Source organism: Elaeis guineensis, chromosome 2 (genome assembly GCF_000442705.2).
Source record: "Elaeis guineensis isolate ETL-2024a chromosome 2, EG11, whole genome shotgun sequence".
In the NCBI taxonomy this organism is placed as follows: Eukaryota; Viridiplantae; Streptophyta; class Magnoliopsida; order Arecales; family Arecaceae; genus Elaeis; species Elaeis guineensis.
The window spans coordinates 111,498,428-111,570,516 of record NC_025994.2 but is presented as its reverse complement, the minus strand read 5'-3'; the positions used below and the strand labels follow the sequence as shown (position 1 = coordinate 111,570,516).

The window sequence follows — 72,089 nt, the reverse complement described above, 5'->3', positions numbered from 1 at the left end:
ATACTTAATTATAAAGGCCAGGGGTTCAAATCTCCTCCACATGATCCGGGCCGAATGTGAGAGTGGTGTGAAGCTTGTTATGCATTTTTTATCAATTCCTTGATAGCTTAAACTTTCTATAATTAAGGGATAAATGTTTGATAAGTAAAATATTTCAACATGTATAACATAAGACCAATTCCTAATGGACAAACTCTTTTGTCATAATTTATTCTTTTAGATTTTTTTTTTCTTTTGCATGGTGGATCTAATTACATCAACATATTAAGATATTCTCTCTCCCCGTACACTATGATTTGTCCCTTTTCTCCTAGGTGACATAAGTTAGGTTTTGATGAGTCTATGTCAAGATGTACCAAGGTTGGACAATGTGTGGCATATATTAAGAGACATGTAGTTACTTCGCAGGAGAGGGAAAGCGAAATCGGAAAACTATGGATAACTTTTCTTGCGACCATTCATAAATATCTCCTAGCAATAATACCTTTCTAAATACAAGATGTGATCTGAAAACATCTAAGATTGACTTAATCTCATGTAAAAATCATGATTTCACTTCATTGGTGTGGTTCAAATCGTGCTTATACCCAAATCATTGCAAACATTCCATTATGAACCCCATCCAATGATCATAAGCTCTCAAAAGTAGCAATATTTTCGTCATTACCTGTTTTGGACATGCCAAACAGCAGTGATTCTGTGTGGGAATGGAAAGATTCTACCATTTTTTCCGGTCTCCCACTGTTTTTCATCCATTTTAAAGTAATTTTTATTATTTTTTTATCTTTTTATTTTTTGATGTTATGTTGCAGCAAATGCTTGAAGCTTTTCTAAATGTAAATTTGATTGCCAGCTTCGTGAGGTGTTTATAATCCAGTCACTTTTCATTTTGAGTCAGGTGACGTGCGGCTGTCACCTTTTTGAGATCTTCATTTGTTTTAATAGTCAAAAATTTTACTTGCAGTTTGTAATATGTCTGCTATGCAAAACATGCAATTTTTTTTTTTTTTTAAAGCAATTGCTTAATTATAGACATAGCACTCATTCTAGTCGTTAGAATAACAAATTTGTTATGCATAACAAATTATAATCTAGATTTTTCATTCTTGGATGAAACTAATTACCAAACCAAACTATAAAAGACCATATACAAAGTAACACTACACACAAAGCTATCACCTAAATATACCATTCAATTCTGACCACATTTAAATACATACTCAAAGATGCGTATTGCTTGAGAAAAGTTAAGGTATTGTTTTGGATTGCTTTTAGAGGAGCCAAAACCAATTTTTGGAAGCTAAAAAGCACTTTTGAATGATATGTGAATGTTTGGTAAATAATAATAATAATAATAATAATAATAATTTTTTAATTTTTTAGGAGCCGAAAATTTCTACTCAATAGAAGCTCCAATTTGAAATTTTTCCTTAAAAGTACCTTCCCTTAGAAAGCTATTTGTATAAGAAAAATATTTATGAATTTTGTAGTTATTATATAATTATATATTAAAACAAAATATATTAATTATATATTAAGAATAATTTACATTTTATCATATTATTATGAAGATAACATTATATGATATTATATTATACTATGATGGTAATATTATGATATCAGTATAATATTAAAATATAATATGATATTGTATAATAACTTTATATTATAATATAAAAATAAATATTAACTAATAACAGATATATTATATTATACTAATATTATGACAATTTTATGCTACAATAAATATTGCATTATATTGTTATTAATGTAATATTATTATATTCGTATAATCTTGTACTATTATATTACAATAATCTACTAGTTTACCATTATATTATTCAAAGTAAACAATTTATAAATTAAGAATGCTTTATAATAATAAAAACAAAGAGTTAAAAAATCGAAAGTATTATATAATATTCTATATTATTATATTTTTATGCTAAAAATATTTTTATAATTCTGTTATCAAATAAATGTTAAAATTTTATATCATTCTAGAAATGTTGTTGTCAAATGGTAAATGACTTTCTGTCAAAAAGCTTCAGCAGGAAAGTTCAAAAATCTCAAGATAGGAAAAATCTTACCATCAATAAACAGTTGTAAACAGGAGTTACTTAGATTTTACATCGAGACGCATGATTGATTACATCGAGTGGACGTTTCATGAAACTTTTTGATTTATTTCTCATTTCTCAATCATGCCCTCAGAGCATCACAACTCTCCAAACGGTTCCCTCGGCACCAAACATCGCCCCATCAGCACATGACGCCTACAGTCCGCTTGCCCAAAACAACCGGCTTTTTAAACCACGCTTTTACGTAAACCCTTCTTTATTATCATGTGCGTCGTACAACCCCCACTCCAGACCATTTAAGTCCAATTAACCCCCCGAAACAAAAACTTGTGACCGCACCGCAGCGCCCACGCGGCCACCACCCCGGGCCAACATTTTATTTTTAACCCCTCCAACCATTTTTATTTTTATTTTTTCAATTCCTAAAGTCGGGGCTTGGGAAAGGAAGGAGGCAGGAGCCACCAATAATGCACGGCACCCGGGAAAGCAGAATGGCTCTACGTCTTGTCAGCTGATGTTGCATTAAAATTAAATTAAATAAAGGTGGCGATGGCTTAAAATAGCCCTCCCCTCCAAAAGCGGCCACCCGAAAGAAAAACCCTCTCAACCCAACCCCCCAGCCTCCCGGCAGCTGCTGTGCTGCTCGGCTGTCCCGCAACAGCTGCTGCAGCGGCAGGTCGCAGCTCAGTCTCAGAACCACCGATAAAGGCGAGGAGAAAGTGAGCTCCAACCCGCCCCCCCTTCCTCTCTCTCTCTCTCTCTCTCATCTCGGTTCTCATTTCTTTCCTATCGATTTGCTGTGCTGCAGCAGTAACGACGACGACCATTTCAGACACGCTTAGCAACATCAGCAGCTCCGTGGAGATGGGGGAGAGAGATCATTAAAATTTTGAAAGGAGTGAGAAAAATTATTAAGTAATGGAGGGTGAAAGAGTACGGAGCTGGTAACTTTTTCACCCGCTTGTTTTTAGTAAAGCTGAAGCTGATGCGGAGGAGAGAAGTGGAAGGGGCAAAAAAAAAAAAAGCTTGGATCTTTACCCTCCATATCTCTCTCTCTCTCTCTCTGCTCGCCTCGTCTCCTCACGTTGTCCTTTTCCTTCTCCTTTTACTTGAAATTTTAGGACTTTTCTTTCTTCTCTTCTCAACCACCACCGCCATGCATCGTTCCACCCTTGCCGTGCTCCCGCTGGCTCCCCGACCCTAACGCTAGCGCTGGTTTTCGTCTCTCTGGGTTTTTTTTTTTTTTTTTTGGCTCTGGCTTGGTTTTTGGGTTCGGGGAGGATGGGGATCGATCTGAACACGGTTGAGGAAGAAGAGGAGGAGGAGGAGGCGGAGCTACTGGCCGCAGCGCAGGTCCCGAGCCAGGCGCACCGCCGCCCTCAGCCGCCGGCGGAGGCGGTGTGCCTGGAGTTATGGCACGCCTGCGCGGGACCGCTGATATCGCTGCCGAGGAAGGGGACCGTGGTGGTGTACTTCCCGCAGGGGCATCTGGAGCACCTCGGCGACGCCGGAGGCGGTGGCGGCGGACTTTTCCGTTACGATGTGCCTCCGCACGTCTTCTGTAGGGTGGTCGACGTCAAACTCCTTGTTCGTTCTTTTTCCCGATTCTCTCTTACTTCTATTTTTCCCAATCTTTTGGGGTTTAGGTTTTTTTTTTTTTTTTTTCCCTTTTCTTTTGGAGTTATCTTGGAAATGTGGTTGTTGTTTTTGGCTAAATCCTTCGTTTTCCTTTCCTGTAGGCTGATGCCGCTACAGACGAGGTTTACGCGCGGCTCTCTCTGGTTGCCGAAAGCGAGGTTGGGGTTAGGGTTACGTTTTTTTTTTTTTCCCCCTCCCAATTTTATTAAATGTATTGTAATGCTTGTTCATTTTCACAAGGAGAACCGTAGGATCAAGTGGAATGTAGCCTTTTTTTTTTTTTTTAAAGAAAGTTTTAGTCTTTTCAAGATTCCCATTATTTTAGATAAAAGAACAGAGACACCTTAAAACCACATCCAATGATCCGTTTGCAGTTTAAGTGTCTACTAATCAGCATGAGGGCAGATGAATTTATTTTCCTCATGTTTCTGGAAGTTGGGTAATGGATTTTGTGGGCAATATGTATTCTTTCTTAAAGAAAAAGATTCTTTTGCTTCGTCCCTTTTTTTTTATGGTGGTTTGGTGACTCTGGTCATGTGATTTTCTATTAGGAGGTTGAGCGGCAACTGCAGGAGGGTGAAGCTGAAGGAGATGTGGAAGAAGAGGATATTGATGATCTTCATAGGTCTTCGATGCCTCATATGTTCTGCAAGACCCTAACTGCCTCCGACACAAGCACTCATGGAGGATTCTCTGTGCCTCGCCGAGCTGCTGAGGACTGTTTCCCTCCTCTGGTAAATGGGGCATTTTTAATCTTTTGCTGTTCTTTTGAAGGAATCGGGACTTCGGGCGTGCTTCTTTAGGGTGTCTGCGTTGTGTGGTTGTGGATTTTTGAAATTTTTAGTTCTGTTTGATTTTAAAAATAGGCTTGCCTATAATGTTATTGTTGCTTTCATTTCATTGTGAATTAGGATTATAAGCAGCAAAGACCTTCGCAAGAACTTATTGCAAAAGATTTACATAGTGTTGAGTGGAGGTTTAGACATATTTACAGAGGTATGTAGTTTGTTCAGGAGAATAAAATCCTCTGAGTTCTTCTGTACATTTGTTTCAATTTTGCAGTCATTACACTAAAGTTTTTGACAAAATTCCTATATTCACATGATCTTTGTATCTTTTAATCTTTTTGCTTGTTGTGCTGCAACTATGGACTTCAAATATTCCACTGACCTCTTTGATATATGGACTATTGTGTAGAAGTAATGGTGTACAAATTTGGCAAAATAATTGTTTGTTAAGCAATTGGAAAATATTATTCAAAAAAAAAAAGTTAAATTGAACTTATATGGCTTTATTCTCTGGGTAACTTTGTATTTTCAAATCATGGAACACTTCAATGTCAATATAAGCTTCTCTGAAATGCTCATATGGGAAATTTTTGTTAATGATAATATAGTGGATATAGTCTATGCTGTTGTCCATTAAGCATTAGTTCTTTCACATATTTCTTAAATGGTTATAAGAGTTTATTGATTGAATCAATTTCTATGGATCTCTTAGATGATCTTAAAATCGATCCCAATCACTCATGGTTTTAATTTCTTAAAACATATTTACAAAATCCTCATTATACCATCGATTATATGATTTATGATTGTATTTTGCACTGACAGATATTTGACTTGGCTGCTTAACAGGTCAGCCACGCAGGCATCTTCTTACCACAGGATGGAGTGCATTTGTCAATAAAAAGAAGCTTGTCTCAGGGGATGCAGTGCTTTTTCTGCGGTATGCATATAAATTGTGGTGAAATAACACTCCAACACATGAAGAACCTTTCTCTAAATGATCTTCTCTTCCTTTATATTAGAGGTAATGACGGGGAGCTGAGATTGGGAATCAGGAGAGCAGCTCAAGTTAAAAATGGCACTCCTTTTTCAGCACCTTGTAGCCAGAGCTTAGATCTAGGCACTCTGGCTGCTGTGGCTAGTGCTGTCTCGACAAAAAGTGTGTTCCATATCTGTTATAACCCAAGGTGTGTTTTGTTGCAGCAGAGAATTTAGCTATATGTATTTATAAATAATAACCATAACATTATGAACTTGAGCAACCTAATTAAATGCATTTTTCTGTGCACTTGTTGCTGCTGTTTTCTGCAGGCAACATGAGTGTAAAACTTTAGTTGTCTGAGCTGCAAATATTCTCAAACTGTTTAACTAGCATTGTGTTATGATCCAGGTGGTGTGCCCAAGGCCCAGGGGACCAAGGCTAAGGCCAAGGTCCATCATTCATGAGGGCTTCATGGAGGCTCTAGGGCTAGTTGGGCCCTAGGTTGAAAGGCTGTGGGCCTTTCGGGTTCTTGAGGTCTAGGTTATGTGGGCCTCAAGGGACCAACTCTTTATGGGCCAGGTCTGGGCCCAGGAGAGGTGAGATTAGGTTGAGTCATGGGTGTACATGGGCTTGGGTTAACCTAATCTCCCATAGAGTTGGTCAAGGGAGTTTTGAGTTTGGGTCACTTGACCCGGTGTTTATATATACATGTACTTATATAGGTTTGATTGAGCCAAGTAATAGAAGAACTCTTTCTCCCAAGTCTCTCTCTTCTCCCTCTCTCTCCAGCAATCTTCCACGCACCAGGAGCAAGAAACCCTAAGGTTTCTTGCCGCCAGTCCATAAAAGGAAAGAAAGGAAGGGAGGCGCTAGCCCCTTCCCCCTTGCAGCCGCCAGCCATTTCTTCTCTCTCCTCTCTTGCAGTCGCCCAAACACCAGGTCCAGGACCTGAAATCTCTTGAGAAGAGGTTGGTACAAGTCCCTCTCAGATCTGGAGTTGATCTGAGGTCGTTTGAGGTGCGGGTGAGATCTCCATCAACAGATCTACAAAAAGGCTGCAGCAGGATAGATCTGCGAGGTCTGTCTCCATCTATCTTCTTCCCCATCTAGAACGTCCCGATTCGAGATCTACGAATCGGAGGACCTCGGTCCAGGTCTGATTTGGTTGGGTACCAGATCTTGGATGTTTTAGAGGTGGTTTCAAAGGCGTTCTTCATCTGAAACGAAAGCCTGACGAAGAAGACAGCAACCAGGCTGATTTCATCAAGGGCCTTGGATCGTGTCCAGAAGTCTCCAGATCTACTCGTTGCTGGTTTCGCTGCACCAAAGGTCCGTGGAAGGAGCCGGGATCTTGCTCCAACAGTTGGTATCAGAGCCACGGTGGTGAGGAAGCGGTTCCAAGCATGAGAAGTTGAAGATCCCAAGTGCTGAAAATTTTCAGCAAGGTACCATCAAGGTATATTCTACACTTCTTGATTTTATATTGCTTGTTTGGCTTGGATCCAGTCATGGGCAGCAATATGAAGGTTGAGTTCGAGAAGTTTGATGGCAAGGAGAATTTTTTCATGTGGAAAATTCGGGTGGAGGATCTTCTGGTGCAAGCAGATCTGGATCAGGTTTTGGATGAGAAGCCTGAGGGAATGACAGATAGACAGTGGGCATCGTTGGAGAAGAAAGCATGCTCGGTGATCAGAGGATGTTTGGCGGATGCGGCATTGTATTCGGTGCTGGAAGAAAAGACCCCGAAGGGCCTTTGGTCGAAGTTGCACACCATGTACATGGGGAAGAATATATGCAACAAGCTGATGCTGAAGAAGAGGTTGTACAGTCTTCGGATGCAGGAGGGATCTAATGTGATTAGCTACATTCAGAGGTTCGACCAGTTGTGCACGGAGTTGGTGAATATCGGGGTGAAGCTGGATGAGGAGGACAAGTTTCTATTGCTTCTATGTTCGCTGTCCGGATCATATGATTCTTTGGTGACTACACTGCTCTACGGCAAGGAGACTCTGGAGTATGAGGACATGGTCTCGGTGCTGAGGTCGAATGAGCAGAGGAAAAAGTTGACCAGAGATCGGGCTCCCTAGGAGGGTTTGGCAGTAGGGGAGATGACAGGTAGAGGCAGAGGTAGAAGCAAGTCCAGGGGGCGGTCCAAGTCCAGGAAGAGAAAGAAAGAGGTGAAATGCTTCAAGTGCAACGAGTTCGGATACTTCAAGTGAGAATGTCCACTATGGAAGAGCAAGAAGGGAGAAAGAAGTGGCTCAGAATCAGTGAGTGCAGTTGCTGGGCAGCAGGTGGAGGATGATCTACTTGTGGTATCAGATGGTCACAGGCATTACACAGAGGAGTGGACACTAGACTCTGCGTGCTCACATCACTACACACCACACAGGTCTTGGTTTGCGACATACACCAAGACAGATGAGGAATCAGTGACTCTAGGCGACAATCATCCTTGCAAGGTGGCTGGGATAGGGACAGTCAGGGTGAGGATGTTTGATGGGATTGTGAGGACATTGACAAATGTAAAGCACATCCCGGAGCTGGAAAAGAATCTGGTGTCACTAGGCTACTTGGAGCGCAGTAGATACAGCTTCAGCAGTAGGGCTAGAAGCGGAGTACTGAACATCTCCAATGGAGCTATGGTGGTGATGAGAGGCAGGAGGTTGGACAATAACCTCTATCGCATGGAGGGATCTGTGGTGACCGGAGAGTCTGATGCAGCAGCTGCAGCACAGGACCAGCAGGGGGCTTACAGGATGTGGCACTACCGCTTAGGCCACATGGGTGACAGAGGGATGAGGGAGTTGAGCAGGAGAGGACTCATCTCTGATCTGGAGGATGGTGCTACTGGGGAGATCTGTGAGCCTTGCCAGATGGGAAAGCAGAGCAGAGTTCAGTTCAACATCAGTACAGCCCGCAGTGCAGTCCTTCTGGAGTTAGTACACACGGATGTGTGGGGACCAGCCCCAGTTTTAGCTAGGAATGGGGCCAGATACTTCATGACCCTGATTGATGATTTCTCAAGGAAGCTCTGGATTTACTTCATGAGAGAGAAATCAGAGGTCTTCATCAAGTTCAAGATCTGGAGAGCTGAGGTGGAGAAGCAGGGGAGGAGCGTGAAGTGTCTGAGGTCAGACAATGACGGGGAGTACACCAGCAGAGAGTTTCAGGACTACTGTGAGGAGTGTAGGATCAGGAGACACTTCTCAGTTAAGGGGACTCCACAGCAGAATGGGGTGGCCGAGAGGATGAACAGAACACTTTTGGAAAAGGCACGATGCATGAGGCTGCAGGCAGGGCTTCCAAAGGAGTTTTGGGTTGACACAGTTGACGCAGCTGGTTACTTGGTCAATCGGTCACCTCACACCAGGTTGGATGGCAGGCTTCCAGAGGAGGTGTGGTCCGGGAGGACAGTTGGGCTGGGCCATCTACGGGTATTTGGGTGCACGGCCTATGTGCACATTGGAGCTGGTGAGCGGAGCAAGCTAGACGCTAGATCATGCAAGGCGGTGTTTCTAGGCTATCCGCGAGGAGTCAAGGGATACAGGCTGTGGGATCCCTTGGAAAAGAAGGTCATCATTAGTCGGGATGTGACTTTTGATGAGGAGTCAGTCCTACGGAGGCGAGCAGGCATGGAGAAGCAGCAGGAGCAGGAGGAGGTCCAGCAGGGCGCTGCTGGACAGCTTACCTCTTTGATTTTGCCTCTTGCAGGTACTACGGGAGGACATGACATTTAGATGGAGAACCTACCTAAGGTGTCTCCACATGTGGAGAGGACTCGGACAGATGATCGAGGCGGAGAGGTCCAGCAGGAGTGAGCTGGACCGAGGACTGATATCGGTGTTGCCCTACACAAGCCCAAGAGGACCATCAGGCAACCGGACCGATATGGCTTCGAGGAGATGCTGTCATATGCCCTGGTGACAGCAAATGGAGACCTATATACGTATCAGAAGGCTATTGAGAGTCAGGACAGAGAGCGGTGGGTTCAGGCGATGTCCGAGGAGATGTAGTCTCTCCACAAGAACCAGACGTGGCGATTGGTGCAGTTGCCACAGGGGAAGAGGCCCATTGGCTGCAAATGGGTCTACAGTCGCAAGGACAGAGTGGAGCTGGTTGAGGCCTTAGGACACCAAGGTGGAGATTGTTATGATCCAGGTGGTGTGCCCAAGGCCCAGGGGACCAAGGCTAAGGCCAAGGTCCATCATTCACGAGGGCTTCATGGAGGCTCTAGGGCTAGTTGGGCCCTAGGTTGAAAGGCTGTGGGCCTTTCGGGTTCTTGAGGTCTAGGTTATGTGGGCCTCAAGGGACCAACTCTTTATGGACCAGGTCTGGGCCCAGGAGAGGTGAGATTAGGTCGAGTCATGGGTGTACATGGGCTTGGGTTAACCTAATCTCCCATAGAGTTGGTCAAGAGAGTTTTGGGTTTGGGTCACTTGACCCGGTGTTTATATATACATGTACTTGTGTAGGTTTGATTGAGCCAAGTAATAGAAGAACTCTTTCTTCCAAGTCTCTCTCTCTTCTCCCTCTCTCTCCAGCAATCTTCCACGCACCAAGAGCAAGAAACCCTAGGATTTCTTGCCGCCAGTCCATAAAAGGAAAGAAAGGAAGGGAGGCGCTAGCCCCTTCCCCCTTGCAGCCGCCAGCTATTTCTTCTCTCCCCTCTCTTGCAGTCGCCCAAACACCAGGTCCAGGACCTGGAATCTCTTGAGAAGAGGTTGGTACAAATCCCTCTCAGATCTGGAGTTGATCTGAGGTCGTTTGAGGTGCGGGTGAGATCTTCATCAACAGATCTACAAAAAGGCTGCAGCAGGACAGATCTGCGAGGTCTGTCTCCATCTATCTTCTTCTCCATCTAGAACGTCCCGATTCGAGATCTACGAATCAAAGGACCTCGGTCCAGGTCTGATCTGGTTGGGTACCAGATCTTGGATTTTTTAGAGGTGGTTTCAAAGGCATTCTTCATCTGGAACGAAAGCCTGACAAAGAAGACAGCAACCAGACTGATTTCGTCAAGGGCCTTGGATCGTGTCCAGAAGTCTCCAGATCTACTCGTTGCTGGTTCCGCTGCACCAAAGGTCCGTGGGAGGAGCCGGGATCATGCTCCAACACATTAGTGATATCAATCTAATAAAAACCTACAATTCTTATCTCCCTCATTTATTTTTTTCTTTACATCGATGGGGAACATAGCTTTAATGTTCTATTGGTTGATCTCATCAAAAATAACTTTAATGTTTTATTGGTTGATATTTGAAATCCTGATATTTGCTTGAGTTGTTAGATGTAAAATGGTTTCATGTGGTTATAGAAATTGTGTAATCTGTGGATCGACATTAAGAAGCTGCTGCAGGAAAATGGTAAGATCTATCCTGCTGATTTCATCTGTCAACATTATTTTTAAATGTGCGGTTGGGTGAGACTTTTTGCATGTGATTGTTCTTAAGCTCTAGGAATACAATGCATAGAAATTTACATGTTTATGCTTATTGGTACTCTCAAGTCGAAGAGAATGTATAGAAATTCTCCATAATGTATGGGTTCAAGTAAGTGGTTAACATCGCAAACATATATATTTATGCACTTCAGTATTTACAATATGCCAAAATCACTATACATGATCGGCTAGTCTATGTTTATATATAATTTGCCTATATACATTCATGTATTCCCCGACACTTTATTTGATCATTTAAAATGCTGATAAAAAGAAATATTCCTAATCTACAGTATGGGTTATAAAGAAAATGTCTAGTTGGAGGAAGTTGGACAGTACACAAGCAGATCAAACCAGGTTAGTATCACAGCCAGTCAGATGGACAACAAGCTTAAAATGTGCATGACTTTCTGGCTGAGCAATCAAGAAGTTGGTGATTTTGGGCAATATTCAGCGGACTAAGAAAATGAAGACCTGGAGATGTTTTGGTAATCAGCAGGATGACCTTGACAGGATTTGATGCATGACATGGAATCTGAAGGCACAAGTTGTGTCAGGTTCTTGTTGATTATCAGATAGCTATTTAGTGCTTCAAACATCGGAACAAGTATTTTATGATATTGCTGTAGATGGATTAGTCGGTGGTTTCTATATTTCGTATATTGCTAGCAATCTTGATTTTAATTGACATAAATTCTAAAACTGAGAATAAAATATGTGTGCTATATGAAGCAATAGATCAGCAGAAAAAAGGGGGCAAATAGACTAAAGTACTTGAATAAGTGGTTTAACTTCTTTCTTCCCTCATGTTACTCCCCCCCAACTTCATTCTGTACACCACAAATCCCGCATCAGGTAGTAAGACATTACATTAGCAAAACCCAGAAGAAGAGAAAAAGATGGCAAAAGAAATTTAGAAAATCAGAAGCCTCCGGGTCTAAACACTCTTCATCCTTTTCTTTTCTTCATGTGACAGAAAAATAGAAAAAGAACTAGTACAGACAAGTAAATGGTGGAGGCATACTACATTAGGCAAATAAGAAGGTTTTTGGGTGTTAAGAAGGCCTCTGCTTCTTCTTCTCATAGGACTTTCCTATATATTAAACCTGGTCTTCCTTCACTTTTTTGGTTCTGTATAAGAAATGGTTTATATACATTGTTTAAGAGTTGAGGACTTGGTCGGAGCCTTTATGATTTTTGGTAGGTGGTGTACCAAAGAAGGAATGCCCGGTAAAATGTTCCTCATCAAGGTTTTAGATACTGTGCCATGGGCCTGTCTCGGCTTTTCCTGGATGGGACACCCATGTAACGATACTGGATATGGTGGATGTTCCATCCCATCCCCTTTTGTTTCCCTACTCATCCCATTCTGACACTCAAGATGGTATGCCTTACTCTCACACTGGTATTTAAAACTTTGCTCCTTTTAATCTTGCTCATATATTCAAATATAGATGGCCGAGATTGAGGAATAGCATTCATTCTTATCTAAAAGAATAAGCAATGTATACATGCGTCAAATTCCCAGGAAATGGAATTCCACAGTTTCAGGGTTGTCCCAAGTGATTGCCAAATTATCCTAAATTATTCCAGCATCTTCTCTTAGATATATGAGATTTTTCAGAATTGCTCCACCACCACACCCCTGGTCCTCCATGGCTTCATGCATGATTTGACCTAGTTCTCACCATTTTTATAATAGATGGTTAGTTATAAGGGGAATCTAAAACCTAGAATTAACCTTGAAAAATGAACAAAATCTCATCATTCTTTTCTCATTTATGACAGTGGTTCCCTTGATTCTGTTCCATTCTAATGCAGGCTGTGTCCTTGTTTATTGGAATTACCCACCATGGAAATTAGTGATTTGTTTTGGGTACCGAAGGGGTCATAAAGGATATGATCAATTTCTAGATTGTTTGAATTCCTCGTATGATTCAAGTTTAGAACATTTCTAGAATTTTGATGTAGTCATGTTATAAACCTATTCTAGGTTCTATATAACAAATTACCCTATTGGATCAACTGGAAATTTTATAGTTGTGAGTAGAATATATTTCATAGAAAATTCTGATTTTTTTTCTTTAATTCAGATGATTTAAGCTTGCATGAGCAAGTGACAAGGCAGTTGCATAAAATGAATCTAAGATTGTGAGATTAAGCTTATTCTTTTTGTCTATTTTTGGCTGCCTCTGATGCAGTTGCAGTTGCAGTTGCTCTTTCCACGTAACTCTGTAATACACTTTTTTCCTATTTTACATGATCCTGACAAGTCTTAGTTACATATCGTTTGACTTTATGCTAATATTAGTATGTCATACCCTGATTTGTTGTCTTTGGTGTCCGCATTTTAGTTAGAGAATATTTGTTACATGCCTAATGTGAGAGAACAACTAGTATATCATGTCATGTCTAGTTAAATAAGCACCTTGGATTTCGAACTTGATTTACAGGACAAGCCCATCAGAATTTATAGTACCATATTGTAAGTTTGCAAAGAGCTTCAGCCATTCATTTTCAACTGGGATGAGGTTCAAGATGCGATACGAAAGTGAAGATGCAGCTGAGAGAAGGTATGGTGCATACAACCTACAAAGTTGTGACTTCTGGAATCAAATTAGCATCTTTAGATTTTCTCCCTTTTTTAGGTACACAGGATTGATAACAGGGATTGGTGACATGGACCCTGTAAGATGGCCTGGTTCCAAATGGAGATGTCTGTTGGTAAGCTTTTATGCTAATCTGCTTGATAATTTACAAAGCGAAGGATTTCTCTAAATTTGGGAACAAGATTTCATGCTGATTTAGCATTAACCCTCTATCATTCTCTTCCTGCTAGCAGAAACCTTAAACTGTTGATCTACCTCCTTTATACCTGTACACCCATTCTAAGGTTTTCTTTTCTTGCATAAACAACTAAACAATTTTGTAGATAATGACAGTTGTGCAGGTTGTATATTTTTGCCATCTGCACTCATTTTTTTACTTCATTCTGCACCATTTGATTAAATTGTTTATATTTTCAGATTGAGTTGTGCTTGTTCTCCCATTTTATTTTCATTTTTATGGATGATATAAGTAGCGGCTTTTATGTAACAACAACACGAGTGCGAATTTCCAAATAGATAATGCAAACACAAGGCTGGTGCATAACACACATCCAAGCAAACCTGTCTTCATTACTTAATGAAAATATCATTATATTAGTTGGAATATACTAAAAAGTTTATGTTTTGCACCATTTGGCTGTCAGTTGGATTCCTTTGTTCAACATGATTTTATCTGTTAGCCCATGCTTTCTCATGGATTTTGATGATCTTTCTTGGCTTTATTCACTCTTTTATTTCTCCTGGATCATTGCTGGTTTCAAAATAAGCTTTAACAGTATCTAATTTATAAGATACTCTTAAATTTTCTTTAGTTCGAGAATTGAATGCAATTGGTACATCATGTCTATTGCCTGTTATTATGCTTTTCTCTACATCAGGCACTGTTTGCTGTTCGGTGGTATTAGATCATCATATGTTGAATAATAGATCTTTCAAGCCGACCTTAATTATCGCATATTAAACATTAAAATTTTCAAGCTAATATTGGACCTGCTACTGCATATTCATATCTTGGTGGATGCTCGAAAGGTTGCATCACCAGTCATCTCTCATTGGATTCTTTTTTTTTTTTTTTTTTGCCTCTCTTACTCATGTAGCATTGGCATGTTTATGCTGTTTAATGTCTCAAATTTGACTAGCATCTGCCTAGCTTTTCCACTTTTAACATGCGGGTTTAAAGATTGCTTGCACTTCCTTACAGGTGAGGTGGGATGATGATGTGGATACTGGTCGTCAGAATAGGGTATCTCCATGGGAGATTGAGCCATCTGGTTCAATTTCGGGCCACAATAGTCTCTTATTACCAGGTTCCAAGAGAACCAAAATCTCCCTTTCCTCAGTCAATCTGGATTTTCCAGTTCCAAGTAGGTCTTTCTTGTGGCAAATACTTATTTATGATCGGCAGTCTTCTTTCTTGCATGTTTTATTCTTTATCATTCTCTTTGTACAATTTTTTTCCACAGATGGAAATGAGTTTCCAGATTTAGGGGAATCTGCAAGGTTCCACAAGGTCTTGCAAGGTCAAGAATTTATGGGTTTTAGAACCCCTTATGATGGTATTGATGTAGCAAATTCTCAGGAGACTGAGGTAAGAAATCATCAATACCTGGATATGAGGAGATCCTCCAACAATGCAAGTAGCTGCATATTAGGTGGTCTCGGAAGTGGGGTCAGCGTTCCAGTTGGAAATTCTGATTTACCCTACAAGTGCATAGGCTTTAATGAGTCCATTGGATTCCGAAAGGTCTTGCAAGGTCAAGAAGTAATTCCAGAAAATCCACCATATCAAGGAGCAGTAGCTGATATTCATACAAGAAATGGTGGGTTTGGCTCATTTGATGCTCTGCATACATCTGGTGCTGGAAACAGGTGGCCTGCATCAAGCCATGGATGTACTCTTTTACAACCATCGCAGTTGTCAGTTCAAGCATCATCTCCATCTTCTGTGTTAATGTTTCCACAAGCAAGTTTTAAGCATCCATGCTCTCAATCAGTGTTTGGTGTGAATGATAGGAGCACGGATGATGGAGTATTGAGCAGAAAAGAAGCTCCCTTGTATTGTTGGCCCCATCATGCAGGGGGTGAGTTCATCAATGAACACCAGAAACCTGGGAAAGTCCATATTCCTATGCATGCTTATAAGCCAGAGTTCAAGAATGACAAAGAAATTAGCAGCAACGTTTGCAGGCTTTTTGGTTTTCCCTTGACTGAGAGGATTCCCTTGACAAATGAAGTGGATAGAACTGAGAGAAATTTTGAAACTGATTTTCCGACCTCAAAGTCTCAAATACCTGCTAAACCTCTTGGGCGCAGCTGCACTACAGTAAGTGCTCTTTATGCTCTATGTGCAGCTCCGTTCTAGGAATCGTTGCCTTTTTCTTTATTACAGGATAGATACTGCAGGTTCACAAGCAAGGAAGTGTTGTAGGCAGGGTGGTTGATCTCTCAAAACTTGATGGATATGATGATCTGATTTGTGAGCTTGAACGGCTGTTTGATATGAAAGGGCTGTTAAATGACCCACAGAAAAAGTGGAATGTTGTCTATACCGATGATGAAGATGATATGATGCTTCTTGGGGATGATCCTTGGCAGTTGAGTGCTAGCACCTGCCTCTGTTATCTGAACTATTATACATTTGTTGTACTGCTGCCTGACACTGAAGTTAGCATTTTCATTTCTCTGCAGGGAATTTTGCAAAATTGCTTCAAAAATATTAATATACACAAATGATGAGGAAATGATGGCATGCTGTGATGAAGCCCATGGTTACTCAGCTGAACTATCTTTTCCAATCAATATTGCCACGTTTTCCTTGTGTTGCAGTAAATCTTCATCAGTGTCGACATAAATGAAACTTCGTGAGCCTGAGAGTGTCCTATAGTTAGAATTTGAACTATTGTATCTGTTTGGCTTATCTTCGAATGGTCTTTTCTCTGCCCTTGTTACTAAATTTGTCTAAGAAGAAATTCTGCTATCTAATATCTGGCGAAGGGTTTGATGCAGTACGGGTGCTGTTTTGACAGTATCTATAGTAACCTCGCAGAGCTGCTTTGGCCTGCACATTTTGCCCATGCTTTTTGTTGCTTTACTGATATATGTTGTGCAAGATATTTATTTCTGATCAGGTGGGTTGGAATACCAATTATGTCACTTTATCAGATGTGATTAATATATGTATGAATTGCTTATAGCAGGGCGTGATGAAGAGGTTTAAGGTAATAAGAACGGCTAGTGGGGCTTCTATGAAAGCACATATCAGTGCATTTTTTAGGGTTTGGCCAATCAGGATGGCAATGAAGGGGGTGGGTCTAGACCAATGGACCGGACAACTGTAGCCACAAGAGGTAAGACATATTAAACCTTGTGCCGAGCTTGCGTTATATGTATGCCTTGATTCAATTTAGTATCAGTTAATATTTTTGATAGCTGAGTGACCTGTTCATCGTGATGTCTAAAGCCTCTTGACACGTTCATGGAGATTATTCTAGTTGACTTTGGGCTTGCTGTTGTCTGAACTTTCGTTGTGCTGTCGTGCCCCCGAAAAATCTAGGTTTATGTTCCTAAGATCACAAAGTATCGGAGAGAATAATCTTCGCTCCACGGGATGCGAGAAAGAGGCAAGTAGCGGAAAGATCTTCGAACCTTTCTAGATTTTTTAAATGGAAGTGATTGGTTGCATGATAATCTACTATTATCAAGACATCCTCGTCTGCCTCGCGAGTTGTTGAATTGTCTTTGCGTTAGCTCGTCATTATATGAACTTTATCCAGATATTTTCTTTAAAACTTTTTTTTCGGAAAAATCATGCATAGTCTTTTCAAGTGTTTGTGCGCTTTTAAGTATATTATATGTACTTCTGTATGCCGAATAGAGTCTTACCTTTCAAAGTTTTTTTTTAAAACAATAATAACGCTTACCTTTCCAAGATCTTTGTTTTTTTGGGTACAAAGTCGATGAATGCAGAAGGGTAAAGCAGTAGTCTAATACAGGCTGCTTTTTTTTAAAAAAAATGAATACCTATATTTTTAGATGACGATAGATAAGCGATTTGTTTCGTGTAATGTTAGACAACATATTGCTTTCTATTTAAACAAGATAAATCCTAGGTTTGCATTAGAAGCTGCACTTTTCAAGAGCTGCATGTAATATTAAAATGTGTCTCAATATAACACTAATGCTGTGCATGCCATCAATTACTGAGGTATGTTACTGTAGATTTTATTCATCATGAGCTCGTCTCGATGATTGACCCACAGAAATACATCTCCGTGATTGGTGGAGTGTATGGCGATGCTATGTATATAGTGTGGCATATAATTTTTGCAAGAAGTTAGCCAACCTTTTCTGTCGACTTTTAGCAAAAGCGTGATGTGCAAAACAACCGTCTGAGGTGACTTTAGAAGGGGTGGAAGTAGTTGAACTTTGCTTCAATCGTCTCTGCCACCAGTGTTCCCTTCTTCCGAGCACGTCAACTGTTGGAGCAAAGTGGCTTCTACTCTACCCTCAACCATTATCGGCCAAGTTCTTGGGGGGGGGGGGGCGTTAATGGTCTTTGGGGCTACTCTTCCACCATCCTTTGATGAATTTAATGCCCCCAATTTTTCTTTGGTCCTTTGTTGAGCTCTTGTGGTGCCCTGGACCCCTCCTGCATCTAGGGTCTGTTGGTTTCATCATGCAAATTCTGGAATTTCACACATCCCTGTAGCCGGGTGGATCCTATCCTACAAGGTGACGAGAGTGTCAGCCACTACGCCGCTCTGTGGATTTGTTTGAGGGACTCGGTTAAGTGGGTACATTAATTTCAAGAGGGACTTCCGTGAGTCGTGCCGCCTTCCACTCCAGAGGTATCCACAGTGATAGCTTGCGAGTAAATATCATAAAAAAAATTAGTCAATTTTTTTATTAATTAACTTATCTATATCCTTATGATTTTTAAGATGGATATGTCACTTTTTTAAAGATGCTGTTTATCCACAAAATAAAAAAAATCTTATCCATCTATAAGGTGACTAAATCATTTTTCCATCAATCGAAAAAATAACCCATTTAATTCATTTCTAATGTATCCTAAACCATATAATAATATAATATAATATTTATATAATATATTATAATAATATAATAATATATAACAATATAATACATTATACTATATTATTATATATAATAATATTATATAATATATAATATTATATTAATATAAAATATTAATATAATATATTATATTATAATAATGTATAACAATAAAATAATATAACATATTAATATTTTTATATTATAATATAATAATATAACAAAGTAATATAATATAATATATTATAATAAATAAATAATATATAACAATAAAATATATTATATGACATATCTATTAAATACTATAATAATATAATAATAGAGTATAATATATCATAATATATCATAATATATTATATATTAATATTTATAATATATTATATTATATATTAATATAATATAATATAATAATATAATATATTATATATATTTATAAAATACTATAATAATAATATAATATGTTTTATATATAATAAAGAATATTATAAAAAATATAATTTTTTAAATAAATTTTTTATCCACAAAAGAACGAAGTCTTAGTACTGCTTTTCCATGGCCAAGTTTAACCATAGTTTTTAAGGAGTTAGTGGCATTATTCTTTTGAGAGAAGGGGAACAGCATAGGCATTACCTTTAGCGCCTGTGAGCATTAGTCTTAACCCCTGGCGTAGCCCGTAGTTACTTAGGCATGAGATTTGTTAATTGATGTGTCATAGTTCGTTGGATGAGCAAGTGGCTTGGGATTGAATCCCCTTTTTACCAGGATTTGGAGGGCTGAAGATATTTACGATAGAGCCACCCATCATGCTGTAGCTCATCACCTATCAGCCTTTTTTTTTTTTTTTTCTTTTTTTTCCTTTTTTTAAAGGACAAGAGTTGGATCTAAGATATGAGTTTATCTTCCAAAATCCCTTATTCTCCTTTCACACGATCAATGATGCGACACATTGAGGACATAAGCCGCCTCTGTGGTTCAAAATCTACACTATTAATTTTTCAGTTGAAAACCCGCGAAACCATGCTTGAAAGGACAGTGGTTGATTTTACCAAAATAATAAAAAAGGACGGTGGCAGAAGGAAGAAGAGGACACGTATCAATCTTCCTCTCTATATGGATATATATGGCACACAAGGATACAGATGAGCTAAGAAGACCTTTGTGCAACGTTGACTTTCTATGGGCCAACTTCTATGTGCAGTACAAAGTTCATATCAAGCACGTTCTAAAACTCAGTAATCCAATTTAATTAAGACTCGTTTCTAAGATTTCTAACTGGGTTGATAATTAAATTGTTCAATTTCAAATGAATGACACAATCCAAAATTTAGTGATTCTACTACCCTATCACCCACAAGAGGTTTTACTCGATGGATTTTTCAGAATTATTTCTATCTATATCGAAATCAGCCCCTCTGCTATGTGTGCAATGCACCACAGCATACGTTGCATCGCACCAGCACGATGGACAGCCAGCAAGCAGTACATGCTGCGTATATGTACGGATCGCATCCGTGCATATGTTGTGTACGTACCGTCCATTACACGAGAGGGAATCCATCCCTCATCCATATATCATTATTTTAATTTTTTTTTTTCATAATTTGTATATGTTGTTTAATGTTTTACGTTGACTTCTGAGTTGGCCCCTCCAAGTCCCATTAGCAAGTGTCTCCCTCCTCTTCGCCCCCCCCGACCCGAGGTAGCTGTAAATTAATTGCTGGTCATGGGCCCACAGTTTTAAGAACAGGCCAGGCCTCGTCCACGGTGTTGCCGAGAAGATTCGTCGATTACGTCCTCCCGCTTTCCGAGCGAGGACTAATTTTCTCCAAAAAAGGGTGACGGCATCTAATATCATGCAACAACAACAGCGTGTTTGAATTGAGGAACACTTTTCCAGCTCCTTGCTCGATATATTCTTTTCCTTTTTGAGGAAACCATGCTCTACATTCGAAAGCAAACTAAACCAGATCAAACCTCCGATGTATGGTTCCTTCTCTTCCCATTTCTACTTGAGTTTCATGATCAACTCCCAAATAATTTCCTCCCTTTCTTAATTTGTTTTTTTTGCTAGTCACACATTTCTTTGCTTTCAATCATGTTGTCACTCGAATTCACCTCTACATGGGCCGTCGCCACCGTTTGCTTAGCACTCATCGCCGTCGGCATCCTCGCAGAACATGGCTTCCATCATCTAGCCAAGGTATGACATCCGACCGCATACATCCACTTCATTCGATTACTGCTTTCTTAATTTGCTTCATTTAATGATAACTGATGCCCAATCAGTGTCTCCAAAAGAGGAGGAGGAAGTCATTAAGCCAAGCTCTTTCTCGGGTAGAGTCAGGTAGACCAGTTTAGAGAGGAGAGATTATTATTAATTCATGGTTCTTTCTTTTGCCTATTTCATTTTGCTTGGTTCCTGATAAGCTTGTTGGTTTTAGAGCTCATGCAGTTGGGCTTTGTCTCTTTGCTGCTGACTGTTGCACAACAACCGATCTCGAAGATTTGCATACCGTCGAGACTGGGTGACTCATTCCTTCCATGTAAGGATGCCCCTTATTCGAGCAATGCCAGCGCCACAGGATCCCCATGCCAAGAGGTAAGAAGGATGCGAACAATATCTTAGAGAATAATGGAATGTTGGAAAATGTTCAAGTTACGATGTTGGTTGGCTAGGGGAAGATATCTCTAGTCTCTAGTGGAGGCATGAATGAGCTCCAGACGTTGATCTTTTCCTTAGCCCTCTCTCATGTACTCTCTTGCCTCCTGACCATGGGCTTGGGCTTGGCCAAGGTGAGTACGCCGACCTTCAACCCTGTCTGGTTTTTATTATGTTGTACCCCAAAAAAAAAAGAGGAAGAGTATTATGGTGGAAGGAAAGATACTATTAATGATATTAGAGAACCGATGTGAGAATTACCAAGATTAAACATCTGGGAACATGAATGAAGGATACAAGAGCACTGGCCGGCAATACCCAGTTTGGCAATTATGCAAATAGGAGCTAACTGCTTTCTTTTCTCGTGGCACCGTTGATTTCTGAAGAAAAATTAGCTCTCACGTCACTCTCAACCAATCTTTGAACCAAAAGCCTTGGGCAATGTCGAGAAAAAAAAGTCTTTTGTTCCCATAGTTCGGAACACAGATGTATGGTTAACAATGGAAGACGTGATAGGAGAAGTTTCTATTGTTTCATATTTCAAACGTCTGATAGAAAGCTGTTGCTCTTGCCACTTGTTCAGATGAAGAAATGGGAGTCTTGGGAAGAAGAAACGCGAAGCCTCGAGTATCAAGTTTCTCACGGTAATTAAATTCACGTTCTGGACTTGCTCTAAATTATTCACATGAAAAAAAAAAAAAAAAAAAGGGGACTTTCCGTAATTTATTGACCGGACGACAATTTCATACTGTTGCTCGCTCTTTGTTGACTTCACTGCACGATTTTTTTTTTTTTTTTTTTTTTTTGAGGAAAAAAAAACTGTACCTCATTTGTTCTCTCCATCCTTCACTATTACACAGTGAGAGACACCTTCTTTGTTGTTATTTGTAATCTCATTCTTTCCTGCTGAGGCTCGATTGATGAAACTGCTGCTTAATTAGATTCACGAAGATTTAAGCTCAGACGCCAAACAAGCTTCGGAAGGCGGCATTTGAGATTTTGGAGCAATCACAGCTTGCTTCGTTGGCCCGTGAGATTTCTTTCTTCTTCTTGGGTTGCTCAGCCATAGGCGACAAACTACTACTCTTGAGATTAACCAAGTTGTTAGTGTCAATTTGCAGGTCTGCTTCCTTCGGCAGTTTATCGGATCGGTCAGCAAAGCCGACTATTTTGCACTCCGTCGTGGATTTATGGCTGTAAGCCCTTGCAGTCTAATCTAAATAAATATGCCAACTTTTTCATAGCTCCTTGTAATGTTCCATTGTGTCTTCTTCTTCTTCTTCTTCTTCTTCTTTTGATGTTAGATTGTATTGTCCCCTTGTTCATCAGGCCCACTTATCTAAAAAGAGCAACTTTAATTTTCATAAGTTTCTTAACAGAGCAATGGATGAGGACCTTGTCATGGTGGTGGGAACGAGGTAATATTCCGTCCATAATGTATTTCCGCATTGGTTCTTTGACACGTAGCAAGCTAATAAGTCCTGCCATTCTATTTGCAGTGTTTGGGTCTGGACGTTTGCAGTTCTTTTCATCTTCTTTAATGCTCGGAGTAATCTCTCTCTCTCTCTCCATCCAAGAATGGTTCTATCAAGTTCACCAATGTTTTTGAGGACGACTTCTATTCATGGTGTCAAACCATGTTGATGACATAGATAGGATGGTCGGAAAATGATTTAATGATTGCTATTATGAAGCTCTCCGATCAAATTCTCACTGCGCCTTTTTTTGGTAAACAGGATTCTATAACTATTTTTGGCTGCCCTTTATTCCCCTGGTGGTAAGTTCAGACTCTCTTCTCTGATAAAGAAGCCCTTGTGAAAGAAAGCATTCCTTTCAACTCTTGATGCAGGTACTTCTGGCCGTGGGAACAAAGCTGGAAGATGCCATCACCATAATGTGTCTGGAAAGCAGTGAACAGTCTGCTGTTGTGGTAGGATCATTGCTGGTGCAGCCCAAAAACGATCTCTTTTGGTTTGGCCGCCCTCAGTTGGTTCTCCATCTCATCCATTTCATCCTATTTCAAGTCAGTCCTAGTCTACCATCTTTTTACGCCATTTCATCTTTTACTGATGGTAATGTTCTGGTTGCAATGCTTACATAAAGAGTTTATTGAGCCTTCGCAGAATTCCTTTCAGCTGGCATTCTTTGCATGGACATGGGTAAGGCTGTTTTCATCCACCTAACAGTTTGTTAATTAGTATTGACCTAACCTGCTCAATTAAACAGTACAAATTTGGATGGAGATCTTGCTTTCACAGAGAGAATGTCGACATTGTCCTAACCATAATTATTGGCATACTTGTTCAATTCTTATGTGGTTATGTAGCCCTGCCTCTATATGCATTAGTCTCACAGGTAAATCTCTACATATGACATGTTAATCTAAATCATTCAACAAATGTAAATGATTGTTTTTGGCATATCTTGGTCTCACTCCATCTCTGTGACTGGTTATGTTTGAATTAGATGGGTACGTTCATGAGGAAAGCAGTGTTCACCGAACGCGTCGTTCGGGGTCTGAAGAATTGGCACAAGATTGCAAACCAAAATTTGGCACCCAAAGCATCCGGATCGCGGAATCAGGCTGCTCGACCAAGCTCTCACAGTGTCCACAATGTTTTCTCCACGGTGCCCTCACCATCTTGTACAATCAACACTCCAGTATCTGATGCACATGAAGCTAGCTCCCTTGAACTTGTTTGCACACGAAGGGGCACAGAGCATGTTGTGGGGGAGATAGTGGAAGAAGAGATCACCCCCGCTACTAGCAATAGGTTAGCTTATGATGGTGAGATCTCTTTTGAGTGGATGAAAGAGCGAAGGAATTAGATGGGAGGGTGTTTTTGTTGGTAAAAGAGCTTCCTTTTTGAGCTCGGTAACCTTCTTAATTTCACAATTTAGTTGATTAGACAGATGAAGGTTTGACAGGTTGGTTAACCTTATCATCATATCTGAAATATCCCTCTGTGCATAAAGAATATATAAGACCTTGACTCAATTGGCTTGTAACTTATCAGTTGTGTTCTTATACCTCACTGCTTATCGATAACAAGGGAAGTAGTCTCTGCACATCCTATTAGGTCACATCCAATACCATGCAACTCTGATTAAATCATCAACTGCTCCGAAAGAATACTTGAAGTCCTTGGATCAACACTTCAGGGACTCGAGCCAAGACAGCCAATCAACTAATCTGTTGACTAGGGATTTTATCAAAATAAAATCCTAAGGGAGTATGTAGACTTAAAGTGTGCATCAATAAACAGATCATTTTTATTTCTTGGAGACTTCTGATTGCAACAACACTCTGAATTGAAAGCACCAACTCTGAAAGTAGGATGAATGATTACGTTCGTTCCATAACATTACAAGCGGTACAAAAATACCCAACTACCATAGTGAAATTATGCCATATAACTTCAACGTCTCTTAACAAATTTGGATGGACTTTTCCTCCCTTCAAGTTAAAATATGATAATAAAAAAAAAGAGCTCCTCTTTTCTTGATGATGAAATTGTTGATGTATACCTTTGTGTCATGATCGATGAACACTAGCAATATGACACCATTTTGTCTTTTTAATATTCTCATTTGAATTTTCAGTGCCGACCCTTATGTCGCAGATACTTGTCAGCCAAGTAACACAGAAATCTCGACTCTTTTATATCACTTGTAGCACCAAATCACCCGATCCTACTATCAACAACAGAACAAGCAAAAAATAGACCAACTTAATCCACTAACTTGTTTAGGAAAAAGAAAAAAAGATCTTAAGAATGATGCAAGACCAAAACCATGAAAAGAGAAAGCAAAAGCAGATCATAAGCACACCAATATTAATGAAGGTGGCATGAGGTAACATGATAAGGAATTATCCATATTCATAGCACAAACCAAGTTTCTCTCATCTAGTGCAACTACTCTATCTCAAAAATCACCCGGTGAAGGTAGACGAATAACAAATCTCTTGAGCTTCTCTTGATTCGCGACCTAAGTTGTGGAGAAATAAAGAGCCAGCGATGCATCTGATAAGGGGAACAAAGCTGGGGGTCATTGTTACCGTTATGTACGCTCAAGAGTACTTATGAGGCCCCGTCGTTCCTGGAGCAATTTGTGGGAAGCCGGACAATAACTTGTTCTGGTATGGCAGGTCACGCTGGATTCTTTATCTCCCAATTCATCCTATTTCAGGTAAAACGTTCGAATGCGTCCAACTCATCCTATTTCTCACTAACTCTGACAATTGCTAAATTGTCTGTGTATACGATGCATCTGTCATCCCCTCTAATAAAAGAACACCAACACGAACCAGCTTGAATTTTAAATTGTTTTAAGCAAAAGATAAACGTTCAAGTAAACTCCAGTCACTAAAATCCCGTATCGTTTCTTAAGCACTATTTACGTTTGCTTTGAGATTAAGCCAAGCAGCCAATATCAAGTGCTGATAAAACCACGCATTTGGACAGAACAGAATGACCCTAAACTAATCTCCATGGCCGCAGCTTCTAACGTCTCATAGCATATAGCGCCCACCACAGCCCCACTTTGATTTTTCAGAATGAAACCAACAATAAATTAAAGCATCACTTTTCCTATCTCAAGTCACATCTTCAATTTGATCACTATTACGGAGGCATTTACTGATACACACATAATTTGATCCACCTATGCACTGGTCTCTCTCCTCACTTCTCTGCCCTCAATTCACAAGCTCAAGTTAATTTCTCTTAATCCAAAGGAATTGAAATGCAAACTGATCATATCTCACCATCTGTGTTTAAATAACTCATTGCAAGCATTTTTTTTTGTCTGTACATATACGTACATATAATGCCTATATAATAATGATATGATTGTTCCTACTATGAAACTCATTCCTGCTGGCATTCTTCGCATGGACTTGGGTGGGCATGAGATTCTTCTCTTCTAAATCCAAATCTCTCATTACCGTCGACGTGCTTAACCTGCTAAACAGTACAAATTTGGGTTCAGATCACGCTACCTTCGACAAGCAGTGGCTGATGCCCTTGGCCTTGGAATTGGAACACCGATCCCGTTCCTGTGCACATACAGAATCCTACCCCTGTACTCATTGGCCACACTGGCAGGCGGACACATTGTTCACAGATTCATTAAAAATTTGGCGTATTTTTGAACATTTACTTACCCTCACACGGATGGTTGGATTCGTTTGTATTAAGATGGGATCGTCAATGAAGGAGACAATATTTGCAGTGTGTGTCGTTTTGGCCTTGAGGAAATGGCGAAGAGTAACAAGGAGAAACCTAACAAGAAGGAACTCCAGTCCAGCATTTACGCCTGCAAATTCACCAGCTCATCCGGAGATATCTAGAGCAACTTCACCATCCCAATCAGACATATCCATCACCGCTGAGGATGGAGTACCATGGAACATAGGCCAACTGGGGATAGAATTAGTGACCGAAGATACAACCCAGCCAGGTACCAGTAACACACCAACATACGACAGAAAGTATCTTTAGCAGGGTGAAGCAGGCAGAGCAACAGATTCTTATCGGGCAGCCAAAATCAGAGAGAACTTGCTCGAGGATGCTTCATTTGAACAATATCAATGATAGGTAATATGAAATAACAAGCTACCATAGTATGCCTTGTCACTCCTCTCTAGTTCTCCAATGCAAACTTCTCAACTATCAAAGTAATAATGCAGGAGTTAAATATGAGCAGACTTACATTTTATAATAAGATTAGAAATTGGCTGATCTTCATTAAGAGGAAGAAACAAGACTTCCAACTCTGTTTATGTAAATAGTGTATCTAAAGTTGGATCATCTGGGCTCAAAAATTACTCCCATTCAACTTATTCTGCATAAAAACCGTTAAGGATATTAAGTAAATCTTTAGATCAGGAGCTTGTAAATCAAATTGACAACAAACCTCTCCATGCATGTTGATGTCAAGAGATATAAACCTCTGACAAATAACCTATCAAATGGTACATCAGGAAGACTTTGATATGTGCCCAGAGGTTGTGTTGCATGCTCACTCTACCACTGACTGTGTCCTGACATCACCTCAGGTGGCCCTTGCATATCATGGAAATTTAGAAGGACCTGAAAACAACAGGACAGCCATATATGTCCTTTTTGGAGTCTCATGGTCAGTTAGCAATACACAAAAGAGTAAAATTCCAAACAAGATGATCTAAACCTTGCCACTTCTACCTACTAGTGTAAGTCTCATAGCAGAGGACAAATCTCTTTGATTGTTCACAAAGAAAACATGGCAGGTCATAAACCTGGAGTAAGTTACGTCAGGGAAAAATCGACTGAACCTTAATAAAACTAAAATAATTCTTCGATAAAGATACACAAACCTCAAAATTCTCGTAAGATATTACTTTTGAGTGATGTGATGCAAGGATTCCGCAACTAAGTGAAAGCCATAAAGTTCTAGAAGCTCTTTCACCATGTCCATTTAATACCAGAGAAGCATAGAAGCATTTGCTTCATTGAGTTTAAGGAAATCATACAGGTCAATACCAGAGAAAGCAAGATGCATGCTGCGTGGCCTAAGTATGAAGTAGTCAAATCTAATAAATCCAAATTCATAGAACCCCGTGGATGGAGTACAGCAAAACTAATTGCCACATTAACTCCAGTTGAATCATCAATTAGTACATGGTGGGGAAAGAAAACCTTCATCTGAAAGTTTAATTTAAGCAAAGCATAATAATCTTACCATCCTCTTCAAGTACTCTGAACAGAGACATCAATGATTCTGACAACAGGTGTCAACAGAAGCATGCAGTGACACAAACCGGAGAATGGAAGAGAATCATTAACACTCAAGGGGCAAACAATCCATAAAAACAGGATAACAATAGCCAGAGAACAAACAATTACATGCATGACTCTGTACACAAAATCATCCTTTGACTTTAGATTGGCACCTACACCGGTCAAAAGTGCAAGACACGAAATGATGTCTGAAAATGAACCCTCTAAAACAGAAGAAATCCCTGTAAACCATAAACTATGGAGGACCCGGACAATGGTGTCAACTTGCACCAGTCATAATCATCAATTAAAATGAAAATAACCTAACAAGGATGCAGATACTGAAGCTTGATTAGCAGAATACTGGCTTCCCACTACATATTTGGTGAGTGACGATTAGCTTTTCAATATTATCATTAAAAATAGGCCATCTTCATTGTCCAAAAGTTAAATATCTGAAAAATCTGAGACATTGTTAAAATAATTTAGTGTTTCCCAAATGTTAAAAAGTAGTTTCTTGCTCCTATATTTTTAACCTAAAACCAGAGATCTAGAAATCAACTAACTGCTTCATGGACGGTAGAGCTACCATTCCATAGATATGAATATGATATAATTTAAACAGAAACAATAGGACAGCAATTAAAAGTCAGCCATGCATCATGATGGATTTGATAAGCTCAACTGTCGCAACACCAATGAAAAATAGAAATAAATACAAAAGTAATATATATATATATATATATATATATATATATCACAAGCATACCTCATTTGGTTGCAATTCTTTTAAAATCCCGAAGCACCTTCTGAATAGCAGAAGCATGTCAAAAATCCTGACTTAAATTACAACAAGAAATTCAGACAGTTGCATGATTACAGCACCTACGCAAATCTGATACCAAAGGGCTAATCAAGAGTCTTGTATACCCCTAGAAGGAATGCTTGGACGTGGTTCCCAATCAAATTCCCCAACATGCTCTAATACCAATTTGGTGTTATGCCCCTTGTGAGATGAGTGAGAGAGAGAGAGAGAGAGAGAGAGAGATTCCATATGGTTCCAAATATTAATGTAATCATTTGTAAACTAGAGGTCATGCTTCAGGAAGTAAACATGTAATGTAACAATCACTTTATTGATAATGTAACCCTCCAGAGAAGAACTTGGGGCAACAACATGAAGCACCCATTTGCATGCCAATAAACCAGAAACAAAACCAAAGACTATAAAGTGCAATATGTGAGCACCCTTGCATCAATAATAATCCTGTATTTTGGATATTTCACAATAAAATTTAACTTAGAGAACAAGATATAATTAAAGTATATGAGAACTCCCACCAAATTGATATGACAGTAACCATGTAACAATATGTACATGCTAACAAAAATAGCACCCAGATAAAGGGCTTCAAAACTTCCGAAACCTTTCATATATGTGTATGTAAAAAATTGAGAACATTACTTAATTTTTTGCAAAATAGACCAAGAAGTAGGACAAAACCTTAGTGTTGACAAAAAAGATGAACAGCTTCTTCAGTCAACAGGAGACGACTTAACTAACTATATGGCATTAACACAGTGGTTTCTTGATCATCAATATCATCTCTAATATGGAACACACACATAATTTCTCAAATCTGCAATGAAGTACAGCTTCTTTATGGGGATATGAAGGCATCAACACACCATCTCTGAAGAAAAAATTTAAGGCTGATTGTAACAGAGAAATACTTTCGTTATCTGCTATTTCAGAATCCTCCTCATTTCTTATGTGGCAACTGCATTCTGTTGGTATGAAATGTACCATATGCCGAGACACCATTTTCTTAACCTGCTTGTTAACAATGTCCTGACAAGCACAGCACTCGGACTGAACTCTTTGATGTTGATTTTTTCCAAAGCATTCTTCAGAGCTGCTGCTACTTTGAGAAATATAAGATTTCCGTACTGCTGCTAAAAGACGCAAAGAACATGAAGCAAGTAGATCGTGGATATCATCTATTGTGGAATAATGGTCTTTGGGTCTCCAGCAATCATAGAGAATTCTACGAACCAGCACATAGATAGCACATAGACATCTAGAGCAACAACAGTACTGGCATGCAGTCCCGGATACAACTGAAAGCTCATTACTCTTTCTGTGTGTGAACTCAGAAACTGTACCAAGTTCATCGGTAACATGCCCTCCACTACTTGAAGAATGATGATTGTCCAGACAATTACACTTGTCACTAGCCTCTTTTGAGCAAGACATGGTCACTGCAACCGAACTGTCAAGATTGGACATATTAGCCTCAGCAGGAATGTTGCTTTCTGTCGCTCCCAAGCCATCGACATGTTTCATATCTGCCAGCTTTTTACCAGGTGATGGACTCCTTGATCCATGAGTTCCATCACCATTTAGTGTAGTTGCAGCTGAGGTAGAACCTGGATGAAAGCTGGAGTGATTAGGCTCCTGAAAATGATTAACATCTGGTATGATGCTTGTATCAGAACTAGGTGATGTCCCTTCATTAAAATCAGCACATTCTCCATTACTGGTAACTACTTTATGAGGACTTCCTTTAGGTGAAACCTCTTCATTGCAGCTTACATTTGGTACACTCCGCATGCTCAAAGGATCATGAACAATATTACCGCTGCTCAAATTATTATCTACATAAAGACTCTCTGTAATCACTGACTTGGTGTTTGACATTGTAATCTGATTATCTGTTTGTACACTGTAGAAACAAAACAGAAAGAACAATATAGTTAATAGTCAGAATTTTTTTTGGAAATGTCAAAAAGGTAGTTTCACAAAATTTCAGGGAAAGAACAGATTTTGGATACATAACAGGACAGTAAGAAAAGATAGTTAGCAATCATAACCAAAAAGGCAGAATGATAAATTACCCAACCATAATGTCGAAAAAAGGGTATGATTTTCTGAATGCCATAAAGGAATTAAAAAGCAAATCCTACATTGGAAAAATCAATTAACGCGGGAAAGGAAATTCAGCAAAAACTGCAGAGAGTTTGCAAATTAGAATATTTTCAATTTCTTTTGTGTACAACAACCAAAGATTATGGAGGAAGCCATAAAGGATAGGAACTAAAACTGTACTGTCACAGCATTATTTGCAGATAATGTGATTTGATTAATAAGAAGAGGACAAGAACAAATGCGAGATCAGATTAAAATCAGCAGACCAAGGAAAGAAAATGACCTAAAAATGTAAAAAGAACAAAAGAATATGGAGGAAAACCAGAGAATAAGGGCCTAAAAATACAACAAAGTGCATATTATTTGCACATGATGTAATGTAGATTGATGAGAAGAGGAAGGGTATAATTGTTAAAATGAAAATATGGATGAAATTTGTAGATAACACCAGGATGGAATGCAATTTCAATGGAAATGGAAATGAAAATAAAGTTCCAGCAAAACTAAACTGCCAGGTGATAACATAATGTACTTGGTCAAATATCCTGGAAGTGATATACAAACAAATATATGAATGATAGAGAGTTGAGTGGATGGCATGGAAAGTTTCTTCTGGTTTGTTATACAACCAATTATACCTTGGTCACCAAAGCACAAACCTATGTCACAATTGAAGTCATGGATGACTACTTGATTCCAATATCATCCATGAATAACCCTATTTTTTTTCCAATTCTTCCCTTAGTATTCAGGGTGAAGTAAGTAGTGAATAACAACTCTGTTTTGTAAGATGTGTTCGTTGAATTGTGAAAGGCTGTTACTTCAGTTGGTTTGGCTCCTCATTTCAAAGTGGAGTTGGTGTGTTTAATTACCTCTAAGATGGATCTTGGGATTTCAAGAAATTATGTAACCGCTTGAAGATGTAGCTGGCAAGATAGGCACAATTATTGTGGTGAATGGGCACAATTTCTGTGGTGTTATCAAGGCACAGTTTTGGGAGTAATATAGAGCATAAATGGAATGCAATTGGGCACAGTCCCAGTGGCACAATTGCATGGTTTTTAGGTCTGTCAGGTCAAGCAGGTGCCTACCCATACCAGCTGCTATACATAGGCTGACGCTGAGGCAAGTGGTGTTATCTTGTACTTATCTAATAGGTCCCAATTAACAAAAATATTCTTCTCTATTAGAAACTATCTCAAAAGGGGTAGTTATAAATGTTGGGTTAAGAGAGTGCCCTGATAAGCCAACTGAACATAGCAAAGATGATGATGTTGAGATGAATGTATGGAAAAATTAAGGATAGACTGAGAAATGGGTATATTAGGATAAGCATGAGAAATGGGTATATTAGGATAAGCATGATGAACCAACTGAGATGCCAATCATGTGTAATGAAGATCTAACAAAATTTCAATAAAGAGCACTTCAATGTGCCAATCCAACAAGAAGGAGAATGGGAAGACCTAAGGTAACATGGATTTAAGTTCTGAGAAAGGATAAGGGAAAGATGGCGAATAACAACAGAAGTCACCCTTACAGGAAAGGTTAATGAATAACTGTTCATAAAGTCAAGCCACAAGAAGGGACAAGGCTGGATTGTTCTGCTTATTCTTCTACCAATATGGAAACTGAAAGATAATAAGAAAGCAAAGGTAGCCCAATCTGAAAATTTTTAGTAAGAACAGTGTTACCTCTGGAATGTGTAAGCCCAGCTAATAACAATATCTTCTAGATAAGCCACTTGTGACAGAAGTCGAAGGTAACGGTATTTGTCTTTCCTGCCCAAAATCTTAGCTCGAACCTGCCCAACTAAAAGCTCTAAAACCCTTCTAACTGCAACAGAGACTTCTCTAACTGAAGTGTAGACACCTTTATATGCCAATAGACCCACAGCCACTAAACCCCTTACAACACCAGAATTTTCTCGATTCTTAAGATTGCTTGCGCTTGCTCCAGCAACTACCTTGTTGGATGAACTATTAGAATCCATCAAACAAGAATTAAATGGCCAACCCTTCCAAGGCCCTTTTATGTCTGCAGAGGGACCTTCTGTCAGTTTCGAGGTTATCCAACAAAGCTCAGCAAATTGTGGATATCGTAAAATCTGATAACCAAATGTGGCAATTGCTAACATTGAACTCCCTTTCACAGTTTTACCAGGAAAAATCCTTGGAACTGAACCTTTATGCCTATCAAGCTGAAGATCAACCTTGTCATGGACTCTCATCTTAGATGGTGGTGACCATCTCTGATCACCATTTGTAACTTGCTGAGTTTCTTTGTCCCTGCAAGATGCTCCAGCATTTGAAACAGTCCGCTCAGCATCCACAGAAGTATCCATGTTTAGCCTCGGGGGTTCTATATTAGCTTTCACTGCAGGAAAGACTTCATTTTTATCATGAGAATTGCTTATATGAGTTCTGTGATGCACCAGCTGTGCATAATGCTGAACCAGGTCCTCTGATAATTTTGCCGCACACGAATCAATCACCTGATTAGGATTAAAATTTCCATCAACACACATCAGAAATCGTGGTGCTATATGTTCTGAAGGAGCAGAATCAGCATGATTCACAGCATCACTGGAAAAAAAAAGCCTTATTGCAGGAGGAAGATCATGATTCTGCATTTCACAAGTAGCCTGCAAACATAAAACATAAATTTCAAAAACTTCAAACACAATTGCAATCACAAAACAAGCACTTTGACTAGTAAATGAGATGCCAAAAAACATGACCGCCAGTTTTGCTCAGCAAATAGGCATTAAGCGAATGAGAAAATACAAAAAAATCTGCTCTTTTAATCTGCAGAAATAGATAACAAATCTAACAACTCACTTTATGCTGAGCACCAGAATGTTTGTACTATCAACATCAGTATTTGCTTAAGAGACCTTAGGAAGATATGGCACAAACTTAGAGCTCATAAAATGCAGTCTTGATAATTTATCAAGAAGAAAATGACCAATGCAAAGCAAACACGAGTCAAGATATTATATCATGGAGAGTTTTTTTTTTTTTCCTAAAAGTGAGAGAGAGAGCATTATTTGCATCAGCAAGTGATAAGCGGCCTGTAAAAAGAATCTATAAACTTAGATCAAAAGCTTCCTCCTGACAAAACTCGGATGAAGCACCAGTGCAAATATATAAAAGGTAGGAATGATGTTGGCACTCACTGATCCTGAGAATGATCAATCTACTGACATCCTAACTGATAGCTAGGATTTGCACGTGACAAGAGAGAGCAGTCAAGAATACTGAATAATATGCATGCTAGGACAAATTTGAATTAGATAGTCACTCCTTTTTTCTAGAGAAAAACCATACTTCTTTTGCTCCATATTCAAGAAGGTGCAGACATGACTAGAACTAGAGGTGGCAAAATATGACCCGACCCGCCAATCCGACACGTGTTCGACTCGCCTTAAACAGGTTTGGATTTGGCTTAAACGGATTCGGATCGTAAACGGTTCAACCTATTTAATCCATTTATTAAACAGATCGGATTTGGGTTTAAATTTTTCGACCCGTCCAACCTGTTTAACCCGTTTATAATTTTTATTTAAAATATTTGGACTATGGATCTATGGTAAAATATGAGCGGCCATTTGAATTTTCATCCGCGGTTGTGATCCGCGACCGTGATCCGTCAGTGGTCACATGTCGAGCTTTGAGTTTTAACCGGCTGTGATCTCTTCCGAGTTCCGTGATCCATCGACCATCGCCCCACTTCATATGTTCCTATTCTCCTTCCCCAAAAAGCCCTAAAGCCTAAATCTCACCGCCTCACCCCCCATCGCCTCCCTCTTCCATGCCAATGCACCGAGGTTCGCGAGTTCCTCCACGCCGTCGCCCACGCAACTCCGTCCCCTCTGCCACTCGCTCTGTTGCTCGCTCCCATCGGCTGCCCATACCACTCGCCGCCATTATCGAGCGATCGAGATCTGGGAACTTGGAGCCTTCGGTGGCGATGATGGCCCTCCTCTGCCTATTCCTCCTCGCGGTGGCGCTTCTAGCCTCCTTTCGGCTGTCAGCGGTGGAGATTCGGATGATGGAGATCCGATCCAACGGGCAGACCATCATCCCCTTCGACGAGTTCAGCTTCACCCACATGCCACAACGACGTCTCGAAGCTCAACGTCTCCGAGATCTCCCTCTCCGACTACTCCAGGAACCTCGAGCTCGGTCAGCTTGGATTCTTCCTCTCTACCCACGATGCCTGGATCCACGTCCTACAGCAGCTCCAAGAGCGTGAAATCACTGCCCGAGTGTTGATCTGCCGAACGAGTTCGCAGCGAAGGTGAAAACCCCTCCGGTCTCTATTCCTTTTTTTTTTAATGGGTTACAGGCTACTTGATAAACAGGATACATGGGCTCTTCATTTTTTTATTTTTTTTGGTGGTGGGTTACCTGATAAACAAGTTATACGGGTTGGATCAGGTAACCTGTTTATTAAACAGAACATGTTCGGGTTTCAAAATCTGACCCGTTTAATAAACAGGTCGGATTCAGGTTAGAGATTTTTTGGCTTGACCCGTATATGACCCGACCCGTTTATCTCCAACCCGACTTGATTGCCACCCCTAATTAGAATATATGCATAACAAAAGGAACATGGCATGCACAAAGCAAACAAAGCAGGAGAGACAGTTTAGCTGTTTCTATGAAATCATTGGTTTCTTTTTTTATTTTTTTGGTTTTATGTTGCACAAATGAAGGACACATGCAAATATATCTGAAACAACAATATCCTACTCCCCTTGGACTAACACTATGCATAAAAGCCTGCAGATATATGCAAAATTCTGCACAAGAGAACACATACTAACATATAGGGCACCAAATGGTTAGAAGAACAGACTGAACATAGATGACAAAACAGAGAACATCAAATATGATGGAGATCGTCAGTGTAACTCGAGCTCATACACAGAAGTCTCTAATCAAGAACATATGCTCACATGAACTATGAAATCAGCTAAAAGGATAAAAAAATAGTAATGCAGACTGAATCTGAAGCTTACCAGAATATTTATAGATCCAGATGCACACACAGAATCCACCTGCTCAACAAATGAATTCCATGCTTGTGAAGAATTTTTTGCTACATCAACTCCTAGTTCTTGGGATGACTTGCAGGCATTTGCACTGCCTTCACTCTGCTTGGCATCCTCTCCACAAGTCTCATCAATAGCCCATAAATCAATTCTAGGCATGTAGATTATGCATCTCCCCACATTTAGGCATTTCACTAATGGAAAAAATTAGTCAAACATTTCAAAAGATGGCAAATAGAACATAAAATAGACAGGTCATTTCATTACTAAAAGCATTTTATTTGAACCCAAGCAATTCATGAAAGATGTCCAAGAAAATACATGAGGATAATAACAATGATCAATGACTTTTTGGATCTAATTCAACAGTAGATAAGTGTAAAACAACTTGGTTAACCGAGAGTGCTTTGTAATGAACCACATAAACAATTGAAAGAAGTAATGGTCACAATCAATTGAGAGAAGTTGCAGCATGGGTACCTACCAGACTGTCAAACAAACTAGAAGCCCAGGAGAATCTGGACAGGAAGGTTCTGTCATAGAAATCAGATGTCCTAGGAAAATCAATTAATCTGGTTACGAGTATTCATGCAACAGTAAAAGAGCTAAGACTTTCTTTGAGTCATGGAGAGAATTTTAATTAAGACCAATGAACTGCTAGAGAATCAAGAAGCTTGTCTTGGATCACATGAATTTTACCAGGAAATCTAGGTCTTACAAATACTTGCAAAATTATCAAAAAACATACAGTTTCTGGATGCAGGATGCATCAAACAATTAATGCATTCAAGGTGAAACTTTAGGCCTAAAGTTATAGAACCAAGTCCGATTACAGCATCAGGTGTCAACATCATTCATGTTTCATGAAGTTGTTAAACATTTTGAGCAACATTAATGACTCTAGAAAAAAAAATACTAAGTTAACAAGTCAATACATGTTTAATCCAGGCTAATAATTAATTAAAGAAAGGAAAGAATAACATTTTAGTGTACAGAGGGATATCCAAGCATGAAAGTTTGAAGCTCCATTATGAGGTAGGAGAATAATCAATCTTAATAACCTTTAATGGTCAAGAAAGCTAATAAACAAAATCTAAAAACATACTTAGAATTTGGGTAAGGCCAAGAATAATATCTCCATGTCCTTCTTGAGAAATAGTAGCCAAATCAACCTTCTGAATATTAACATGGCCCACATACCCATGAAGAAGGCAGCTAGCCAGATGTTGTTGGCCAGATCTGGGAGTTCCAGCAATCAAGGTTCGAAATCCTGATGTATTCCCCAATTTAAGTGACTTCTGCATTGACTCACGGTGTGTACAAGAATCAGAAGTCTCTGATCTAGAGGAAGCAAACCTTTCAAGGACATCATTGTCATCTTCCAATGGATAAGAAGGACCAGATCCTGATGGGCCCATCACCAGGCCATAGCGAGAGAGAACTTTCACTATCTCATTTGCAAAATATGGGTCCGAAGTTAAAGAATGAAGCTGACACCACCAAGAGATGGCAGGGATACTTCTCTGTTCTAAGGCAGAAACAATGATGCTTTCAATAGATTGCAATGCCTTGCGAAAGGAAGGAGGTAACCAGATCCGCCCATCAATGTAAAATGAGATAAGCAGGTGAGACAGCGGTTTTAGAAGGCATGGAACAAGATGAGAGTGGAGTGGTGAAGAAACTACATCATTTGCAGCCATTCCTGCTTCCCTTCGGGAACATGGAGGAGGAGCAAGTGCAAGAGCTTTTAACCAATCTCTTTCCTCCACGACAAATTCTGGCAAAGGAGGAAGTCTGAGATGATCAGATCCTTTTTCAGCAGAAGATAAAAGTTCTTGTAAGGCACAGTTCCTCTTCAAAGCATTCATTGCTGCTTGAGTACAAAGAGACTGCAGATCAGCACCCGCATAACCAGCAGTCTGATTTGCAATCCATGAAAGAAGAGACCCAGATACAGGATTTGGCCAATTTCGAGTATGAAGTGACAAAATAGCAGCTCTATCCTTCAGTGTTGGTAGTGGAAAATATATTTCCCGATCAAACCTCCCTGGTCGCCTAAGAGCAGGATCAACAGCATCAGGACGATTCGTAGCACCTATCACTATAACTGAACCTCGAGACTTCAGACCATCAAGCAAGGAAAGTAAAGTTGACACAACTGAGTTATGTGTTTGATCTTGATGCCTAGACCGATATGGAGCTAACCCATCAATTTCGTCAAAAAAGATAATAGAAGGTTGAGATTTCTCAGCAACCTGAAAAAGAAGTCTTAATTGCCTTTCAGCATCACCAACATATTTTCCCAAACAATCAGCACCTTTACGAGCAAAATAAGCAATCCTCTTTTCCCCACGAGAGCATGCACCAATTAATGCCCGTACAACTAATGTTTTACCTGTACCAGGATATCCATGCAATAGAACACCTCTAGGAGGTGTGATGCCCAGGGTACTGAAGAACTCGGGATATAAAAGGGGTAATAGTACCACTTCTTTCAAGCACTGAATGACATCTTGGAGCCCAGCAACAGATTCCCAACCCTGGTACGACTTTCCATTTTCATAAGAACCCCCAATATAGACAGGTGCTATTCTTAAAAGATCTCGGTGAAGCCTCTTGCCTTCACGTTTCAAGAACTCTTCATCCTCTCCGCAATTTTCCAACCATTTCTCTTCAGCTTCCAAGTCCTTCCTCCATGTATCATGTGAAAGCTTTCTCATATCCAGCTTCAATTTCTTAAATTTCATTTTCCTAATTTGCTGAGAGTAACTCTCTCCTTGAGGTTGGAAAAGATGCCGATGATCATTGCAAGCTATTAGAAATTTGCGATGATCAAATATACAACCATCTGCTCGGCCACAAGGCTGCAACAAGAAAGATCACATACAAGGAAAAATAAGAAAAAAAACATGATAAAGATATATCATCAATAGCAGAGAAATAATATACAACCAAATGATAGGTTTTAGGGCACCGATCAACACGGCAACCAATGGTTGCTCCAGGTCTCCCACAACGGCTGCATTTCAATACCCTTCCCCTGCAAAGTGCAGCTCTAACATTTCTCAGGCATCCCAAACCAGCAAAGTATACCTGAAATTCACAACATACATGCATTGAATTTATGACAGTTATTTATTATCTGAAGATAATAAAAAGACCTTTTTGAATATCTGTTGTCTAGCATCAGCATCTATGTTATTATACAATGACAGATGCTAACACAATCAGAGACTACAAGGCCTAAGCCCCATCCTGAAGGAAGGTGATTTAATATGAAGGACATGTAGCTATTTAGTCAACAGTATATTGACACATTTATGATTTATCCCACTAAGCAGATATCTGTATATGCTCAATCAACAAGTTCGGCATATGTGATGAAACATTTAAAAATGCTGCAGTTACACAACCATGATGACACATGATGCTATTTCAAGGCATGTTATCAACTATACAACAGGAACCTAAAGATGGGAACCCAAAGAGTTATGAACTATAAACAAGTCGAATTCGAAAATTTTTGTAATATCCCAAAAACTAGGATCCTGTAAGAGCAAGATTATCCCTCTAGGAGAACTAGTATAGTCGGCCATAAGGTCACACCCCTTCTTCATTCTATGAGCTATTCTAGAACTTCGGGGTTCCTGCATATCCATTTGGTGGCCATTGAGAAAAGGAGTGGCTAATTCATTTCGGTATCTTTGCGTACCTACTTAACCTATCCGACTCCTAACAGGTAAGTGCAATATCCTTCATGTCATCCAGCAGCTAAACTGAATCCGACCCATTGGACAAAAGTCAGGTTTTTTTTTTTTCCTCACTATCCCAGGGCGATAAGGATGCAAAAGGCCTATGTATCCAGGAGCTGAGGGTGCCTCCCGGCCGAAGCATAGTTCCAATCCAGTAGAAACAGTGGGTGCAGGAACCAGTAAATATTATTGGTTCCAGATGAGCAGCAATGAATATGATCTGAACTATCAATTGTAGTCCAGATCAAAGAAAGTTGGGAAACACAAATAGCCTACCATGCCAATCATTTATTATATCTACACATTTATAAAAAAAGTTATATGGTGTTAATGATATCATCAATAATGGTATACATAGTAACAATATCAAAGTAAGCATTTTTCAGCACTTCATGAACAAAATCTTTCTACACTACATATGGGGACACAGATGTGAATACTCAATCATGATAAAATGGAGAACATAAATATTCTTTAAAGATGGGAAATGGGCATACATTCCAGTATATGATGTGAGATGCGAGGTAATGAACAAATGCAAATGCTTAAATACATATACATCAACATATGCATATATACATACATGCATGCATGTGTACATAGACATAGATACAAGCCTTTTCACATCATATGGAAGGTAATACAAAACGTGGAACAGAATAAGGAAGAAAATTTCATTAATTAATAGTTCAAAGTAGCCATGGGAACATGAATCAATTTGCCATCTACGTTCTCTGATACCCTTTCCTTTTTGCATTTCACAATTTTCTCCACCAAATTTCCATTAAGAAATGTTATATTTAATTTTTCACCAAATAGCTACAATGACATGATAGATCTGACAAGTCTCAGCTAAAATCTAAGAAAGAATGGTGGATGTAATATAAGGCTTTCTTGCATAGCTGTTGATCTCTCATATTCCATTTATCAAGGTTTCCAAAATAGGTGAAACAGAACGGTACCACCAGCACCATACCATTCCAATAGGATTCTAGCACCAAGACAAGACCCATGTCACCAAAACATTGCAAAAACGGGACATCCGGGGTGGTACAGACCCTGGTTCAACCGGTACAATGCTTGTATCAATCATCCTGAACGAACCAGTTGGTATCAACTGGTACTGAAGTTGATATTACCAGTTCGAACACATCCCAACTGGGACATCCTGGGAAATCTATTTAAAATAGAAAAGGGGTTGTAGGGGGGCCAATTAGGTACTCCAATTCCTTTAGGCATATCGTGAGGGACTCCCAAGACCTCTTACCCAGTTGGCGAGAAAAGAGAAAGAGAGGAAGGAGGGGTGGGGGAGGGTTTTTTTGCTCAAATTGGGAGAGAGAAACCCAATGAACCAGCAAGGAAGGGCACTCTGTTCAGGTAAGACCCTTGGATCTCTATTTTCTGGTATTGGCAAAAATCAGAAAAAGGGGCAATCTACATCAATTTTTTGTTTTACTTCAATATTTCTGGATATTGTAGACAGCACCATACAATATGATGAATTTTACTTTCAAAAAAATATAAATTATATAATTTTTTTTATATTAAAATATCAATAAAAATAAAGCAAGTGGGAATATAGTCTAAAGAATTGTAGCATGCCTGCATTCGTAGTATGCACGTGCTGCACTTATTATGGCTGTAATATCTTTCTCAAATATTTATAATTATTTAAGTAATTTATTTATCAAGAAAATAATTTAAAATACCTAAGTTCCTTAAAAATCTTTTAAAAACATAGTATATGTCCCAAATTATCTATGTAATTCTTAAATTTCATTGTCATGCATTTCATTAGAAAACAGATTTTTTAATGACTTTTAGACTATTTTTACAGGAAAATATTTAAAATTTGAAAATGTTAGTTAAATGTAATAAATATGCATCATGCATTGATCATTAAAAAGATGAGTTCTAAAATTTTCACCTTGTATTTTGTTGATTAACATATAATTTTCTGATTTCCAACCTATTTTATGATTTAATTGTCAAAAATATAGAACATGCATTTGATAATTAATGAGAACAATTCTAAACTATCTCGCATTTTGTTCATTGATAAAATAAGTTCTGAATTATTTTTTAAATAAAATAATTATTTATGAATCATGACTAATATGATAAGATTCTATCAAACTGAAAATGCATTGAAAATGTCTTTCATGAATTCTAAATTGAGTGTATGATATGCACGAAGCACATATTTTAGGTTGGTAGATAGCTTCTAATAAGAAGGGTCCAAGAGAGCCCGATGTTCGATAGCACCATTGAAGGACAGGCTCAAAAACATCATTACATATGCCAGGGGTGGCAATTTACTCCGCCCCAATGAGTACCCGACCCAACCCTAACCTATTTAGAGTCAGCGGCAAGGATGGGTAATGGCAATAGCCCCCTCAAACCTGGCCTGATTACACATAAGCCTTGACCAATCGGACCCTCCACACTCTTTGCTTCAAGTCTGGTTTATATTCTATGTGTTATTGACTTACAGAGCTTTTCTTTATATTTTGTAGGTTCATTAAGACCACCACACGATAGCAAAATTTAAATCATCCTGGATGATCATGATCATAATAGAGAAAAGAGTATTGTAATCAATCGTGAGAGATTAATCATGTGAAAGACTATAAGATACATATTTAGTTGTTCTTTTTTTTAAAACGATTGCTTTTCTTAGTTTACCGGACATTTGATTTCTTAAAGAACAATATTTCTGTTTGTCGTTTCTATTATTATTAAAAATTTGGTTTGCTATGCTCTATATCTTTGGCTCTTATTTTGTTCAATGTTATTTGAAGTATTGAAATTTACTTTTATATTTTTTTTTCATTTGGTTAATTTGTATGCAAAAATAATGACTTTTATAGCTTTACCCACCTTAACCCACCCGCCCTATCTAACCATACCCACCCCACCCCAAGGATGGTACAATGTGAGTATGGTAATGGCCTACCCAACCATACCCGCCTCGTTGCTATCTTGTTGGACCCCTTGCAAAGTCTAAAGGAAGCAAAGTAGGGGCTCAATTCTTTTACTAATGAGGGAAAGTTTATGTATGCCATGCAAAATCGGAACCACAACGCTCGGACAGAAACCAGAGAGACATCATCCTCCAAGAGGAGAGGATCCAGGGTTGGTTCAGCAAGAGGCACACAAGATCAACGTTATGGAGATGGGTATGTAGAGATATCGGAGGCTCAATTGCCGAAACTTATGTTTAGGGGCAGGAGGATAATATGTGCACTTGGCACATCATAAGCCAAACTAATGAAAAAGATTAGAGAGGAGACAAAGGAGATGAGGAGCAGTACCTATAAGTTGAGAAGTTGCTATGTAGATTAGAGGGAGTTAACATTAGTGGCATGTCTACCAGTGCATCGGATAGCTACAGTGAACAACAAATCTAATCATATGCTAGAGGAGGATCTCCTAGTGTATCTGACAGCTTGGACATTATGCTTCATCCACGTATGATCTATTTGGTTTCTTCCACACATCACATATCCCACTAGATCCAACTCTGCACATTATCCCTCCTATTGATATGAGTATAGCCAGGGTTTGGAGTGTAATGCTGCTTCCTACTATCCTGAGCAGGTATGACTAGGCTCCAAGGAGTAGTAGATGTACACCTTTGCAGCACTAAGAGCCACAACCCAGTCATGATCCAACATCTTATGATCAACAAGAATGGGGACTATATTCAGGTTGGTATAATATTCCAGGTCCAAACTACCAGCAAGACCCGGATGTACATAAGAGCCATCGAAATTCTACATGAGATTAGACTATTAAAGCAAGTTATTATGATTTTCTTTTTACAATTTTGTACTGCATTTGCCAATCTTCGCTGATAAATGTTGTTAGTTAATTAAACACTGTGCCGGTACAGATATTAACCCTCAATTATCACATACAGTTTAAAACATCTCTTAAAATACCAAATAAGATCACCTAAATATCTTCATCATGCATAAAAAAACCAAATTAATGAAAAAAAATACAAAAATTTGGTCCTTACGGTATGCTAACTGTATGAAGTCCAGTGCCGTGTCGGTGCAGGATGGCCCGGTACCATACTGGTTGAGCCAAAAACAAGTACCAAGCTCTATATTGATTTTCAAAACCTTCCTCTTTATTTAACATGTAATGGAGGATAAAATCCATTTAATCAAACATACTTATGCTACCTAAGCCTCCTAAGCTAAATCAAACAGTAGAGCAGGGGTCGGGGGAGGGAGGGAGGGAGGGAGGGCGAGAGAGACTCCATAGACCTAAAACACTAAGCTTCTTATATTACAAAAAATTAAATTGATAAATATCTATCCATGATTCAACAAGAATCTTAGAATTCACATAATGTTAGATGTAGATAGGATCATGTACTTAACTAACAAACCAGGAGACTCATATCATACATGGTGGAGATTGTTAGTGTTCTTCTGAAATCAACTCAATAAAAAATGTTGTGAATTAGTCATTGACAGATTGTTTTACCAACATGGCCTAATATTAACAGCGGAGCTGCAAAATCCCTGACTATCAAATTATATTTTTATTTCCATTATCTCTTCCACCTGAAGCGTTATTTATGTGTCCTTGCTAAAGCTCAAGAACATTCAAGATCTTATAATACAATGACATATCCCAACATCTACATGTGGTCAGCTCATACATCGCAACAAGATAACACTCCTTAAAAACAAAATCATGATGACTAAATCATCAAATACTATGGTCTCAGTTATCAAGGAAATCAATAATGCTCTTTATGTTGCTGGAAACTCATGCAATTTGTCTCAATGTATATGGTCCAACTATACGGCATGCAAGGAATGATACTTAGTGATAATTAAAAAGTCATAAAGATAAGTAAAAAAACTAGAATTTAAGAAGAAAGAAGGGAACTACAGTGGCAAACAAATAAAAAATAAAACCAAGAATTTTTAGTGGATCAATTCATTAGATTGTTATCAGCATGTTTTTCTTTAGAGAGACAAAAAAGAGAGGCTCAAACTACAAGTTCTTAGTTTTTGCAACATGGCAAGTTTCTAGACTTCAATCGATCATCACAATTTGTCTGTTACTTTGATAATATTTCAAGATAGTGTTTAATCTCAACCAGAGTTTCCTAAGGTAAAGACTTAAAGTCCCCATAGTATACATCCAACCAACATCGGTGGAACCGCTCCGAATCAGGTTCCGAACCATACTAGCGGCGGATCAAGACAGTTCTGGCCTCTGGATCGAGAAACCAACGAAAGGGAAAAAGAGAAAGAGAGAGAGAGAGAGTGTGTGTGTGTGGCCGGCAGCAACTAAAATAGGGCGGGAGAGGGGGAGAGAGGGCTTCCAAAGCCCTCTCTCCTTCGTGCTTTGGAACCTGCCCTTGAAATGAAGCCCTCTCTCCTCCGTGCTTTGGAACTTGCCCCTGTTTCAAAAAACAAAAGGGGCTTCCGCCCCTTTATTTTGATTTTTTTAAGTAAAGTCGGCAACCACTACCAACTTCATTTATTATTTTTTTGAAAATTTTTTAAATGAGGAATTTCAAAATGAAATCATCATCCACTTAAAAAATTTCAAAAAAGGTTCACGTAAAAAATTTAAAAAAAAGTAGCTATAGCAGCCAACTTCACTTAAAAAATTCCAAAAGAATATATATAAAAAGGGCAAAAGCCCCCTTTCCAATGCATGGAGGAAAGAGGGCTCCGAAAGCCATCTCTCCCCCCTCCCTCACCCCTATTCCAACCACGACTCTCTCTCTCTCTCTCTGCCCCCCTCCCCTTCGATTTTGCCGAGCAGTTCATGTTAGGATGGCATGGCATGAGGGCATAACGTACTAGCTCACCGGCCAACCAGCACGGATACTAGTTCCATAACGTACCATCTCGCCGGCCAACTGGCACGGATACCAATTCCGGTGCTACCTTCCATGCATCTAACATAATAAATATATGTACAATGGATTGCCCAAGTTTCATGAAGAGAAGTTGAGTCTTGTAGGTGATCTTTGTTTCTTCAACGGTTCAACTGCTCTACAGTAAATTTTAACTTGTGACCAGCCTGTCAAAATATTTATGTTCTCACTTGACACCAGAAAAGAGCCCTCTAGAAATCCTAAGATATGTTCTTAATAAGTATAAATTTCACCACAAGATAAAATTTCCCAGTCTACTGAGGATCCTCAAGTCAAAAATGAAAAAAACAATATAAAAGACCAAGAATATATCAATATTTTTGAAATTACAGCAATATTATTCCTTCTTTAAAACCCTAGCACATGGCTACAATTCCTTCCTTTTATTTTCTACTAAAAAAAGATCAATTTATATATTCTTCTAATGAAAATAATATATCGATCATATGGTTATGAAAGACCGGAACATGGTTTGGTAACCGAAGATGATCCCCATGTTGACCTCCTTAATATGTTTTCATTATTGCCTTTTAAATTAGTTCCAAGTTCACTCCTTGAATTTCTCGCCATTACTTCTGTAGGTGTGTTCTGGCCCTCACTTGTAAAAAAATGTCTGCTCTACTACTCCATAAAGGCACCAAAACTTTAGTCATGGTGCACTAAAATTTAAGTCTACCATTACATAAGGACTAGGTACCAAATACCAACTACAACTTCCAATGGTTTGTAAACAAAATAAGTTCAACCTTCAAAGAAAGTGCCATCCTACAACCTAAATATGGCAAAGAGTCCCTACGATAAACTTTAAAAATTCTCCCAGTAATCAAATCCAAAGTTCAAATCATCATATCTCAATGCTCTTAAATTGGTTCCTCTCTTCATTTTATTTCCAGGGCATTCGTTGACATATCATGCCACTCATTAAATAGTAGAAAGTACACAATCAAGAAAAGTGGATTCCACTTGTTTAAGATTTTGATCAATAGGATCAATAAATTATCAATCTTCTTCATTTTCCACCTCTACTTCCTCTTTCATAGGTCTTTGTTATACATTTATGACAATCAAACTCTTAAGCAACACTTTTGCATGTTTAATGCTAGCAAAATGATATGGAACAACATGTAATTTACTTTTTGATCCAAGTGGATAGAAGGAGACAGAACATAAAATATTAGATTGTGTATGGTATAAAAAAAAATATAATTAATTAAAATGAAGAAGAAGAAGAAGAAGAAGAAGAAGAAGAAGAAGAAGGATGAAAGAAGAGCATTCCAAAAACACTAAATGTACAGATAAGTGTTTAAATGAGTTTAAATAACCTGGCTTGTGATAAGACAACCCTGAGTTCAAATTTTAACTAGCAAGCTCAACTGGAGTTCTAGAATATACTTCATTAGCTAATGAGCCTAAATAAAGCTCTGAAAACCTCTGCTAAGTTCAGGCTTAGCTCACTCCTTGGAGGAGAAAAACTAGGTTGTGAGAGGTTGGCAAACTTGCACTCTTTCAGAACCAATACAATTCAGGCAACCCCAATGAACCAGTCGAAGTTAGCTGTATGAACCCATCTGGCAGCAAAGCATGGCTGCCATATACTCATTTTTGAGGCATCAACGATGTCTGAAAATATAGAATCATCTAATGACAGTGTAAAATGAACAAAATTACATTTAAAGGCAGCTAGGTAGCAACATCTCTAACATGCAGTAAGAAATGCATACAATGATTTCCACCAATCAGACGTGTATGTAATAATATAAGACAAAGACAACTCAGTAGATATACTGCACCTCCGGACTCCAAACAGCGCAATGCTGATGCACCCAAACACGAGCCATGCCGAAACGATCACGAATAGGTCCCAAAAGCCTACCAAGCCAACCAGGTTCATCTCCAAACCCATCCCACACATCATAGTTAGGTTCCTCTGAAGCTGACGATCCTTCATATGCCTCGTTATCACTCTCCATGGACTCATGGACGAGTCTCTTTGGTGGCTTCCCATCAGTCCCTCCCCCACAAAGGCCACACCTCCGACCTTCTTTCACATGCGGCTCGGTAAGCTTGTCTTGTGAAATGGGCAATTCCAGATAATCGTCCTTCAAGATCTCCTCATTCTCAACAGCTTTGCTGTTCAGATGTTCGCCTGATAGGTTGGCTGCATCCTTTCCCAAGTCAGTATTTTCCACTTGGAAAATAGGATATGCAGTCCCTTGTTCAAATGGCTGATCTACTTTCTCTTCTCCACCTACATTCATACATTCAATCTGTTCTCTAACCTCCTGAGCCTGCTCAGCAGTCTGCAAGTCCTCGTTTGATTCACAACCAAGCTGCAAATCAGAGGCAGCTTTAATTTCATCTTCAGGGGATGCCTTCTGACCGCTATCTTCTCCATCATCTGAAGGCAAAATGACATCTCTATCTCCAGGTTCTTCAGCACCCTCAGATATCTCATCACTAGAAACCCTCTTCCTCCTGCCCCTCTTGGATCCTAATGCCGGCGAATCCAACCCACTCATCCCCTCCTTAGTCACTGGCTTCGAAGGCTCCTTTTTCTTTCTAACAACCCTACCCGATGCCCGAAGATGCTTCTTTTCACCAAAGAAGGGGGCCTTGCTTCCCACCTTCGCAACCCTAGATCGTAGTCTCGACCTCCAATTCCCCGCTTCCACCTCCGAATCCTTAGTTTCTTGGCCACAAGGGCTCAAAGACGTCTCCTTTCTCCGCAAAAGAAGCGCCTTTCCCTCATCTTGACGATCGCCATTCCTTCTCATCCTCCCCTTCTTCTTCCTCCTCTTCCGACTCCCACCACCCCCTATTCGAATTGGCGAATCCCCATCTCTAGACCTCTTCCTCCGGTGAGAGGGCGTGGGGGAGGCGTCCAGCACGGCCGGGGCTCTCCGGACACGGGAGCTGCGGCGAAGACGGCCGGAATCGTCCTCCGGCGACCGAATCCCCGGGATGGAAAGACCGGAGGGTGTGTCGCAGATGGCGTCCAGCCTCTTCTGCTTCTTTCGCGCCCGGGAGCCCGCCGGCCGGCCCTTCCGCCGCTTGCCGCCGCCGGAGGCCACCGCCGGCGCCGCCGCCTGAGTCTGAGACAGAGGCATCAAGATACACGAAGAAGGGTGAGCGAGAGAGACGGAGGAAAGGTCAGTGAAATATCGCCCTAAAGAGGAAGAAGCCCAAGCGGGGTGAGAAGAAGGCGAGGAGAAGGGAGGAGGGTTTTTTCCATGCGGGATCGTACGCGATTTGTTTTTCCAGCCATTTCAATGCTGTAAGGGAGTGTGTAAGCGTTATTAATGTAGAATATTGGGTTCAGGGGTGGTGAGAGTTCGTCTTAATTTTGGGTTAAGGGAGTGGGTTTTGGACATTTTCTTTCATGTGGTGGAGCGAGCCTGTGAATTGCTGGTTCTTCAGAAAATCAGAACGGGGATTTAGGGGACTGGGAGCTTTGGGAGTCGGAGCCTTGGATGCTTGGGCTCGCTTGAGCTATAATTAGTAGAATAAAATTGTTATAGTTAAGTATCAAAAAAAAAATATTAGGTTGTATTCGGTGCATCACCAGATAATTTTAAAAGATAATCAAGATTATCTTCAAAATAAATTATTATTATTAAATTATCGATAATATCGATTATTGTGTTTAATACGTATAGATAATATTACAGTAAAATTACTGAAATTCTTAATTAACATGTTTAGTATGACAATCAAATTATCGATAATATGAAATCAAATTTTCAAAATATCCCCCTTAACCTTATAATAATAACATATTATATTATATTATTATATATAATAATATTTATATAATTATTATAATATAATATAATATAGTTTAAAATAGTACATTATAATATTATATTATGATATTATAATAAACTATTATATTACATTATATTATATTAATAATATAATAATATATTATATTATATTATTATATATAATAATATTATATAATATATTATATTCATAAAAGATATTATTAAAATATATTATAATATTAATATATTAATATATTATAATATAATAGTAAAATAATATAATTAATAATTCTTATATAGAATAATATTTATATAATATATATTACAATATATTAATATAATACATAATGTTATATGATAATATTATTACATTATATACAATATTATAATATAATTATATATACTTTGTTATATAATATAATATAATTATATACTATATTATATAATTATATAATTATATAATTATATAATATTATTATATAGTTATATACTAAATTATATAATTATATTATATATTATATACTATAACATAATATTATATTATATTACAATATATATTATAAGATATTAATATAATATAATATATTATTATAATATATTATAATAATATAATAATCATAATATAACATTAATTATATTTATATAATATAATATAATATATTTTAATTTGGTATATTATGATATTATAATAAACTATTATAATATATTATAGTATACTATATTATTATATATTATAATATTATATTATATATTATATTATATTAATAAAATATATTATTATAATATATTATAATATTCATATATTAATATATTACAATATATTAATATAATATATAATATTATATGATAATATAATAATAAATTATTATAATATAATATACTATATTATTATATATAATAATATTAAATTATATACTATATTACATTAATATAAGATATTAATATAATATATTATTATATTATATTATAATAATATAATATAATATAACAATATAATATTATATAATATAATTTATTATTATATATAATTAGATTTATATAATATATATTATCATATACTATATTATTATAATATAATATAGTTACTATAAAAATATAATAATAATATAATAATAATAATAGTATATTATATTATAATATATTATATTATATTATTATATATAATAAGGAGAGGGTGAGAGCCACTGGGGGAGGGGGTGGAAGGATGGATTTTGTGTGATTTTTTTTTAGAGATAATTTTATCCAAAAAAAATTTTGCAACATTGCCAAATAAATAGTAACTGGATAGCCATCTCTCCAAGGCAATCTAGATTACCTATTAAGAGATAATCTAGATTACTAAGACAATCTAGATTGTAATCGAAAAAGTATACGAAACACAATAACCTGATAGGTCTATTTTAAATTACCAGCAATCTGGATAGATTATCAGCTATCAAATGCAATCTTATAGTTTTGTGGACGGTGCAACCTAGCAACATCTTGTCGGGTAGAAGGGTAAATATTAGATTTTTGGTTCGTGAATTATTCAAGTAACCGATGATTGGAGCAAATTGTTAGGAACAGGTCCAAAAATATTGTAGATAAAGTGAGAACCAAGGTAAAACAAGGTGCATCCAATGCCAAAATAGTCTTACCTACCAACATCAACTCCCACTCGATGCTATCATAGTATTTTTTTTATTGATAATTGACACTGTTTTTTCATCAAAAAAAATGACACTGTCTTTTCATCAAAAAACAAAATGACACTGTTTTTGCATGAGGGTTTTCAAGCTTGTTGATTGTTCAAGTTCCTATAAGAGAAAAAGAGCAAAATAACATAAATATATATAGAGAGAGAGGGAGGGCCAAATAGCTATTTTAAAACGTTAACTTTCAGCTAATGCCCATCTCAGGATACAAAGTCTTCGAGTTTTCAAAGAAGGATAAACTTTTTTAAAAAAGTTTCAGATAAAGATGAGAGCTAACGTTATTAGAATTTCTTAACAGAATGGGTCACGTAACTTACACATAACTCTCCTTATATCATCCTTCGTGCCATCTTCCGCCGTGCCCGTGCCCTAGATGCCCTTCGCCGCCCCGACCTCACCCTCCAAGACGTCCAGGCCATCCTCGAGGTCGATCCCTCCAACCACAACTACCTCGACCTCACCAGCCGCCTCCGTGCCGCCCCCGCATCAGCCTTGGCCTCCCCAACCCTCGACCCCCTCAACCTACAACAAAATAGGTTATTAGCAATGAAAATTTTTCGTCGCTAATAATCTATTTTCGTCGCTAATAGTTATTAATGAAATTTTCGTTGCTAATATTTCATCGCCAATAATCGCGTCGTTGATAATATTTTATGGTGAAAAAAATTTTCGTCACAAAAAATTATTTATTTACGATGAAAAATTTTTATCATTAAAAAAATTTATTTTTTCGAAAACTATTTACGATAAAAAATTTTAGTCATAAAAAAATATTTACGATAAAATTTAACATCGCTAATAAATAATAGATTAATAGCGATGAAAATATTTTCATAGCTATTAATTTAATTAAAAAATTTTATAAAAATTAAATTTTTAAAAACTTTTATCGACGAAAAATTTTTGTTCCAAATAAGATTTTTTGCGATAAAATTTTTTCATTGCTATTAATTTAATTAAAAATATTTATAAAAATTAAATTTATAAAATTATTAACAATAAAAAAATTTCATCACAAATGTGCTTATTAGCGACAAAAATATGTATTAATTTAATATAAAATTTTAATATTTTTAAATTTATTAAAAATTTTATTTACGATCAATTTTTCATCGTAGTAAAATCTTTTTGATGACCAATATTTCATCAAAAATAATTCCATCGCTAATAATTTATAATATTTTTTAAAAAAAATAATTTATGAATATATATTTTTAATTTATATTTATAATATTTTTTATAAATTAAAAAATAAAAAAATAAAATAAAAATTTATAAAATAAATTTTATTATTTTATTATATTAAATTAAATTTACAAGATGTTTGAAATAAAAATAAAAAACTACATAAAGAGGCCGTCAAGTGTCGGCATCTGTAGAAGGAGGACAAGTTGGGGAAGGAAAGTGCTCGAAAGAGCTTGGACCGACCTACTGCTGCCTCATTAGTTGTATCTTCTGCTCCATCTACATCATTCACTCCATCATCTAGATTTGGAGCTGCTGATACTCGTCGATGCATGCAGCCAACTCATGAGCTTGCTGTTGATCCTCGGTAGCCTGTCTCTATACTTTCGTCAGTCGAGCATCGCAGGCAGCATGGATGTCAATCTTAAACAAGCGTGAGGATGAGGGAGCAGTGATCCCATACCCTAGACTCCTAACATAATAGGATTTTGTACCAAATATCTAATCACAGATCTCATCATCTATAGGTGCGGTCAAGTTCTCAGAGGTAGGTTGAGATCTCATGTCTATCATACGGTCTTGAAAATTAAAGTTATAGCTATTTTAATTTTATAATAAAAATTAGACTGTGAATGAAAATAATAATTAAAAAAATTTACAAATAGCTCCTAGCTCTCCGTCGTCCACTCCTCTGACCGCCACTGGTGGGTCTGCTGGTAGATATCGACCCTACCAGAAAGCTCGTCACTCTCAGCATCTCTCTGTAATTTGAGAATAATTAATTAAAAAGTTTTTAAATAGCTAAAAAATTTTATACTAATTAAAAATTACTTACCATCTGCTCCATGTGACGAGCGAATGATCTTGAATTTCCACAATACGATACGGTCTGTCTAGTCCGTTTCACGATATTTTGGACACATCTTCTCTGTACAGTTATCAGTCAAATTAGTAGATAACAAATTTAATTTAAGAATAAATAATTCAATAATTAAACTCTAAAAAAAAATTGAATGTGTAACATGATATGTTGGATCCTCGTAATGCCGGCATATGACAGTCCAATCATCCATAGTGATGCTGTTATAGGGCCGCTGTCGCGCTGCCTCCTTCTCATGATCCTGCATTATATGGTGCCAATGCTGATGGATGCGGTGGCGATAATCCTTGAAATATTATGATAAATGAGCATCCATGGCTCGCCGCACACGATCCTCCTCAAAATCAATAATATCAAAAATACCCTGCTAATAACAAATATTAGAAGAATATCATACTAATTAAATATTTATAGTATAATTTATTTTATCTATAAGTGGGTGTAGAAAACCTTTCTCTGAGCTAGTACGACGTGACGCCAATCGTAAAGCATCACGAGGACATAGCTGCGGCATATGATGTCCAGCTCGATCTGCCACGGTTCGCACCATCCCCTAATGGGCCTGGTGTAGTCGAGTGGTATTTCGATATGGAGATGCTATCCTAAGTGCTCGCGTCTCCAATGCTCTAAAGCGAGGTTCTTCGATGGGCCTCGCCCTCGCCTCACTATCGGTGGAGACTGATCTGAAATAATAATAAATAAATTATTAAATGATAGCTATCCAAATAAAAAAATCAAATTTTATTATATAAAAAGAATAATAATACCACTCAGACCTGTCTCACTCGAACTCATCTCATTGGGACCTGTCAGTGCAGGACCTTCTAATAACAAAACTGGTACGGTAGTAGAAATCGATGAAGGTGCCTCAGTCTCTGAGGTAGACAGCGAAAACGAACGTCGTCGTCTGTCTCTTGGTGCCATACCTACAATTTTTGATATATAAATAAATATAATATTAAATAATAATAACAAAAAATATAAGTAGTTGAGCATGCAATAAATATAAAATAAATTTATGTAATAAATATAAAATAAACTATAAGCAGTTGAGTATGCTAAATAATATTAACGAAAAATAATAATACGAAATCTAATCTCGAGGACTCAATGATTTTTTATTTTTTTCTTAAATATTTTTTACCTAAATTTTATTTTATAATTTTTTTAAATATTTTTTATCTAAAAATATTTTTTTCTAAATAATTTTTTTCTGAACGAGCTTCGGACTCGACCTCCCATGGCCCCTACTCCCATGATGTCAGCACCGTCACATACCTTGTACCGCCCGGACTCGGCCCCTGCGACCCCCGCTCCCATAGCGTTGGTGCCGGTGCCGTCACACATCTCGCGCCGCCCAGACTCGAACTCCCACGGCCCCCACTCCCACGGTGATGGCACTGTCACAGACCCTGCGCCGCCTAGATCAGATCCCGATCTGGATCCCAATCCGAATTGAGATCTCGACCTGGATCCCGACCTCTATCCAATTCGGATCGTGATTCAGATTTTATTTTTATTAATTAAATAATAAAATATTTGATTAATATTTTTTTTTATTTTTTTTTCTTTTTTCCCTCTCCTTTTTCTCTTCCCTTCCTCCCTCCCCACCGTGCAAACCCCTCCCCACCGCCGCCCCCTCCCCAGCCCTGTCTCCCTCGACCGCCGGCCACCCCCTCCCTGGCCCCATCTTCGCCGACGACAGCCTCCCCGGCCCTGTCTCCATCGCCGCCGGCCGCCCCCTCCCCATCCCCATCCCCCCCGACCCCATCCCGCCCCTCACCCCATCCCGCGTGCCTACGCCCCAGACCCCCTCCCTGCCGGCCGACCCCCTCTCCGGCCCCGTCATCGTCAGCCGCCCCCTCTCCGACCCCAACCCCCCCTCCGACCCCATCCCGCCCCACCCCCTCCCCATCGGCAGACCCCTCCCCGGCCCTAGGGCACCGCCTGCGGCCCACGGCACCACCCTGGATGGCTCTGTCCCTCGGTGGCCCAATCAACACAAAGAAAAAGGTTGAAAACCTTACCTCTAGCGGATGGCAGATGGCGGGCGGCGCAGTCAGCGGACAATAGACAGCGAATGGTGGCAGTAGAGAGGGGCTCACCAGCGGCAAGAGACGAAGGGGAGAGCACGGAGAGAGGAGAGCTCAAGGAGAGGGAGAGAGATCAGAGAAAGAAGAGAGGGGGAAAGGGTTTCACACAAAGAGATGTTGATTTGACGTTGATTGAAAGCCAGAGTATTAACGATATTTTTATTGTTAATAACGTTATTAGCAATGGAAACTAATTTTCATCGCTAATAATTCAAAAAAAATTTCTCCACCAAAAAAATTTTATCACAAAAAAAAAAATTTATTTGCGATGAAAAAAAATATTACCATTAATAACGTTATTAGCGATGAAAAAATATTTTTTGTCAAAAAATTTTTTTTCCATTTTTTGCTAAAAAAATTCTCCACTAAAAAAATTTTCCACCAAAAGAATTATTTACAATGAAAAAAAATTTTGTCGTTAACTATGTTATTAGCGATGAAAAAATAATTTTCATCGCTAATAATTTTTGCCAAAAAAAATTATCCTAATTTTTCAAAAAATTATTTATGATAAAAATAAAATATTTTATCATTAATTATCTTATTAACAACAAAAAATAATTTTCATCGCTAATAATTTCTATCAAAAAATAAAAAATTATTGGCGACGAAAAAGATTCACCGTCAATAATGTTATTAGCAACGAAAACTAAAATTTCATCGTCAATAATTCTTTCAAAAAAATAAAAAATTCTTCACTAAAAAAATAAAAAATTATGCAATAATAATTTCATAAAAATTTAATTTTAGATTTTTTTCACTAAAAAATTTTTTTATCCAAAAAATGATATTAAAAAAATATTCATGATAAAAAATAAAATATTAATAAAAAATTTATATAAATAGTTAATTTATGATTTTTTTTTAAAAAAAATTACGTACATAAAAAAATTACGTACGTAAAATAATTACGTAATCATGTACCGTCGGATGAGAATCTATTTTCTGTTAATACATTGCAGATGTTAACTAATAATCAAATATAATTTATAATTAAAAAAATTTAACTAATTAAATTTACTTTTTTAGTGGCAATACTGCCATGAATTGATTGAAAGATTTGAATAGATATCCGAACTCAAATTTAATCTACGAGTAGCTAAGACCCTTGAGATCCAACACAAAAGGAGCTTAGTAGAAAGGATAATATCTGCTCAAGAGTCTATCAATCTTAAGATAAATTTTGAATTGGATAGCAATAATAAGAGTTCAGCTAGTTAGAGAGTATCTATGACAAACAATCATCGCATACCAATTAAGACCATGAATGCACTCTTGAAAAATAATACTGAATGACCAAGCAAAGACCTTCCGCATACAGTTCAGAAGTAAATGACATATTTTAGTCCATTGAACAGTTGATAAAGTTTTATTTTTTATACAGTTGGAAGCTGACATTTTTTCTGAATTAAATTCCTTGCATTTAATTTTTTAAGACGGTTTGCTCCTGGATCTTATAGACGGTTGATTCGGTTGTAGGTGAAGAATTTTATTGCATCATCTAACAAAGTCTAGATACTAGGAGAATGATTCTTTTTCAGTGTCGGAAGTTATTTTTTTAAAATTTATAATTTTTTAATTATTAACGATGAAATTATTTCATCATAAATAATGAAGTATTAGTGATGAAAATTTTTCATCATAAATAATTGAGATTCAGTATCGTATTTTAATGTACAAAGATCAAGTAGCATATGAATAATCTTTTTATTGATCATATTTTAACATATAAAAATTCAATATCATCTCCTTTCTATGTTCTTGGGCAGATACAAGGCCTCTATACCTTGTGACCTCTGGTCAGTCCATAGAAACAACAACCTATACAAAATTGAGTAATGAGATAGATTCAGAAAAACTTAGAGACGAAAAGTATGGTTGCAAATAATGATCAACTTTTAATTTTTTTTATCGTAAATAATAGACTATTTACGATAAAAAATATATTTTCGTCACAAACACTAAGTTATTTACAACGTAATATTTTCATCATAAATAATCTATAATTTTTATATTTTTTAAATTTTTTATTTTTATAAAAATATTGGTGGCAAAAATATTTTCATCACAAATAATTGACTATTTACGATGAAAATTTTTTATTTTTAAAATTTTTTATTTTTTTCATATATTAGCGACGAAAATTTTTGTCGTAAATAGATGAGTATTTACGATGAAAAGCCACTTTCCATCATAAATACTTAATTATTTACGACATAAGATTTTCATCGTAAATAATCTGTAATTTTAAATTTTTAAATTTTTTTTATTTTTTTCAAATATTAGTGATGAAAATTTTTTATCGTAAATAGTAGAATATTGACGATAGAAAGAAACTTTTCATCATAAATACTCTACTATTTACGATGAAAATTTTTCATCGCTAATAATATATAATTTTTAATTTTTTTATTTTTTTCATGTATTAGCGATGAAAAATTTTCATCGTAAATAGTAGGGTATTTATGATAAAATATCAATTTTTATCGTAAATACTCAATTATTTACTACGTAATATTTTCGTCGCTAATAATCGGAAATTTTTGAGTTTTTAAAATTTTTTATTTTTTTCAAATATAAGAGATGAAAATTTTTCACCGTAAATAATTGAGTATTTACAATGAAAATTGGCATTTTGTCACAAATACTCTACTATTTACAATGAAAATTTTTTATCGCTAATAATATATAATTTTTAAATTTTTAAAATTTTTTATTTTTTTTCATATATTAGCGATGAAAATTTTTCATCGTAAATAGTAGAGTATTTGCGACGAATCACCTATTTCTGTCACAAATACTCAATTATTTATAATAAAATATTTTCGATGCTAATAATCTAAAATTTTTAAAGTTTTAAAATTTTTTATTTTTTTTCAAATATTAGCGTTGAAATTTTTTTTATCGTAAATAATTTATATTTGTAACTAAAATTATCTTTCCATCATAAATACTCAATTATTTATGATGTAATATTTTCATCACAAATAAATATATAATTTTTAATTTTTTTTATTTTTTTCATATATTAGCGACGAAAAATTTTCATTGTAAATAGTGGAGTATTTGCGATGAAAATTTGATTTTAGTCGCAAATACTCCATTATTCACAACGAAAAATTTTTATCACTAAAAATATGTAATTTTTAAATTTTTAAAATTTTTAATTTTTTTTCATATATTAGCAACGAAAAATATTTATCGTAAATAGTAGAGTATTTGCGATGAAAAGTTAATTTTCGTCATAAATACTAAACTATTTACGATGAAAATTTTTCATCATGAATAATCTATAATTTTTAAATTTTTAAAATTTTTTATTTTTTATTTTTTTCATATATTAGCGACGAAAGATTTTCGTCATAAATAGTATAGTATTTATGATGAAAAGTCAATTTTCATCATAAATACTTCATTATTTACGATGAAAATTTTTCGTTGATAATAATATGTAATTTTTAAATTTTTTATTTTTTTAAATATTAGTGATGAAAATTTTTGTCGTAAATAGTAGAATATTTGTGATGGAAAATGACTTTTCGTCGTAAATACTATACTATTTATGATGATAATTTTTCGTCGCTAATAATCTATAATTTTTAAAACATATTTGTGATGAAAATTTTATGTCATAAATAATTCATATTTACGATGAAAATCTATTTTCTATCGTAAATACTCTACTATTTACGATGAAAATATTTTCATCACTAATATTTAAAAATTTAAAATTAAAATAAATATTTTATTATTTACGATGAAAATAATCATCATAAATAATTAATATTTACGATAATTTTTTTTATTACTAATATGATACTATTTGCGATGAAAAAATATTTTCATCATAAATAATTTATTATTGATGATAAATTTATTTTTTCATCGTAAATACTCTTGTTACCGACAAAAAAAATTTCGTCACAAATAATTCTATTGCAAACCCCCTTCTTTTTTTTTTCTTTTTTTTTTTTTTTTTTTTTTTTTTTTTAGTGCGCCCTCGGCACCTCTGCCGTTTGCACCACTGCTATCATCACCGGCCTCGGCCCCGCCTCCCCGTCCCCAAAAGGTCCTCCCCACCCTCGATCCCTAGCCGCCAAATCCCCCGTCACCCCTCCTAATGGCCAGCAGCACCAGCGGGCCCCAAGCTCCTCTTTACTCTCCAATGGCCCCTGGCCCAAATCCCCTCCTAAGCCTTCTGTTGCTGCTAAAGCCTCATCAGGTCTGGGTCATAATTCAAGATCACTGCAGCAATAGTTGCAACTGAGCATCGGAAAGGGGTCTACTTTGAATTATGCTGCTACTGCAGGGACGGTGGTCACTCACTAGAGGCCTCTGAAGCTCGTCTATGACCATGACATAAGGCTCGCCCAGATGCCAGCCAAGTGCAGTTTCAAGACATTGAGAGAAGTCATGGCACATCGGTTCCCATCATCCAAATCGGTGCTGATCAAGTATAAGGATGCCGAAGGTGGTCTTGTTACTATCACCAGCACTGCGAAGCTTAGATTGGCTGAACCTTGTGCCGATCAGCTTGCTCCTCCAAAAGATGGCAAAGAAGGTCCTGAAATAAATAAAGATAAAAAGCTTTAGGTTTTGAGGCTTCACATCGTGGATGTGAGCTCCGAGCAAGAACCTTCACTGCCATAGGAAGAAGAAGAAGAGAAGCCAGTGGAGGATGAGGGGTTGATAAAAGTCAATGTGAGCTTGTCTCATTCTTCAGCAAGAGATTCTGGGTTGGATGTAGTGGACAATGAGGGGGTCATGAAGACGGACCAAGAGAAAGAGCTTCCAAAAGAAGGCACTGTGGATGGAAAAAAGGAATGTGATCATGCTGAGTGCAAGGAAGTTGAGATTGATGATTGGTTGTTTGATTTTGCTCAGCTGTTCCGCAGCAATCAAGTTGGCATTAATCCAGATGCTCACCTGGACTTGCATGAGCTTGGGATGGAGCTGTATTCCGAGGCATTTGAGGAGACAGTGACAAGTGAAGAAACACAGAGCACCTTTGAGATGGCTGTTATGTACAAGTCACGTGATACATTCTATTAAACAATTCTAACAGTGTTGGCTCTCGTCCTTATCTGAAATTTTTTTAAAAAATTTTATTCTCCTTTTGAAACTCAAAAGAGTTTACAATCTCAAATGGACATTAGCTAAAAGTTAACCCCCCTATAATGACTGTTTGATCTAGAAAGAGAATAAAACTAGAATCAAATTGGTGAGATTTAGACTCAGATCTGATCAGATCAAAACTCTACAATGGAAACCCTCCATCAATGATCCAAGCCGTTGAATGTGATCTATCTCAAAATTATTTACACATAAAAAATCATATGATTTAAAAATTTCTAATCTATGCATCAAATAATCAAAAATTAGACAATCTAAATTAAATTAAATTAAACATATTTTTTGAATACTTGATGTATAAGATAAAAATCTTCAAATCATATGATTTTTTATGTACAAGTACTAGATCATATCCAACGATTTGGATCATCGATATAAGACCTCTATTGTTCAATTTTGATCTGACCAGATATAAACCCAAATTCGATTGATCTTACCTAAAACTATATATATATATATAAGATAAAAGGTATGAGAATAGTGAAGAAAACAATGGGAGCTGTGAGAAAAGAAAAATATTCCATGAATGCATTGGTTCCTTAGTTCAACCATAGCTGCCCATGCAACTTAATTGGTGAGTCATACACCAAATGTCATGAGGTCCACTTGTGTCTAGCATGTAACTGATTCACATGCATACTGACATATCCGTGCATAAGCAATCTCAGATACGCTACTGGCGTGTATGCCAGTGAAGCAAAAATATCCCCAGCGTGCACAAAAAATCAATAACCTGCCCATGTTATTATGATTTTTCTATATTTAATAACTAAAATCTCTAAATTGTACCACTAAAATGTTAAGCATGTTACTAACCTGTTCCCTACCAGCCACAGTCCTTTCACTTTTTATCATTATAAAATTTAATATGATTTGATCCATTATATAGAAACAACTAAAAGAGATAATCATATTCAACTATAAAAAGATGTGCATATCATGATTAATGATTAACCACTTGGATCTCTGCATAGTTTTGGCAACACAGATCCAGACACAATACACAAGACAGATGTACGACAAAAGTAGATCAAAATTTAAAAAAGAAAAGACAGAAATTACTATACAAACAGCAAATGGATAATATCAACATTTAAGTTGCCAATAATAGTTTATGCATATTCCAATTAATGTGCCCTCTTGGCGCCTCAATTCATTCATCATCATCAACTTCGGTGAAATCTTCCACCACCGTAGGCTGTACTGTCACATTCTCTGTTGAGCGCATCTCCTCGATTTCAATGGAAAGCAAAGGGTCACAAACCACCCTTTCCATGTGCAAAATTTTAGGGCAGCCTGAGTAAAATCAATGTAGTGAGCCAGCAACCACATATACAGAAGTTTATGAGAGAGAGATTAGTAATTTACCGGCAACTGGGCATTGAGGATGCGCTTTCTTCATTCTTATGTAATGCATTATTGGATCTTTTTCATAAATGTGCTTGCAATCCATACTGAAATACCACAAACAATAAGGTTCAGAGTGATTATTGGCATTTTTAAAGCTATAATGAGTGTTTACTCCACATGCTTTCTCATTTTAACTGTATTACCAACAGTTTCAAGGTGATGATATCAAGCTATCCATCAACTAGAACATGAAATAAGAGAGTGAGCATATGTGATAGCATTTACCTGGTCAAACTATGCCATATCATATTAGCAGAGAAACCCATAAAATCTCCAGAAGGATTTGGAAGTAGAGGAGAAGATTTGAAGGAGTAGTTTTAAATAACTTTACAATGCAATAACATAATCTTAGAGGTATTGAAAGATTCTTAGTTCATCATAGTTAATCACCCGCAACAGTGCAATCCAATATGCACGTGTTCGCATGACTGCTCTCATTAAATATTTGAAATTTAACATATATTATATGGCGTGACAAATTATAACTTCAAATACAGCTACACCGGTCACATGGAAACAAATTTCTGAACAATTTTTTGCTCAGTATAGAACTTGCAATTTCATCCTTTAGTGGTCAATCAGCGATACAAGTCAGCAAGAACTAGGTCAAGTTGTATTTGCATGCACATTAGCGATTGTAGCTATATCAGTTAATACCAGTATCAAGATTTCAAAGCAGGCAAGGTTTAGAAACAATGAAATACTTTACCAGCGAACTGGACTTTGCAATTCAATCACAGGCTTTCCAGTTAATGGGCATGTGATATTAAGTAGATTACTCTGTGTACTGGTCATAACGATATCTTCCTGCTCTTCACCAGGCATTGGTTGACCTGCATGATGAACATTCTGTAGAAAGTAACATAGTTACTTACAACACTATGTCTTGAAACTAACAGATTCTGTATTCCTTGTGCTAGCTGATATTATTGTACACTTGTAGCAGCATGGAATCAAAGAATTTTGATTGCATTTAGTTCATAAATCAGATATTCAAATCATTATCCAAGATAAAAATATTATAGCTTTCTTGGATATAATACCCATTGCACGATCACTAGGAGCATGAATTGCTTAGCCAAGTTGACACATCACTCTGCTATACATAAGTATGATTCATGAGGCTTAGTACAGCTTTTCTATTAAAAAAAAAAAGGCATAGATGCAACTAGTTGAAGCCTACTATTACATGGGATTGCAAGTTTTGTTAAATGATCTACCAAAGAAAATGGAATATTTCATTGGCCAAACTTATTGCTTAAGCAACTAAGCATTAATGAAACATGAGGATCAAATATATAATGAATAAAATCATACTATAAGAAAATCAAGGGAACAGCAAACTTGAATGGATGAAAGAGCACGGATCTGTGTAAAAAATCAAAGAAGAAAGCAAAACTAGAGCACGGGGGTTGAACGTGAACATATGTCCCTGGCATTTATTGACCAAAAGGGGAAGCTCTGGCCTAACAAAACCACAACTTCTTGTTACTTGGTAGTAACAATCACTAGTTGAGCGACAAAGCCCTCCATAGTTATCCAGGTCCTCCTTACTAAAGAGAAAAAAAGACTGAGGGCGATTTATATTGCAATGTAAAAGCCACAGCTGATGCATCAGGAAAAAAAAAGACTGAAGGCAATTTATATTATAATGTAAAAGTCACAGCATGCATCAGCCTTTTTTTTGTCGCGCGGGGTGTTAAGGAATCAGAGAAGTAGAGAATGCACCACCTAAATATAGGTATCTGACCAACCAGTCAGTGACATATCCCTTTTAAGGGCGGGCGTGTGTGTGTGTGTGTGGGCTTGTAGCAGCTTATTGGGGTGGCAAGGGTATTCCACCACATCAATATATCTCTGCTTAACTTTTTCTAAAGACAAAAAGTTATATACATAGATATTTTAGTCAGTCAAAAGACTCGCTCTCAAAGCCTGATGTTTCTCCATCTCACTTATCTACAAGTACAGTTTGCTTGGTAAAATTTTGCTTCCTTGACCAGTGATGACAACTCAGATAGCTACAAAATTTTCGTTTAACTTTTTCACTTATATCCATCTGATCACATAAAACAATACAAGTTATTCCACCCACTAAAAAAAAAAAAAAAGCTATTCACACCTCATTAGCACTTAGTGACAAGTTGGGTGCTCTGCAGTTTTACTCTCTTCAAGACAGATTAGGTTTTCAGGCACTCGTTTTCACTGCTTCAGTCCAACATCTCTCCATATAATTGCACTTGCTTCATCATCACCAATGCTTAATGGATGACATCAGGCCATAATAGTTCAATCGTGACTGTGACAACTATTCAAAATTTGGTCATTTTTGTCCTCACAGACATGAACATCTTTGATGCTGCTTCAACAGCTCTCTCTAAACTACTCTCTCAGTATTGTCAGGAGGACAGGAAATGGACTCGGGCCTGGACAGCTTCAGGTCAAGCTTTGGGTTTTTTGGCCCAAGAAGAATCAAGTCAGACTTGGACTTGAAATCCAATGCCGAAAGAGTTCTGATCCAGGCTCAAATCTAGCCCTGATCAAATCTTGGCCCAACTCCAAGCCCCAGCCCAACAATGGACCCGATCCAGGCCTAGAGCTCAAAGCTCGAGATTGAAAATGTGCCTGATCCGAGCCTGAAAATAAGCCCATCTCACACTGATCATTCTCCTCTCTCTCTCTCTCTCTCTCTCTCTCTCTCTCTCTCTCTCTCTATCCAATCCTTCCTGATCTCTCACCATGATATTCTCTCTCCCAATCTCATCTCTCTCAATCAGGCTCTAGGCTGAGCTTGGGTTTGGGATCAGGTCAAAAAAATTCAGGCCTCCAACCAACCTGAATCCAGCAATTTTTCTTTTCAGGCCGGGCTTGAGTCCAGCCCAATTCTAGCCCTAATCATTGGTGCTCTTGCTTTCCATATTACCTTTCAAATAACCACTCATTACTCAAAGTCTATACTTGTTTTTGTAATTCCAGTTGCTCCCCCACTGTATCTAACTTCTTCATGATCTTCCCTTGACTATCGCTCATTTTGATACATCACTACTATAACCATCTCATTGCACCTTGGATGATGATAGTGTTACCCATTATTTACCTCCACATCTTGGAATTATCTAAAACACAAGCATTCAATCTCACAACACAAAACAAGGATTCAGGGTTGTTTGATCGTACTTCAAACAAACCATCCATCATACAGAACCACGAAGGAACAAGTCATATCTGCAAGAGATGACAAGAATGTTAGCTAATGTGCCCCTATAAATTAAATAGAACACAATTTTCTTGTTTTCAAATTTTGATTTTTCTTGTGCAAATTTACTTAATCAGATAATTACGTAATTGTAGTTTGAGTTGTTCACTATTGTTTTTTCGATCTAAGGGTTCTTAAAGGAAGATGAATGATGGCATGGATGGACCATTTTGATTTATTTCTGCCCACTACCTGATTTGATTACTTCATATGGGTGGAGCATCACCAATATTAATTTCTTAGCATTTAGGTCCCACCCAAGGTTCGCAACTCCATATGGAACCCTGTAACGGTATCCAAATGGTACACCTAGTATAAAATGTCGGTACACCTAGTATAAAATGTCAGTACACTACAGACCTTGGTACCAACTCTTGGTACAGGGGCACACCAAATCTCGGTACCCTTCTAGTAAAGTATAGTATTGCCCCATGCTGTACAACACGGTCTGGTATGGCAAATCATTGCCCCACCCTTGGTAGTCTTCATTGGAAAAACATATTTATTTAAGCTGTGGATGAGGGCTTTTGTAAAAGCTTTTGACCTTATTGAGGGGAATGCATTCAGTTATATTGAGCCCAAGGATCACATAACTCATGTAAGATGACATAATCGGTCCCTATCCTTTCTAGAGACCGATCCTTTCTTCCTCCTGCGAATGGAGGAGAACCACCTCTCCTTCACCACCTCATCTTTATGTGGTAGGCATGGCCGCTCCTCACCTTCACTGCCCAAAGCAACTATAAATTAGTTTAGAGTTTGGTCTCTCTCTATATCCGGCTCTCTCCCCTCTTTGATAGGGCCTCTCTCCATTCCCATCAAAGAGAAACCTGTCCATAAGTGATCCAGCCAGGTTCTTCAAGGCATTCAAGGTTTTTCTTGCACATGTCTGTTATAATTTTTTGCTTCTAGTTTTCATACAAGTAGAAGAATCATAAATCATAGAATTTTGTTTTGAGGTGTCCGGTTCATTGATTTGATGTCTAGAAGATGGAATAGATGTCAAAAAAAATGTCATATCTCCTACATTCTATACCGGCCCGAACCGGTCGATACATCCCAAATCGAGTCGGACCGACGGGGAACTGGGACAATTCGGCCAAGGAGAATGGTACATCGGAGGAGGGAGAGGGAAAGAGAGGAAGAGAGAGAGGAGGAGAGGGAGAGGAAATATGATACCGCCAGAGGCCGATGGTGGCCTGCTGCGGCCATCGAAGGGCTATGGAAGCCTCCACAGCTCCGTCTCGTCTGATAGGACTTTTAAACGAGCGAAGAAGAGAAAGAGGGAAGAAGTGACGGAGGGATGCACAACCGGTGAAGGGACTGTCGGAGTTTGCTGAATGGCCGTCGTGACCACCGAGCGGCGGAAACCATGCGGATGGAGCGCGGCCACGGAACAGGGGTGATCTCTCCTGTTCCTTCATCGTGTTTTTTAAAAAATCGATGAATAGTGAAGCCGGCAATGGGTTTGCTGGCTTCACCTTCTGTAGCTTCCATTTGCTTTCCCAAGTAAGAGCAATTATAAGTCTGCCTACTACTAAAACAGCTTTTAGTGGCAAAAGTTAACCCATATAGTGAAATTACCAGCACCCTTTGAGGAATAAGGATCACAAAAAATTATATGCATTTTATTTGGCTAGCAACTTTGCTGTTCCAGTGCAGCAACATGTCAAAAAAGGACTATATAACTTTCTGAAAAGGATGCCAATAAAACTTATGCCACCCACCCCTTAAAGGGACCAAATGTGTTAATTCCCTAGGATGCATCTCAACCATTTTTCATGTATGCCTTTGCTGATCCCAAATCAAATGGTTTGAAAACTCAATTTCTCTTAGCATCCTCTGACCTAATGTGAATTCTTTCAGTTTCATTATCACCAAACTTCTGCTCCACCAAATTTTCCCAAATATAGCAGTAAAAGATGGAAAATAATGTGAAAACAGAGACACATAGCTATGGCCCCAAACAAATATCTACACAGAGTTTTCAATTTCATTAGAAAAATTGCAAAACTTAACTCTGATAGGAGCACCAACAAAATGGCAAATTCAGATATGACAACAAAAAAACCTCTGCAGGAAAGAACTGAGCAATTCCAAATAAAAAAGTTCAGAAAATATACCCAGATAGCTTCCTTGAACTGCCGATAGAGAGGATTATTTGGTGGCAATGGCGATGCTTCCTTCAGCTTAGCAACCTCATCCTCCAATAACTTCTTGAAATTGGTGGGCTGTAATTTATCGAACCAGATGAAATATACCGCAAATAAAAATAAAATATTTGATATCAAATCAAATCACACACCGACAAAAAAAGAGACTGACCTGATCTGAAGGCTGATACAAGCTCCTTATGGATTGGATCGCCTCGGAGAAGCAGGTGCAGTCATTGTACGCCTCCAGAAGCTCCAAAACCGTGGCTTCCAATTCCTTCACCTACTTTGGCACCCAGAAGTGAAGGATCGAGATGGAGAGGAGGATCTATGGTTTTGCAGCTAAACTAATCGTTACCTTGTCGGATTGCTGGTCCTTCTCGAGGTCCACGGCGATGCCCTTGATCATGGCCTGGGCTTTTCGGATATCCTGGCACGAGGGAAGAAAAGGATTAGGCCTGAGAGTGGTTTAGAGTTTAGGGTTTAGTGATTGGCTTGTAGAATCTAGGGTTTGGGTAAAGCGTTTGGGGTTTAGGGTTTGTAGACTGGATTCTTGAGCTTAGGGTTTAATCTATACCACGATGAGGGATTGGTTATCGGACGAGAGGCTGGAGACCGCCGTGGCGATTCTCCCGGCGGCGGAACTATGCGGGCGAGGAGCCGACGTGGACGCCATCCTCTCTCTCTCTCTCTCTCTCTCTCGAGCTCGAGATGGAGGGAAACGGAAGCAGGGACTTGCTCGGAGGGGGGAATTGAATCGGACTGGCACGTGCGATTGCACTTGTTATGCTTATGCACGAGACAAAGCCAAGGTGTTCGGCAGAGTTTAAGGACGGAATACGGGTTGTATCTTTCGTGCAAAAGAAGGATTCCTCTTCCTCCGCCCGAACCGACCGTTGGATCATGAACCAAACAGATCTCAACTCTCCGAACTCCATCTTTCATCCAGCTTGCATAGATCGCAAAGCGAGCAGTGGATGATCCAACGGTGGATTCTGGCGAAGAAGGGAATCCTTCTTTCGTTTGAAAGATACATCCCTTTCCCCCTGAGGCCCACTGCACATCTTATAAACTAACATCAACCATCTGATCTTGATCAGATAACGAAGAACAGTAGGTCAATCAAGCGAGGTCGCATTGTACAGGTACCATGCACCCATGGCGAATATTACCTTGGTGAGCAAAAATCGATCCTGAACCAATTAAAATGATGAGATCGGATCAAACTGTAAGTTTAGTTAGATTTAAAATTTTATTCGATTTAATTTGATTGATTTTTGATATATACAAAATAGATTGGAGTTGATTCAGATTTGTCAGTAAATAAAATCATCCTCAATTTGATTCGGATCGGTTTTAATAAAACAACATCATTTTAATTAGGACGTTGTTTATGTTAGAATATTAATGTATTAGGAAAAAAATTTTGATTTATGATGTTGTTTATCAATTTAATTTTGTGTTGATTAATCTTAAATCTTAAGTGATTTACTTACTAGATTATTTTTTTTTATAATGTGTTGGAGATCTTTATTTTAATCCTTAATGATGATGCTTGTTTAAGAATTTTATTTTATTGAATAACAATACCTTATGTCAATTTAAATTATTTTATTTGATAAATTATCTTGATGATACTCTTATGTGAAAAGAAAATAAGTCTCCATGAATCGTAAAAAAATATATATATATATAAACTGATAAATCAAATCAAATCAGGCCATTTAAATCATGTTGATTTGATTTAGTTTCAATCTCCTATTTATCTGATTTGATTTTTAAAAATATCAAATCATTATGGATTAGTTCGGTTTAGATTTGAGCATGGTCCAAATTGGATCATGCTCACCTCTAATTATTTTGGTCGGAAAGTAAAATTTTCTAACATTTTTTTATTAAAATAAAAATCCTTGAGTCCTGTGAGGACATGCCCATAAAATTCTTATATGGAGTAAATTTGCATAGGAATGTACAAATATGAATACAGAGTACCTGAGTTGGCTTAATTTACGTACGGATGCATGCGTAACATTTATATGCAGACGAAGTTCGCATGGGGGGAATATATGTGGATAAGCATACACAATTTTCATTTGTCATTACGGTTTGTCTCGCATAATGCATCGAGATGCAGAAACATATAAAATCTCTGTGCAAGAGAAATTTTTTGGACATTGCATCCAGTGCTGAAAAATGCACTGCTTCATCTACATAACCACCATTTTACAATATATATTTAATATTTATAATTTTATTTTTTATTTAAAATTTTAAATAATAAAAATATTTTTTAAAAAAATTATAATATATTATGATCATATTATAATATCCTTTAATCAAATTAAGACTTCTTACATGAGATGTCATAATTTTTCTTCCAAAATCATAAAGAGAGAAGAATATTTTAATCATTAAAAATTTATAAAATTTTTAAATGATAAAAATGTTTCTTCCTTCTTTATGACTTCATGTAGCCAAATTATGACATTCTATGTAAGAAGTCATAATTTGATTGCAGAAGGATATCATAATTTTTTTAGAAGATGAGGGATATTTTTATCATTCATAATTTTAAATGAAAAAAATGAAATTATAAGCATTAAATGTGCATTGAAAAGCGGTAAAAATTTTTAATGATGAAAATATCCTTCTCTTTTTATGACTTCTAGAAAAAAAATTATGACATTCTCTGTAGGAAATCATAATTTGACCGCAGGATATTATAATATGATCATAGAATTTATAATTTTTTCAGAAAAAATATATACGAACAAGACACGATTTTCATTTATCGTTGCGATTTGTCTCGCATAACGCATCGAGATGTGAAAGCACGTAAAATCTGTGCAAGAAAAATTCTTTGTACACTGCACCCAATATAAAAAAATATACCACTCCATCTGATTGAGCTACATAGCCACCGCTTTCCAACGTACATTTAATGCTTGTAGTTTCATTTTTCGTTTGAAATTTTGAATGACGAAAATATCCTTCTTCTTTTGAAAAAATTATGACATCCTATGGCTATATTATAATATCCTACAGTCAAATTATGACTTCCTATATAGGATGTCATAATTTTTTTTTAGAAGTCATAAAGAGAGAAGGATATTTTTATTATTGAAAATTTATAAAATTTCTAAATGACAAAAATATTCCTCTTTCTTTATGACATCGTATAGCCAAATTATGGCATCTTGTGCAAAAAGTCATAATTTGATTGTAGAATATTATAATATGACCACAGGATGTTATAATTTGACCACAGAAGATGAACGATATTTTTGTCATTCAAAAATTCAAACCAAAAAATTAAAATTATAAGTATTAAATACGCATTGAAAAGCAATAAAAATTTTTAATGATGAAAATATTCTTTCATCTTTACGATTTCTGAAAGAAAAATTATGACATTCTCTGTAGAAAGTTATAATTTGACCGCAGGATATTATAGTATGATCATAAAATATCATAATTTTTTTTAAAAAAAATATTTTTATCATTTAAAATTTTAAATAAAAAATATTTAATTAAATAAAATAATATATATATATTTTTACATCACAGACATGGGGTATATAGAATTTCTCATCTCGATAAAGAAAGCTGCGTAGGACAGCCCACCTGGCCCGATCTTATTGCAAATAAATGTCGATCCGGAGAACCGGAAATATATTGACCCGGAGCGGTCCAATCTAGAACTAACTAAATAAATATTACTATATTAATATTTTTTTCCCTTAATATAAAATTTCTCGTTCGTCCACTTATATTTATTAATATTTATTTTTTATTGGTATTTCATCCTGTAAGCGATCTCACGGCGATCTTCTCCGACCTCCGTCCTCCTCGCCTTCCGCTCCAATCACAGCCAATCTTGGAAGGGGACCAACTGACCAAGCCATTCCCCACATTGATCGAGTTGGCTCGAAACTCTCGGGATTGGATCCGTACGAGCAATCCAAGCTCGGGTTGTAGTCCGGTCAGGCAAAGTTCAAGCCGACATGTTGCATCAGGTCAGGCCGTCACAACAGTTTCAGAGAGGTCTATCAAATAATTGATGTTTGAAAAACGATCATTATTGGCCAGTTATCTTCTTAATAATGGTTGTTGTTTATCATCCATACATATATTTTCCGAGTAAAAAAATAACTTTTCAAAATTCATATTCCAATACAAAAATTTTCCTTCCACGTCGAAAGAAAAGGTGCAACACATGATGCTTTAATAATTTGAAATCGTAAATTAATGTTATGGCAAACGATAACCGGCTTATGATATGGTGGCATGATTTGATCCTAGAGAGAGAAATGCGACAAAGCCAGAGGTACTGGTGATGCTGCCTGGTCCTCCAATATTTAGAAACAGGCATTCTAAACCCTAACCATATGGTAAGCTCTTAAAAGGACTCTTAAACATCTTGAGAAAAACACTAATACAATACTTATGTTGAGGATCGAGGGACTTGGTTCCTCATACTATTTTCAATATGGTGCCAGTGAACAGAATTGTCAAACCAAATCCCTTCCATTTTGAGGTCACATATTTTAATGCCTGAAATGAATTATAATTATTGAGCCTCGTTCAGTTCAGTTCTAATCCTATCCAAAGATGCGGCTATATTTCTCAACGTTACAACACATATAATAATCTTATTAGAATTTTCCCTCGGTTCAAAATTTATATAAAAAATATTCTAAAATTGTTGAACTTCAAGAAAGAGTCGTCCATGGGGAAGCTTTTCTTAACTAAGATTTGCATGATTTCATTCATAACATGATTCCCTTGCCCTCCAAAATACAGGATCACGGTAATTCAATCTTGATCATA

General features: G+C 37.4%; 4 protein-coding genes and 1 pseudogene across 9 annotated transcripts; 3 read left to right on the top strand and 2 right to left on the bottom strand.

Annotated features, from left to right (window-relative positions):
- Window positions 1–2,643: 2,643 nt before the first annotated feature.
- Window positions 2,644–16,615, top strand: LOC105043422 (auxin response factor 15). Of its 4 annotated transcripts, none has more exons than XM_029265176.2 (13): window positions 2,645–2,800; window positions 2,890–3,668; window positions 3,821–3,877; window positions 4,271–4,453; window positions 4,631–4,715; window positions 5,357–5,447; window positions 5,530–5,694; window positions 13,386–13,505; window positions 13,581–13,656; window positions 14,743–14,905; window positions 15,005–15,864; window positions 15,945–16,135; window positions 16,230–16,615. In XM_029265176.2, the coding sequence occupies exons 2-13, from the start codon at window positions 3,363–3,365 to the stop codon at window positions 16,390–16,392; spliced, it is 2,460 nt and encodes an 819-aa protein (XP_029121009.1). In that variant the 5' UTR covers window positions 2,645–2,800; window positions 2,890–3,362; the 3' UTR covers window positions 16,393–16,615. The 4 variants fall into 4 exon arrangements, with proteins under 4 accessions (XP_019710211.1, XP_029121009.1, XP_019710206.1 ...); XM_019854647.3 differs by having other exon boundaries at window positions 15,936–16,135; XM_029265174.2 differs by having other exon boundaries at window positions 2,652–2,800; window positions 2,893–3,668; window positions 15,936–16,135.
- Window positions 16,616–20,360: 3,745 nt separating this feature from the next.
- On the top strand, window positions 20,361–24,274 carry LOC105043415 (MLO-like protein 12). Of its 3 annotated transcripts, none has more exons than XR_012139122.1 (15): window positions 20,361–20,598; window positions 20,689–20,817; window positions 20,904–20,961; window positions 21,059–21,216; window positions 21,294–21,410; window positions 21,860–21,920; window positions 22,218–22,306; window positions 22,398–22,472; window positions 22,606–22,694; window positions 22,776–22,825; window positions 23,013–23,053; window positions 23,126–23,299; window positions 23,380–23,435; window positions 23,503–23,631; window positions 23,743–23,881. XR_012139122.1 is itself a non-coding variant. In XM_019852058.2 (15 exons), exons 1-15 carry the CDS (start codon window positions 20,554–20,556, stop codon window positions 24,103–24,105), a joined length of 1,614 nt encoding a protein of 537 aa, XP_019707617.1. In that variant the 5' UTR covers window positions 20,361–20,553; the 3' UTR covers window positions 24,106–24,274. The 3 variants fall into 3 exon arrangements, 2 of the variants coding, with proteins under 2 accessions (XP_019707617.1, XP_029121012.1); XM_019852058.2 differs by having other exon boundaries at window positions 23,400–23,435; window positions 23,743–24,274; XM_029265179.1 differs by lacking the exon at window positions 21,294–21,410 and having other exon boundaries at window positions 23,400–23,435; window positions 23,743–24,274.
- Window positions 24,275–29,363: 5,089 nt separating this feature from the next.
- On the bottom strand, window positions 29,364–48,959 carry LOC105043405 (uncharacterized). Its single transcript, XM_010920940.4, has 6 exons — window positions 47,485–48,959; window positions 38,978–39,118; window positions 37,131–38,889; window positions 35,993–36,219; window positions 32,661–33,610; window positions 29,364–30,763 (listed from the first exon to the last, which is right to left on the bottom strand). Exons 1-6 carry the CDS (start codon window positions 48,799–48,801, stop codon window positions 29,611–29,613), a joined length of 5,547 nt encoding a protein of 1,848 aa, XP_010919242.1. The 5' UTR covers window positions 48,802–48,959; the 3' UTR covers window positions 29,364–29,610.
- A 2,532-nt stretch (window positions 48,960–51,491) lies between these two features.
- Window positions 51,492–60,362, top strand: LOC140855368 (protein CLMP1-like; annotated as a pseudogene).
- Window positions 60,363–61,356: 994 nt separating this feature from the next.
- Window positions 61,357–68,021, bottom strand: LOC105043398 (E3 SUMO-protein ligase MMS21). The gene is made up of 7 exons (XM_010920928.2): window positions 67,837–68,021; window positions 67,618–67,689; window positions 67,432–67,542; window positions 67,230–67,337; window positions 62,563–62,702; window positions 61,812–61,897; window positions 61,357–61,739 (listed from the first exon to the last, which is right to left on the bottom strand). Exons 1-7 carry the CDS (start codon window positions 67,933–67,935, stop codon window positions 61,597–61,599), a joined length of 759 nt encoding a protein of 252 aa, XP_010919230.1. The 5' UTR covers window positions 67,936–68,021; the 3' UTR covers window positions 61,357–61,596.
- Window positions 68,022–72,089: the final 4,068 nt, after the last annotated feature.

Coding starts and splice junctions, on each gene's coding strand:
- LOC105043398 (XM_010920928.2), bottom strand. CDS start 67,935: ATGGCGTCCACGTCGGCTCCTCGCCCGCATAGTTCCGCCGCCGGGAGA. Junction 62,703..67,229: donor AGTTCAAGGAAGCTATCTGG/GTATATTTTCTG, acceptor TACTTTCTACAG/AATGTTCATCATGCAGGTCA. Junction 61,740..61,811: donor TCCTCAATGCCCAGTTGCCG/GTAAATTACTAA, acceptor GATTTTACTCAG/GCTGCCCTAAAATTTTGCAC.
- LOC105043422 (XM_019854647.3), top strand. CDS start 3,363: ATGGGGATCGATCTGAACACGGTTGAGGAAGAAGAGGAGGAGGAGGAG. Junction 4,454..4,630: donor AGGACTGTTTCCCTCCTCTG/GTAAATGGGGCA, acceptor ATTGTGAATTAG/GATTATAAGCAGCAAAGACC. Junction 5,695..13,385: donor CATATCTGTTATAACCCAAG/GTGTGTTTTGTT, acceptor CTTGATTTACAG/GACAAGCCCATCAGAATTTA.
- LOC105043415 (XM_019852058.2), top strand. CDS start 20,554: ATGCTCTACATTCGAAAGCAAACTAAACCAGATCAAACCTCCGAT. Junction 21,921..22,217: donor CGAGTATCAAGTTTCTCACG/GTAATTAAATTC, acceptor CTGCTTAATTAG/ATTCACGAAGATTTAAGCTC. Junction 23,436..23,502: donor CATTCTTTGCATGGACATGG/GTAAGGCTGTTT, acceptor TCAATTAAACAG/TACAAATTTGGATGGAGATC.
- LOC105043405 (XM_010920940.4), bottom strand. CDS start 48,801: ATGCCTCTGTCTCAGACTCAGGCGGCGGCGCCGGCGGTGGCCTCCGGC. Junction 39,119..47,484: donor GCGCTGTTTGGAGTCCGGAG/GTGCAGTATATC, acceptor TGTGAATTTCAG/GTATACTTTGCTGGTTTGGG. Junction 36,220..37,130: donor TGGCCTTACCCAAATTCTAA/GTATGTTTTTAG, acceptor TTTTTCCATTAG/TGAAATGCCTAAATGTGGGG.